Source organism: Astatotilapia calliptera, chromosome 11, assembly GCF_964374335.1.
Source record: "Astatotilapia calliptera chromosome 11, fAstCal68.1, whole genome shotgun sequence".
Lineage (NCBI taxonomy): Eukaryota > Metazoa > Chordata > Actinopteri > Cichliformes > Cichlidae > Astatotilapia > Astatotilapia calliptera.
The window spans coordinates 18,607,278-18,662,586 of record NC_137432.1 but is presented as its reverse complement, the minus strand read 5'-3'; the positions used below and the strand labels follow the sequence as shown (position 1 = coordinate 18,662,586).

General features: G+C 39.4%; 1 protein-coding gene and 1 long non-coding RNA gene across 3 annotated transcripts; one reads left to right on the top strand and one right to left on the bottom strand.

Annotated features, from left to right (window-relative positions):
• The first annotated feature begins 40,711 nt into the window (after positions 1-40,711).
• On the top strand, positions 40,712-45,755 carry spaca6 (sperm acrosome associated 6). 2 transcript variants are annotated; one of them, XM_026185018.2, is made up of 9 exons: positions 40,716-41,101; positions 41,192-41,278; positions 41,466-41,537; positions 41,751-41,774; positions 41,882-41,959; positions 42,449-42,552; positions 42,940-43,096; positions 45,178-45,358; positions 45,517-45,755. In XM_026185018.2, exons 1-9 carry the CDS (start codon positions 40,888-40,890, stop codon positions 45,593-45,595), a joined length of 996 nt encoding a protein of 331 aa, XP_026040803.1. In that variant the 5' UTR covers positions 40,716-40,887; the 3' UTR covers positions 45,596-45,755. The 2 variants fall into 2 exon arrangements, with proteins under 2 accessions (XP_026040804.1, XP_026040803.1); XM_026185019.2 differs by lacking the exon at positions 45,178-45,358 and having other exon boundaries at positions 40,712-41,101.
• Positions 45,756-51,654: 5,899 nt separating this feature from the next.
• Positions 51,655-52,616, bottom strand: LOC145431788 (uncharacterized). The gene is made up of 2 exons (XR_013912082.1): positions 52,485-52,616; positions 51,655-51,903 (listed from the first exon to the last, which is right to left on the bottom strand). It is a non-coding gene; the product is annotated as an uncharacterized LOC145431788 (long non-coding RNA).
• Positions 52,617-55,309: the final 2,693 nt, after the last annotated feature.

Below are 55,309 nucleotides of genomic sequence, written 5' to 3'. Positions count from 1 at the left end.
TTTTAAATCAGCTGTTGAACATGTGATCGAAGTGCAGATTTTCAGCTTTGATTCAATGGATTTTATTGAGAAGCAGTTTCATGGAAGCAGCCATATTAATGAAAAGTGAGGAATTTGTATTTTATAGAATTTCACTGTAAGTTTAAATATGAAGCCCAAAGTGATGCCATTCAAGGTGAAGGAGGCTAAAAAAAGGCTAAAAATCCTGAATAAAACTACCATAGAGACAGCAAAAACTTTAGGAGTGGTCAAAATTACAAAAAAAGAAGGCATGACCTGGTCATCTCAAAAACACCAAATGGCCGAAAGCTCACAAATGACAAACTAAAATGGATAATGACAGAATGATTTCCAACATCTAATCGAGTTGAGAGCTCAAGGAGGTTGAATTTATTTGTTGAATTTAAACGAAGTATTACAGCAAAGTGCAAATCACTGGGTTACACTTAAGAACAAGAAGGTTTTGCAGGTAAACATCAGAACATATCAGAAAAACATATTTGAAGACATTAAATCAAGACTAACTTGAGAAGAATGAAGTACGCAGAAAGAATCAAGTCATTATCCAAAGGATACCACATCATTTGGCAAACATGGTGGATGCAATTTTAACAATGTTGTTGATAGAAGTAGCAGGATGAAATGTGACGTGTACAAGGTAATAGTCGCTGATCATACTCTGTCAAATGCAACAAAAATGACCAGATAGAGCTTCACAGTGGAAATATCTAATAACCCAAAGCATACTGCAAAAGCAACACAAGAGGGGTTTTGTTAGGGAATGAAATTGAATATTCATGAATGGCTAAATCTTTGATTTGATCTCAACTCAACAGAACATGTTTTTCAGTTATTAAATAGAAATCTGAGTGCAGATAAACAAGCATCAACTGAAGTTAAAGGCTTAGCAGAATATCTCAAGGTAGGAAACAGTATTTGATGTCCATGAGTTCTAAACGTCAGGCAGTCACTGATTGCAAAGGATTTTCATTCAAGTGATAAAACAATATTTACATTTATATTGATGTTAGTTTGTCCAAATATGTTTGAGCCTCTGAGAATAAAGGACTATGAATAAAAATGACTAAAGACTTAAATCCAAAGTCCTGAACTAATTTTTCTTACTTAACCTGTTCAATTAAAGCAGAAAATCAGTACTTCAACTACATTTTAACTGTTTTATACAGAAGCATACAGAGGCAAAACTACAAACATTGTCACTTTGTCTAACAAATTATGAACTGTAGATGGACTCTTTTACTCCTTTCTCAAACCACCTACCTTCTCTGTCCATGTGTCCCTTCTCCTTTAACCCATAGCCTATCAACTGGGGTCGGTGCAAACCCCACAAGTATATTTTTTTGTCATAAACTTCAAGGAGCTTTTTAAAATTCCAATTTAAATGTCTTTGTTCCTAATCATGTCACAATATTGTTTTCTAGGTCTGCTTTGATTAGTACTAGCATTAATCAAAAAAGAAAAAAAAAATCAGGTTCCATCCATGTAGCATTGATAAATTGAACTATTTATTCAGTTGAAGTTTACTATGGGTCCTAAAAGAAGGCACTGAAAGTATATTTAAAGGGCTGTGGTAGTTGGGGAGAGTCCTCTGAAGTGATGACCAATAAGGGGGATGTCTAGACCTGTTGTATTATGAATGGTCAAGGTGGTGAAATGGGAACATGGGTGAAAAGTACTGGGTGGAGGTTGGGAGTCTTTTGGCCCTTTAGTCTGTTCACTAGATGTGAATTGTTGCTTGTGGAGTGGGGATTTAGGCTTGCCTGCTTGAGACCTTTCCAGACATGAGCGGAAGTCATTTCCCGAGAACTGGTGTCACTCCTTTGAGCAGGCCTAAAGATAACGACAGGATTAAACTGGACTGGCTGTACTTTGAAACTCCCTGTGTGTCCCCACTTCACAACACTTTCTCCGTTCCCAGTCTCTGCCTAACCAGCTTAGCTGTGAACCAGTGCTTATTAATATTATAACTGATCCTTGTGTGTCATGGTATAGAGCTTTCCAAACAGAATCTGATATATGATGTCATACCATGACTCTTCATAGCATTTCTGAAAACCTCTCAGTCAGTGCACTCTGTGCATTGCAGTTCAACCTCCCAGTTTCTGTCTGAGTGTGTTACTGGGTCTTAAGCTCAGGACCACCACAAAGTAATAGCTTCATTAGAAGTTAAATACCCTGGATCAGTTTTCAGAACTGAAGAAGTCTTTTGGATATGGGATGAAGCATCTTCAAGAACCAGCTGCCTTCAGTTAAAGCATTCAAGACTCTTAAGATGACTATTTTATCAACAGTGTTAGTTGGCCTATAAGGCCTCAATTGTACTCCATTGTAGGCACGGACACAGACAGCAGGAGATCCAGGAACCCTGTAGTCATTTCTGTTATGCTTCCTTGAAGTCCCTTTGAAGTAACCTGCCTGGGGCGCATGCATAGTTTGTTAATTTTAATGTAGATAAGTCATGCAGACCCGAATGAGTCTGCATGAGAGCCAGGGGCCCAGAAAATATAATTCCAGCTTTACTGAGAACCTGCACTGACACACAGTCACCTTGAGAGATTTTTTTCAAAGAAATAAAAATTCCTATCCCCTGAAATGCAGATACTTGCTTCAAAAACAAAAGCTAAACATACATAGAAAATACATCTAAAATGAATTAAATTAAAAACACCAGGCAACAGGTTGAGCGTCTTGCATTTGAAAAACAAATATACCAACCACTCTTGGAGCAAAAGCTGTGGAACAATGCTATGTTACTATGAATCCCAACTCAGAATGAGTTCATTTTTGTTTGACTTGTTGTTTCATGTTGTGAAAATGTATTTTTAGCTAGGCAACATGAAGAGGGCCACCCAGAGTGTTGTTTCCATTCCTAACATGAAGCTTGATCAGTGTCTGCTCAAGCCTTGTGAAGACGAGCTGATCAGTGGGCTGATGATCACACAGCTTCTAATCCAGAGAAAAATTCAAGAAGAGAGTATGAACAGAGAAGTGTGATGAGAAGTGCTTACTCGAACTTATTCTTGCTGATGTATGTTGGTCGTTATAAAAGTTCAGTAGGATTACAGAAAACACATTATTTATTTATTTTTTAATTTCAACATATGTGGATGATGCATGTATCATTTTGGTGTTTTCGGACACACTGCTTGATTTAATTGAATCACTTGTTCAGCCTTGCACATGCATGATCCACAACAAAGTCAGCTACATCGACTCTGCTTCAATCAGTTACACAGCTGTGTTACTGATTCTTAGTGATCTTCATTCCATCTTATTATTATTCCTTCTCCTCATCTTTCTTCAGATGTCCCTCTTTACTATTTGTGCTGTTATCCAGACAAAATGTTTGATTGGTAGGTAAAATCATGCTTTTACATATGGTAATGTGGAAGGAAAGGCCTGTAATTCTTGCAGTTTTGCTAAAACTGTAGGCATGGGCCAGCAGCGTTTTTAGTTTATAGAGTCACTGCATAATTTGAGCTTCATGTGCTAAGTTCATGTCACAGTCAGGTGGAAGCTGACTGTGTGGAGTGAGGAGGAGGACCCAAATGCAGACACGCAAAAACTAAACTTGACTCTAACAGAAAATGCGCTATTTATTATGGCTGATTAAGCAGTAGAAAAATAAAAGGGCAAAATCAATTTGAAGCAAAACAATAACCTAAACTGGGGAAAACCAGAAATATAACATGAAACATCCTAAACATGAAAAAACCTTAAATGTGACAACTTGACTACATGAAGACCCGGAAGCATGGCATGACATAGCAGACGACCGGACAAGGAATGAATGAAACTCACAGACTAAATGCACACAGGAGGCGATCAGGGGAAGTGAAAACAAATGGTGAAACAGCTGATGCAAATGAACATGACATCACAGGGGAAGCAAAACTAAACGAGGGAACACGGGAACATGGATAAACAAGATAGGCAGGAGACATGGAATGAACATAAGGGGAACATGGGAGTAGAAAAAGGGACATATGCACATAAACACAGAGAGGGAAACAGGACAGAGACACAAGGAGAACCTAAATGGACAAGGAGATTACACAAGACAAACGGGGAAGACTGAATGAAACACAAGGAGGGAAACATGTAAACAACAGGAGATGACGGGAGGAAGACAAAGACATCACTGAAACACACGAAGTGCGAGGGAGACTTAAACACAGAGGACACTGCACTATAAACAACATAGTGGGGAGATGAGAGGAACCTAGATAGAAAAAACAGAACTCAAACAGAACCAACTGAAGTTTAAACTATACAAACACAAACTTTGTAATACAAAGGCATGAAACTCAACATGCTGGGTCAAAAGACCCAGCCCATGACAGTTCAATTACTGTGCATGTATAGTAAAAAACAACCAAACACATTTTTAGAGTTTGACACAAGAATTGCATATAAGAGCTGTAAAAGCTTTTCTCTTTTTCTTAAAGGAAAAAAAATGGGACAGTCTGCATAGATTAAAAAATATGTAACAAATTTATTCTTGGAGCCTCCAAAACAGACCAGTGCTGACTCCACCCCTGAGTGATAATCAGCCAGCATCTTTGGCAAAATATTTTAACCTCAAGAGGGTGCTAAAAGTTAAAAAGCCAGAGAGCCATACATATGAAAACAATAGCAAAACTTCGACAATTTTCTCTGAAATTATCAAAGAAAACAATTTGGGGGAAAAGACAAAAAAGGGAATTCTAAATTCACAGTAAATCAAACTAGAACATATTTCAACTGTTACAATGTTGAAAAGTAGACTTTTTTCCTAAAATATGGTGTATAACAAACTAATCATAAAACAATCTTTAGACTTTGAAAAACAGACCAAAAAATGTCATAAACTTTCCTTTTCCACATGAATCACAAATGGCAGAAAATCCACCACCCGAGTCAATCTTGGTGGTTTATTGTTTTTTCTTCATCATTTTGATGTAATGCAGTGACTATTTTCAAATCACTGAAGAAATGTTTGCATTTGTTTTTATATTAAATTAAATATATATATACACACACACACATATATATATATATATATATATATATATATATATATATATATATATATATATATATATATATATTACAGAGAGAGTATGAAGTGCTAAAATTGAGATTTTTGTTTATTTTCTATGTATATACCAGCAAAAAAAAAAAAAAAAACTACTAACAAATGTGAAACAAAATACTTAGAATATGCATATAAAGGTTATATTAATGCCGAAAAATATTTTAGTGAAGGTCTTGGTTATTCCAGCAATTTAAATACAAATATATGTACAATGTTTCTGACTATAGTGGCAAATTATGTGCAAAAAAGAAGATAAACTCAAGCAAGAAGTGTGCTTCAACACTTCAGTTTGTTTCTCTTTGTGACCATGTGAGGGCAGTGTGGCATTTTGTTTAAAAGAAGAGTCACTGGCCTGTTCTACAACACTGAGCCACATTTGAAATTTCTTGCCTTGCTTCCTTTATCTTCATTCTCACATATTACTTCCTGAATTATCCCCCTCAAATCTTACCCACCCATTTATTGTTTTCAATTTTTTATGCAACCACAGACTGGTACACCCCCCCCCCCCCCCCCCGAACCACCCTTAATCAAATCAGATCAGGGTTGTTTTAAAAAACAGCCCGCTTTATAAGATGTGTGTGTCGGTGTGTGTGTGCCTCATGGGAGTTTGTCTCATTTGGGTTCATTTTTCTTCACTCCTGCCTTTAGTGGGTTGAACTCACTCACCCAGATACCATGAAAAGAGTCAATTATTACTGTGAGTATACCCGAGAGAGAGAGAGATAGGCAAGGCAAGGGTGAGAGCAACAAATCTGCTGCGTGGCGGTTGTGTTTTGTATTGATTAGCATTGTTTTGACAATTGACTGGAATTCAATTCTCTCTTTGTTTTTCTTTGTTTTTCTTTGTTTTTCTTTGTTTTTCTTTGTTTTTCTTTCGCTGACCTCTGCCCCACTCCATATTCTCCCATTAACCCATGCAGGCAATGAATTGTATCTTTAACACTGACTTTTCTCTGACACTCACAGGTCATTTATCTTTTCCTTTCCCTCCCGTATTTCTCACACTCCTCACCTAGTATAACTTTATCCAACTGAAAACTATTGATTTTTCCCCCTGCCAGTGTGTCATCTGGGCTCTTCAAACATTGACTGATATTCTGCTGTGATAACAGGAACCCAAACTGGGACTCTTCAGACACACTTTGCCACCTTTTCCCGTTATATGGCTCTCTCAGAAGCATTGCCATTTTGTGGAAGTATTGGAAATGAGACCACTTGACCTCGAAATGTGATTCTTTTTCAGGAACAGCTTCTCCCTGAATGCATCTGGCCGTATCAATGAAGCCCACACGCATACGCCACATGCAGCCTGCCTTGCCTTTAAAAACATATTGATTTCTCTCTTTCACAGGGAGCTTAATGCGATCGATCGTCCAGGCTCTTTCAAGATCAGTGCCAGTATAAGGATCTCTTCTTATAACACACATGCTGGCTCTTTCCCTTCAGCTAATGATTGTCCTTGGCCTGAGGGAAGAGTTTGTCTGCATTAAGACAGAAAACTGTTTCTCTGGGCATCCATCCCCCTCCTCCTCCTCTCTCTGGTCCCCAGTAATGCGGATGAGTATGGAACTTTTAATTTCCTCTTTAACAAAAGGTATGCCAGATGCAGCACACACATGCTTTGACCTTTATCAATCCTCACCACACCCCACTCCTTCTCCCCACCTGTCAGTGGATCGATACCTCTTTGTATTTGCAATGCATTACACCCTTTCCCTCTTTTTAGATTAAAAAAAGTTGGTCTTTCTCAAGTTCCCGTCTTGCAGGCAGGTTTGATTTTAAATGAATGTTAACAATTTCACCATTAAAATCAACTGGAAATTAAATAAATAAACAAATAAATATATTATACACCCTTACTGCTTCCATAGGAATTAAGACTTTAAGTAGCAGCCAGATGGTGCTAATCAAATGTTTTTTGATTAACTGATCATTGGGAAGTGTGAGCACTTCAGGCATGCCTTAACACAATGCCACAATCTCACCAGGGGTGGATGTCACAGCCCAAAGGTCAGACCGTACCAAACCCCCAAAACAACCACATGCTACATCTCAGACTCTGGAGGCCTCAGCTAGCATGTTAAATGCTAAAATTCATAACAGTAAAATTAGAAAAAGACTGAACAAGCACAACTTCTTTGGAAAGACTACCAGGAGAAACCCTCTTTGAAAAAATACATAGCAACACAGTTTAAATCTGCAAAGCTGCATCTGAACAAACCACACAACTTCTGGAACAATGTTTTTTGGACAGGAGAGCAAAGAGGAGATGGTAATGCACGGTGTCATGTTTGGTGAAAGCCAAACACAGCACATCAACACAAACACCTCACACCAGCTGTCAAGCATGGTGATGGGGAGCCGATGATTTGGCAATGGATTCTCTGTATACCAAAAGTATTCTGGAGTCAAACGTGAGGCCGTCTGTCAGACGGCTTAAGTTAAGCAAAAGCTCTATCATGCAACAGGAAAATGATCCCAAATACAGAAGCAACAGAATGGCTGAAAATAAGAATCAGGGTGGTGCAATGGCCCAAACTCCAGACCTCAAACTGACTGAAAGGCTGTGGCAGAATCTTAAGTGATTAAGTGAGCTGTGCTTAAACAAATGCCTGCAAACCTGAATGAAGCAATGCTGTAAAGAAGAGTGAGTCAAAATCCTTCCACAATGACGTGAGAGACTGATAAAAACTCATAAAGAAAATTATAACTTCAAGTTACTGCTGCTAAAAGTGATTCTCAGCTTCTCGATCCTGGAGTGTACTTTGTTTTTCTCAGGACAATGGTATAAGGTCAACTGTATTTGTTAATTTTTATAATTAGGGTCTTCAAATATCATGTTCTTGAAAGATTTTTGTGTTAAAAACTGTAAAAAATTGCTCTATTGCTTGATTGATTCATTCAGGTGTTGGGAGAACCAGGACACAGTGATGAGAAGTTTACTATTGGAACAAGAAGGCATAGATAGACAAGGGATGAGAACAGGATGCTGTTGGACTACTATTACGCAAGGAACCCCAGCGGAAGAGCGCAGTCCTAAGAACAGCAAAGATACTGCGCAGGATTCTCAAACTCCCAGACCTCTGTGAGGTACTCCTACTCGAGCGTCAAGAAAGGTAATAGGTCAGCAGAAATTTGGGGTTCCTAGAGATGAGCAATTTATTTACAGTGACCTCCATCATATGTGAAACTTAACAAAACTCCCTCAAATTAACTTAATTAACAAAACTCAAACGTACATGGATTCAGTAAAACAGCTCACCTTTCCTTCCTCCTCCGAATCAAGCAGAGACTGACTATATATAATGCTATCAATTTCCCTGCAGTTAGCTCCCCACTCTTCTGATTGACATCTTTACTAACTAAATGGCTCTAAATAAGAAAAAATATTCAATAAATCCCCTTGTATCTTAAAACAAACAAAAGGAAGCATTCCTATGGTAAAAGAAACCCCTCCTCTTGGTTTAACCAGCTCATGTCAGAGATGACATCATCAGTACTTTAAAAATCAGGAAACATTGGGCGGGCTTTTCCCTACACCTGACCTACACCTTGACTGAAAACAAATAAAAAAAAACAAAGTAAGTATGCACAAATGAATTAATTATGCAACATAACAAAATATAAAGCAACATGTAACTGAGTATTTGCTTTCATTTGCTGAATGTTTGTTTTGCTGGCAACATAATGCTTACACAAACAAACCCGGGATAGTAAGTGCAGCAATGTTACTTTGACAATAGCAAATTATAGCAAATAAATATATAGAGGTAATAATGTGCATAGTGTGCAAAAAGTCAATAAGTCAATACTTCTGGGACAAGTGGAGAGTATTACAACTGCTCATCCACTTTGTCACAAGCCCCCGCATGGAAATTTATTTTATATATGTATACACATTAGATATATAGGTAAATAATGTATATTTCAAACCTGTACTCCTTGTAGTGAGATTGGACTGCAAAACTGGAAGTTTGACCTAAACTGAGAAATAATAGGATAAGAATGTGAAGGGAAGGCCAATCACTGTGTTTGGCAATAAAAGGGGTTCGTACCAAAATAGGTGCATGGAGTAATAATGTAGAGGACAAACCTGAACTCGCATTACTTTATCCCATTGATATTTTAATTGATTAATTATAAGTAAACACAATTTTTGCTTAAAGCATGCTAATTATCCTCTAATGCTTTGAAGAAGGCTCAGTGTCTCTGTGGTTGTCACGTGGTTGTTTTTTAAACACGGCATACAATAAAGCTCCAGTCATACATTAATGGACAAACATTTCAATACAGAATATCATTTTGAAAAAACAAAAACCAAAATAACTGTTGGTTCAGTTTGACTTTCTGTTTGGAGAAAAGCTCTTCTATTCTGGTTCTGTTAGAAAAAGCTTGCAAAATATATTTCCTGTTTTTTAAAAATAACCATCAAGAAACACCCTGTTGAATCCCCTAAAATTTCCTCCTGTACAGTAGCTCACTGCCGATGGTTTGAAGCTCAAACGTGAATGTGAATCTTCAGTTCCCATGCCAACTTTCAGATTTCTGATGAGAGAGAAGGTAAGCTCTGGGATTTATACACACAAAATGTTGTTTTGTGTGTATAAGTGCATAAATTATTTTTGATTCTGCATAAATACAACATGAATAAAGAAAAGGCTAAATTAAAAGGAAATAAGATTTTTGTTCAAAGCGTGTCCCTGTATCATGTAACTTCTTTGTCCCTGTTATGAGAACCTAAATGCTATTATTTTTCAGGAGAAGTTATAAACCTATATCAGTGCAAAGTTTAAAGTTTTAAGATGTAGTTTATAAAGACTCTTTTTTTTATTGTGTTTTATAATATTATAAAATGCTCTCCATGTACATAATTATTGACATAATGTACAAACTGCAGTTGCTCTAGAAAGGTATGTGAACGAGAATGTGAAAAAGGAAAAATTCTCATACTATTTGCAAGAAATAGTAGCAATAGTTTAAACCTACCTTCTGTCGTCCACACGGGGGCGGTGCTAACACTCTCTTTCCATGGTAGAGTTGTTAGCCAAACCATGTACACGGGTTTATCTGTAAAAGAGGGCGGATGGATGTGGAGTCGTCATCTGAGGTAAGTCCAGCATTTACTTGTTTGTTTGTTTTTTAAGCTCCTGTCATTTGCTTGTAGTTCTCCTGTAGTTTCACCAGCTGGTTGCCTTATTTGTGTGCTCTTTGGAGATGACGGTGGGCTGTCTTTTTTTGAGAAGACCAGTGAGAGTAAAGCAGTTGGGCAGAAAAAAAGCGAAAAGTGAAGACAAACCTCTTAAAATGAGGGAAATTGTAGAGCCACACGTGTTTGCTTCTTTTCTTTTCTTTTCTTTTTTTTTTTTTTTTAAAAAGGATAATTACTGTTTGCTAATAAAGAGTTTAAAACTAACATTGTCTGGGACAGTAATAAAGGGAGCACCTGATATTTTAGCAAATTAGCTAAGTCCATTACAACACTATGCTGAAAATTTTTGCCTGTTTCGAGTGTGCTTCAGATGCTCAGAGGCATTATTTTGGTTGCGCAAGTAGTGGGGAGCTTTGGGGAATTTGACAAGAAGCTCAAACTTTTCAGAATTTGTTGGCATATGCACAGCCACAATGATGCAAAAAGTAATACTAAATAAAATAAAAAAAATAAATCACCAGTGACGTAGAGCAGTTAAAAAAACAGAAAGTCATATTTTCTGATTTTCTAATTAAAGATAGGAGGTCAAGGAGGGCAAGCAAAAATCAGAAGAGAATCCAGATTCCAGCCCGTCATAAATGATTTAAAGCTGTGGAAGAGCGAAACAAGCCTTCATCTTCTCCATGAGGGAGGGGCTGTGTTGCTCTCAACCTGTGGGTGTAAAAGTTTTGGTCTTTGAGAGGTTTTAAAATGACTCATGATTTGAGAAGGAATGTCAAAAGAAAAATGCTCTTAAAATGTCGCTAAAGAAGACAGGAGATGTAATTAAACATACCTTTGTAAGCCACAAGGGGGCAGTGGAAAGAAACTCTTACCAGAACGCCACCATTAAATTATGCGGTGAACTTGTTAGAAAAAGTTTGTTACCACATCTGACTGTAAAAGTGAAAATGAACGAATGGCTCATTATCTGATTACCTTAAGTTCAACAGCCCTCCTCTATTTATTCATTTTTAATAGAAGGGTCTTTCACAGCAATCCTTGATGGTGCTATAGTGCTGTGCAGGTGTATTAAACATAAGGCCCGGGGACCAGAATCGGCCCAGCCAAGACTCTCATCTTGCCCACTAGACAGCTTTAGAAAATGTGAAGGGGTGCATAGATTATAAACTTTTAACTGTATTTTTATAGGCTTTGCAGCTTTCACAACTACAGCACCCCTCCCCTTAGTTCAATCCATACTACACAAAGTACCGTAATTGTTGGGCTATAAGCCGCTACTTTTTGCACAAGCTTTGAACCCTGCGGCTTTTAGTCAGGTGCTGCTTTTCTATGGCTTGTCCATGATTTTTGTGATATCGTAAGAGGATTTGTTTTGTTTGTTCCGCTGTTGTACGGCACTACGTTGCCTGGCGGAAGGATCGGGGTTCAAGAGTGGTATGTTGGTCACATGTCACAGGCAACGTAGTGCCGTACGAAGTAGCGCGAAAACCAAACTTCAAAGTAGCGCTACGCGTTCAGCGGGAGGCGTGGATGATGAGCGGCAATAATCTTGCGAAAAGCAAGTTATGCCCAACTCCACCAGTGGATTCTGACTGCGTGGAAAAGTGTGAAAACATCCACGATCACCAACGGATTTCGAAGGGCTGGACTGCTGCATGATGGCGAGGAGGACACCGCCACGGCCCTTCAGAGGGTGTTCGACTCTGACACTGACAACGAGGATTTCTTTGGGATGACGAGAGTGGATGACGAAGCCATCCTGAGCCTGTTCGTTTCCAACACTGGAGAAGAGGACTTTGGTGGTTTTAGTGCGCAGATGGTGGTGAATGACTGACTTTTCTTCTTGTTAAAGCCGTGTCACTGCACCTGAGCCTAAAAGGTAGTCCGAATCTATTTTTCTGGTGTGCTGTAGGTTATTGTTATGTACTACATTTGTTACTCATTTATGAAGCACAGTACATGTTTCATACTTGTAATTACCGGTACTTGTACATATACCTAAAAAGTTATGCAAATTTCAAAATATTAATAAAAGTGATGTCTCCAAACAGCCATCTCTTTCCTGACAATTCCCTTTGTGCATATTCTCTTACATAAGATAAGTCAACATTGAAACACCTGCGGCTTTTGGTCAGGTGCGGCTAATGTATGTACAAAACAGGATTTTCCCCTGATTTTAGCTTGTGCGGCTAATATTCGGGTGCGCTTTGTAGTCCGGGAAATACGGTACTTAACTGATAGATTAACAATTAAATGACAGAAAATTTCCAGGTTTTCCACCATGTAATATAGAAATATCTTTTTTGGGTTTTTTTTTTTTTCTTACAGTGAGTCCAATTAATTAGGTGAATTAATCAAATCACTGGGTGTGTACCAGGAAGGATATAAAAAAATCAAACCTGTGGAGATATCTGCTATTGGGAATAAGGAGGAAGGTGAAGTAGCTGTTTTCTCTTCTTTAGCACCAGTTCTCCACAATATTTTCCGAGTGGTTCCTCAGTTTATTCCTTGTTTGTGGACAGATAGTATTTAAATTTCAAGAGGTGTGGCAAATTAGGAGGATTAAAGTTGCTAAGTAAAAAAAGGAAAAAGCCCAAAAGAAGTAAGCTGGAAGGCAGTCCTGTTAAAAACGAGTGACCGATGATAAACAGATAAGTAGTTCACATAGAGCTGGGCGATATGAGATTTTTTCATATCACGATATGTTTTTTTCATTTCAGGCGATAACGATATCTATCACGATATAAGCCAAATAACTATATTTGTAAGATTTAAATGTGCCGTTGCTCACAAGTAAAATGTGAAATAATCAGCAGCTTGTTTTGATTTAAATATTTATTTCCCATAATAAGTTCAACAGGGTAGATGTACTTAAGGAACATGAGACTTTTTCAGATAAATAAAGGCAAATATTGCAAACTACACAAAAGGCAGCCGCTAAAGCGTTTAAGTTTCAAAATAAGACAAACGAAACAGACTACTAAATTGTCAATTCCACTTAGAAACAAAATATTAATTCTAAAAATAAATCTTAGTTTGTTTTACAGAAGAACAGACAAAACTGACTAACTTTTGTCAATATCAAATAAACTGAGAACTAAAAGGAAATTCTCAATCTCTCCTTGTTGTATAGCTGAGCTTTTCAAACAGTTTTAACAGTTACTTTAGTCTGACAAAAGCCGAATGACGAATTAGCGCTTCCAGTCAGAGACTGAGGCTACGTCCACACGTACACTGGTATTTTTGAAAACGGAGATTTTCCATTTTCGTTTTAAAAAATAATCCCGTCCACACATAAAGGCAGAAATGAAGGAAAACGCTGCTATGAACATGCCAAAGCAGCAGGTGGCGCTAGATTCCTAACCGTGCCTAAATGTTGGCCAATCAGAAGTCTAGAAGCCTCGGTGGGAAAAAGTAAACAAAGCTGGGGCACAGAAGCAGAACCGAGTCGTAAGTGTGGAGGGACAGTAACTGTGTGTATATGTAAGCATTTAAACACTGCAGAGAGTAGAATTAACAGTAACAGTATTGTAGAAATTCATTTCACCGAAACAATAACGTGGCGCACAGTGTGACGCATGCACCAGTTTATTGTATTTCCAGACTTGCTTTCGGCACAATTTACAGTGCACGCTACTCTGTTTTTGTCAGACTTGAAATAGCCGAAATACCTTCACACTACGGAACTTCTATGGCTCTTCCGTTCGACAATCTCTCCGGCATTGGAACCATCATCTGTTTTCTCTTCGGTCACGCTCGGTTGATTTTTCTAGTCGGCACACTCATTTCCTCCATTACGCGCTGGCTCCATTACCCGCTGGCTGCTTCCCAAACAAACACACGTGCGGCTTGGCACTTGTGCTGTACGTAACAAGTCACACGACGTGACGCTGCGGCTGTGATTGGTTCGGCTCTGCGCTACTTAATTTGGATTGGCTGACCTTTTTTTTTTTTTTTTTTTTTTGAGGACAAGAGCGGCGAGGTCTATCGCGATAGCTTAATTTCTCTATCGAGTAAAAGTTATATCGCGATACATATCGTTATCGTTCTATCGCCCAGCTCTAAGTTCACACAAGAAACAATCTGAGAAGGGAAAATACTTCATAAATGAACATTTCCAGGTGGGAATTGTGGTGGGTGGAAAATCTACCAGCCTGCAAACAGATTCAAAAAGCTTGCAAATTGCATTTCCTGTTTTTTTAAAAAATAAAATAAAATTTCAAGAAACACTCTCTTGATTCCCCTAAATTTTCTCCTAGCGCTCTGCTAGATGGTTTTTAGATTTACATGTGAATGTGAAACTCCAAGGTCAGGGCAGAATTTCAAAAACCTGAGAAGTGAGTTGATAAGCTCTGGGATTTCAACTAGTTTGGTATTAAAGTTAGGAAAATAGGATTTACATATGGAGATTCGTCATTGTTTAAAATATGTTTATGCTATTGATTCTTAAATGAACCCTATAACGTTTAAAGCACCCTCCAGTCACAGGGTGTATTTAGAACCTGTTATGCAAACTGGAAAATGCTGAGGGACAGCTGAAGAGCAATTAAACATTTGCAAGTCTGAGAGGCGTCGCGTAAGGTTCAGTTTACTGTGTGCCTCCATGGCCTTCCGATGGAGTCCATTATGTCCACCCCTTCCCCCTTTTTTGCTGTCTCAACAATTAAACCAGTGAAGGTGAGGTAACTGTACATTTCTTTAAAAATGGGCAAGTGGATAAAAGGATAAGCTGGTATAATAGTCCATAATAGTCCACTCTATGACCCACAGCACAAATGAGTTTTCTTATTATGAAACATTTCACCTGTATGTCAGCAGTTGCCATGGAGATTTTGTGGAGATATGCAGGGCTCTGCTTAATGGTCTGACCTTAACCTTGCACTTTCTCCACTGTATGCTTCCATGATGTAACAATCACAGTGGAATATTTCATATTGTAAATCAATATTTCAAAAGGGAGCCTGTTCTCCCACCTCTCCTTCACATGTTCACACATATCAATCGTTATTTTAATATCAGAGAAGCCCATGAAAATGAAAAGAGTGCTCAGCCTCGTTTCATTTTCATGTCTGCACACTTTACATGCTACTGTATTTCTTAAACTAAGTCTTCCATAGCCTTGAACCACCATTTAAAAATCCATTCCCATCCCCCATCTGCATTTGTCTTTCTGCCCCTTTCTGCCCCTCTGTCCTGCTCTCTCTCTCTTTCTCTCTCTCTCTCTCTCTCTCTGTCTCACTCTCTGTCTTTCTCTCTCTCTCCTGCAAGCTGTGTCTCTTTCCTGTGTGCTGGGGGCCAGCAGAGGGGAAGTACACAGAGAAAGAAAAGCACTCTCTGAGTTCAAGTGCACGGGCTTAAAGACACAGCTGGCCATAAACAAAGGGTTACAGGATGAGGAGAAAACAGGCATGGAAAGGTGGAATAATAACCCTGCTGATATGTTAGCCATGTACTTGAGGACAGTATAGGGCTCATTCGCAAATACACACACACACACACACACACACACACACACACACACACACACACACATGCACAAAAAGAAAATTTAAAAAATGTGAACAGGAAAAAGGGGAAAAAAATTTCTCCTCCCCTTTTCCTCTTTCCACATACACTCCTCCTATTCCCTCCCACCTCCTTTCTCTCAATCTCCGTCCCTCCCTCTCGCTCGCCTTCATTCCTGCATGCACACACACACACAAACACACACACGCACACACACACACACACACACACACACACAGCTACACACACTCACACGATGACTGATGCCTTCTCCCTCCTCTTCGTGCGTTCTCTGTTTTCTCAGCTCTCTGTGGCACCTCTGAGACTTTTGGCTTTTTGTCCTCTGGTTATAACCGTGCGGTGGAAGCCGTTCTGCACAGCTCCAGCACCATGCTGTCCCAGCTACAAACTGAGAAGCAGCCGCAGCAGGAGCGGATCAGCCTGCCTCTCACTTTACTGCCTCTGACTTTGTCGGCCGCCTTTCCGTCCTGCACTTTTCCCTCCTCATGGTTGGTGTTAATTTCCTTTGTCTGTAAGGCATGTTTCCCCTTACGTCCACAACGGGATAAAGAAAAGATGGGGTTTTTTTGTTTGTTTTTTAATGGTTTGTGTGAAAGACGAGGCGAGACAACAGTGGATAAAATGTGATGCGGCTGGAGTGACATAGAGATGCAGGGCTGCAAGTCAAGAGGCAAAGCACTAAGTCGAGAGTAAGGATGAGGGGACTGAGAGGAAGATTCAAGTTGGAAAATATACGTGGGAAAAGGTAAAAGAAAAATGGAATTAGATGTTATTATAATATTTTCTTATTTCCTTCTTTCGGCGTTTTATTTGGGAAGTAATCGTGTTTTTTTTTCTTTCCTTTTTTTGCCTCTTTCATTCCTGTTCTCGGATCTGCTTTGATTTGTGCACATAAAGTCATTTTCCTTCCTCCCACTCCCACTGAAACATTTTTCCCATCTCCATCCTTCTCCAATCTTTCAAACATGTCTTTTATCATTTTTGTTTGCTTAGCAGAATTTGCACGTTTGCTTTAAAACCGTTTTTCCTTAAGTCTCGTTCAGTTACAGCTCAGGGCTGGTTTTGGGGCCCAGCTGGGAGGATAACGGGGAAAGAAGAATGGGGTTGGGGCACTCACTTTTGTGTCGTTTTTGTGTCTGTCGTTGTCTTTGTAAATCTTCAACATATTAATAATGCGTTAATAATGATTGTGTTACATAGTGAATGTGTCTTCGGCCCAGTTTTGGATCTTCAGCTTCAGCTGATATGAAACTTGGATTGAATTTGGATTATTTGGCCATCATGCTCCCGACTTTGGGACCGACACGTCCCACCCTCTACTTCCCCTCACTGTTTGTTTGTGGTATCAGTATGCATCCCTCTCATCTCGTCCTCACCCCGCTGTTTGTTCATGGCCTCGCCTTCATTAGGTAGTTTTGACAAGTTACTGTCATATTGGAAATCTATAATATAACCTCGTCTTTGAAATATATTCTTAACAATCCATCCTGTCCATTTTGAAGAAAATATGATCCAGGCGCTCATTCCAAAACGCACAGATAGTGAGTCTCTGTGCAAGGGTGTGCCATTTGACAAAGGGGAGTAAAAAGGTTTTCGTGACTAGGATTAGAGTTTGAATAGGGGGACGATCGCAGTTCCGAGTGTTGATCTGAATACATCTGATTTAAACCAAGACTTAGTGTTGGTACAAAACTAACAGGCCGCCGACCTTGGTGGCTGGTTTGTACAGGTTGTAGCAATGGAACAATGAAGATCAATCACCAAATCACCATGCCCAGTTAAATTTGAGCAAATCTTTATTCATTTTCCTTCTAAATTCATAGTTGGGAGATGGATATAGAGTAGTAGATATGAGAAATCCCTTTGATTGACCGGAAGAGAACCAAAACGGAGAGTGTGCTAATGGTTGCACCAAAAACTCACTGCTAGATACCCAATTTAATGCTTTGGAATACCAGTTTACGTACCATGCATTATTGGCCAAAAGTATAAAATCTTTTGTATTATCACAAAATGAAGGCACAAAATACCCCCATATTCAGGCATTTGACTGCATAATGAGAGTTAGATTTAGTGTAAAAGAAACACATAAGAGAATAGTAAATAGCTTATTTTCACAATAATTATTGTGGCAGGTGTTTTCCCAGTAGTGGATTTAAATATCAAAGCATAGTCAAAATGTTGCCTAAGCTGTCAACTGTATAGTGTGGCCGAAACATCTAAAACCACAACATACTCAATTTACTATAATTGAAAACTTCATTAACCTCACAAATATTCATATCTAAGAAGTCTAATCGTTATCAGTGCAGTTACTGATTTAGTTTGTATTAAGCAGCAACAACTTCAACTCCAGTGTAACCAAAACATACAGCAAAATCACAGAAATAATTTGGATAATTGTACAGCTCATTGACCTTAATTCCTGCATTAGTGAGTGGCACTTCAGCTTGTACATCACAAAGTGTAGCTGTGTGGTATACACGGTGCACGGGGGATGATGATATTTGGGATCCGTGCATCATTTTGAATTATTATAGCGATTTTCTTTGTTGTTGTTTTTCTTGCCCTTTACGTAGGATTATTTAGACATTATTTACACTAATGATAAATTCCTTGGAGCTTGATTTACCCACATTTTGAGTTTGGTACTAATACATCAGTGGGTTGTATATTTTATTTTTAATCATGTTATGCCAAACTAAAAAATAAGGAAACTGTAAAAAAAAAAAAAGCTAATTAAGCACTAATTATCACTTTTCAACACTCAGAGCAAATAAGCAGTTTCGACGCTGACTACATGGCCACAGAAGTGTCTTGCCATACTGAATCCTTTGGCAGAAATAATGGATTGCCATGGCTTTTTGAAGTGACAAAGAACCTATCAGTTATTTAAAACCTCTCAACTTGAGGCTGCCACTTACTTACCCGAGTATATCTAAACATTAGAGTGGAGAGGAAGCCATTCATGTGTTTCACTTTATAAAACATAACTTGGCCTTCGCTATCAATTATGTAGTTCTGGTGTGAAAGAGATAGGAAAAAGGGCCACACACAACAGGCAGCCAGGCCCAGCGTGAGAAAGCGCTGAACCACGTGACTGCTGTAGATGTACTAATGCTCTCTCACGGTCTGAGTGAGAACTATTCCCCCTGGACTCAGTGTTCCAGTTGCATCAGTGTTTGTCTGCCTTCTCTAGGATATAGGGCTGAAATGGGGCCGGAGCTGCGAGAGCTCCATCTGGACATCCATAGGGCCCTCCTCCTTTATTGGCACGAAGCTCTCTGTTGCATAGGATGCAAGTTTTTGCACCAGTTTAAATCTCTAACTGACCTTGTAAAAGAAAATTTTCTACCTCTAAAAAATGCATGGGTTGAATTATTTTCAGCTGCCTAGCAATGTTTCATATACATTCAAGCTGGTTTATTACTGCAGATGCTTTGTCTCTGTTGAAATGTGTAAATGTTCAAATGCCGTATATTGAATGCAATAAAAGGCTCAATCTTTTATACCATACACATTAACCAACTTGCACGTTAATTACACATTAACACCTAAATATCCATCAGGCAATGCTATACAAATTGATATAAATGAATACACTGTTAAAATATGTTGTACTTCCATGCAAGTAAAATCTTCAGTGCAGGGATTTTTTTTTATTAAGCGGGGTAGTGCACTTTCTGTTTATATTCAATGCTTAACTGGAGCTGATAGCACTCATTTGCTGTTATTTTTAATAGCTAACATTGATATTTTGCTTAGAAGTAACAGCAGTTTAAAAAAAGATTATCTGAAGTACAGCTACAGTGAAAAAGCAATCATGGTGCCAGCATATATACTCCTAGAACATAAAGTACCTTCTTGTATTTTAGGGGGAACCATGGCTTGTCACTGGAGTGGCATTCTTTAAGGTGCTGCAACCGTACTTGCGTGCTTTTACTTATTTGTACCTCACAGAGCCCAGTCTTGAACCTCTGGTGGCAAATTTGTACCTTAATGTAGCTGACCTTTAAAAATGTGCAGGTACAGGGGTTCTTTATTCATATATTTTATTATTATTATTATTATTATTATTATTATTATTATTATTCATTTGTACACTTGAAAAGGAACGGGTACAGGAAGTTTCTTTGAACCCAGGAGCTTGGTACAGGCGATAGTGCTGTACCCATTAAACAGTAAAGCCTTAACATGGAGTGCAGTAGAGAACTGTAGGCCTAGAAAAATTCACTCCTACTGCACTCCTTCTTCTGAGATGTGCATATAGTTTAGAATCATCATGATTGCTTTTTTTCTCAATTGCTTAGCACATATGTTAGTAACATCTCTTTAAAAATGTATGTTTAATTAATTTCAGAATCCATATCAGCCTCTAACTTCAGTGGCTACTGTTACAATCTTTTAGTGTTTGGTATAAGTCACCTCTTTTATGGCTTTTATAAAACACGTTGAATTTAAGAATTTAAATAAAATATGATAATATGTAACATGACTCTCTCTCAACTCAATGAGACTAACAGAAAATTGTATACACTTAACATGTGTTTGCTTATTTAGCTCTTCTTTATATTCTGGTATTGTGAAATGAGTCTTCTGGTACATTTGCCTCCATGGTGTTGCCTGATTTTTGTGCATTGGAGCACAGAGAGGACAGTGAGCCTGTGTCACGCTGGGTGGAGGGTGTTTTCATTTTTTGTCCTCCCACCTATTAGTGTGTCAGAATCTTTTCTGAACCTGGCTAACCTGGACTGAACCACCACCACTCACAACCACTAGCACTTTATATAGCCTCTGTAGAAATTATATCTCACTTATCTTAACTGCACTACTGTATAGCTCTGTGTAAATAATCATTCTGTACATTCGATAATTTTTAATCCTACAACTGTTTACAACTTGCATAGTTCCCATTCTGTATAGCTGTATATCTCAGATTTCTGTAAAGTTATTTATTTCATATTCTGTATAGTTTTTCATATTTATATCTTGTTCATAGCCTGTACATAGCTTGTACTCACTACAGCCTGTACATACTTATAGTTATAGAATATTCACAACATACTTCATACCGTGTACATTATAACATACCATAATAGACCCATTTCTGTAATATACTCACATATCTATATTATTGCTAATATATATTGTTAATATATCTATATCACTAAAGCACTTCTGGATGGATGCAAACTGCATTTCGTTGCCCTGTACCTGTGCATGTGCAATGACAATAAAGTTGAATTCTATTCTATTCTATACTATTCTAATGTGAATGAATAGTTTCCTCATATACGGGCCAGGTGGCTGCCTTCTGTGTTCAAAAGCAAGCAGAGGTGGTAAGGTGGGGGTTAATATTTGCAAGCTGTAGGAATGTGTTTGGAGTCAGCAGTGAGAATTCCTCAGTTCTGCATTAGTAGGTCACAGCATTGCTTCTTACCTCCCCTAACTGTCTCAATCCTCTCTTTCCCCCTCTTCCCCCTTGTCTGTCTCATTTTTCTTCCTATCCAGCTCTGTCACATCTTTATCAACACGTTCCTACCACTGTCTCATTCTTGATGCACATCTTTATCTGCTGTGTTCTGCCTCAAGTTTTGATCCTCTGCACGTCTCCTCTCTGACTCTTTAGATGTGTGTTAGAGCCTCAGGAGTTGGGGGTTGGGTAAAAAGCAAGCGATAGTGAAACTGTGAGTGAGTGTTGATAATGCTATAGTGCAGGGCTCTCCTGCTGGCTCCTCTTCAGTACATCAGTCATGTATGATTTATGGAGTAGGTTCCTGAGGAACTGGCTTTGTTGATGTCATCCGGTATCATCTGTTCAAACAGTCATGTGAAAAAGAAAGTTTTCACAAGACTTTGTAAAAAAAACAAAACAAAGTACACCCCATGATTCTGTAGCTCACAGTGTTTGCTGCATGACTTTATCAGTCTCTCACGTCATTGTGGAGGAATTTTGGCACACTCTTCTTTACAATGATACTTTAATTCATTGAGGTTTGCAGGCATTTGTTTATACAAAGCTCTCTTAAGGTCCTGCCACAACATTTCAATCAGGTTAAGGTTTGGACTTTGACTGGGCCATTACAACACCTTGATTCTTTTCTTTTTCAGGCATTTTCTTATGAGCTTAGCATCACTGTCCTGTTGCATGACCTAGTTTTAACCAAGCTGTAGCTGTTGGACAGATGGCTTCACATTTGAGGCTAGGACACTATAGTGTACAGAAGAGTTCAGGGTCAACTCAATGGCTGTAAGGTGCCCAGTTCATGTGGCTGCAAAACAAGCCTAAATCATCGCCATAGTGCTTGGTCATAGGGGGTCATATGATTATTGGGGTTTTCTCTGTATTATTATAGGGTCTTTGCCTTACAATATAAAACCCCTTCAGGCAACAGTTGTTGTCATTTGACAATAAATAAATACAATTGGAATTAAAATCCTTGCCTTGTCACAGCTGTACCTAACAGTTGGATTGTTATGCCTGGTTTTCACCAAACATGGTGTCATGTCCTTTTAAAGAAAAGATGCATTCTTCTGTAACCTTTCCAAGCAAGCCACAGTTGTCAATCTTTTTCTAATTCTACTGCAATAAACTTCCAAATGTGACATGCTGAACTTGACTGCCTCTAGTCTGAGAGTCAGGGATTTAGCTCTTGGGTTTTTCAAAAGTTCTCTGAGTATTGTACAACTTGACCTTGAAATTATTTTGCTTTCACAATCTTACCTGCAAGATTGTGGCATTGCATTAGCACACACTTGGAAGCTGCAGACCAGCAAATTTGCCCAAAATTATTTTTTTATAGAAGTGATGACACTTGCAGATGATCAGTTTATCTAATTTACTTGATTAGCATCCATCTGTTCATCCTGTTCATCCATCCATCATTTCTCTTTACCACTTACCCAATTAAGGGTTGTGGAGACTGTACCCTCTCCCAGCTATCATAGGGCAGCGACATAGGTAGAACCATGACATTTCTATAGTCTATTAAAATGTTAATTGTTATGGAAGCGTTCAGGGTCTACTTAGTTTTCCACATAACTGCATATCACATAAATTGATTCAACTACAAACCAGGTTTAAAAAAGTGTAGTTGCACATTTTTGAAAATATAATAAGATACTTTTTTTCAAGAGATGACAAAACTGGCACCACTCTCATGGCTGTCCAATAAATATAATGCTAAAAAGTCTCGTCTGGCTCCTACCAGCACCTAATTGTATATAAATAAAATCAAATGGAACATTATGTTTACTGAGCCCTGGTATTATCTTGTGTGCTGGTATGTAATCTTTCTAACAAAGCTCGATTAGCTGTTTCCATTCTGTTTTAAGTTAATTTAAGCTAGCTCCCGTTTCATACTGACAAGAAGCGTTTAAATTCAAGTAAAAAATATGCATGAGACACAAATGCTAAAAGCATATGTTGTTTATTTATAGTGGTTTAACGTGTCACTGTGTGTCCTCTGTAAGCATATTGATGGCATTCACAAGGCTCTTCTTTACACTTTGCAGTGATACACGCACTCTGCAATGAGGTGTCGTCACACAACGACTCCCTTGAGCGTGCCAGCTCTCTGGTGCCAGGCAGGGAAGAGGAGAGAATACAACAGGGAGGAGGGGAGAGAACATGACGATAGAAGGCAAAAGAAAGATGAAGGTGTAAAGAAACATGCTGTCTGAGAGGTAGAGACAAGTGGGTGATAAAGCGAGACAGAAAGTGTCTGAGGGGGAAGAAAGGGTTTAATGCTAGACAATGGGAGGAGGTGCAGTCGTTGAAGTGGTGGAAAACAAGAAAAATTTCAGTGTTGTTCAATGTATCATTAGAAAATGAACCTTGTGATTCCTTAGCACAAAAGGTTGTCAGTTTAAGAGCCAAGTAGTAGCCAAACTAATATCCATACATTAAGAATTGTGTAAGTACAAAAATGTTTAGGATCAAGGAGTCTGTAGCTGAGTTAAAACCTGCAGTAGCTGCCTGTTCTTTGGTCAGTAGGTCATCAGGGTCACATCTGTAAGATGAAAGGAGAAGCTTTGGTTGGCTGCTTCCACAGAGAGATGGAAGGGTCAGGAAGTGGCCCCAGCACAAACACCAGACTTATTGTTCAAGTTCAAGGTAACACTGAATAGGGTTTTCATTCACTTAGCTCAGCCCTCCATCCCCTGACAAGCTGCTGTTTTTCAAAAGGGTCATAATTAGAGGAAATACTGCCTCTGGCATCATCTGATGTTAGTATCTTGGTTATAATTGCAAACTAATTATGTCAGTTTTATTTATTTAAATAAGGGTTTTGGTTCCAACCTTTGGCTATTTTTAAAGAATTATTGAAAGCGAATCGTTTAAAATATTGCTCGCATGTGGCTCATGTTGAGGGGTGTCCAGTCTCTGCCCTTTCAGACAGTGAACAAGGTCACAGTCAGAGGGTCAGATGTCAGGGCAGTGTTTGCCCCTCCTCCACATGTAGCTGCTTCCCCGCCTGCCTCCCGCTCTGTTGTGTCTGTTCACTCGACAGCTCCTCATTAACTCCTCACATGGGATTTCCTGTTCACCTCCTTCACTTTCCTGTTCATGTTCAAAATGGAACAGCATATTAGCTCTTTTTACAAAACATGAATAATTAAATCCTTCACAGTTATTGTGCTGACTCTGTGAACCAACGGCCAAAAGTTGTTACTGAACACTAGGAATGCAAAAGCTAGTCAGAGCGCAGCTAGACCAGTAATGGTGCCAACCCTTTGGAAGTCGAAGTCTGTAATTGATGACTTTGTGCTTTCAATGAATACAGTAAAGCCACGCTCACACACGCACGCACGCACACACACACACACACACACACACACACACACGCACGCACGCACGCACACACACACACACACACACACACACACACACACACACACACACACACACACACACACACACACACACACATATATAGGGACATAATTCAGAGTCTGACGCACTCCCTTTAACAGAAAGTCAATAACAATACAGGAATGATTAATCAGTCGCTCCATGGTCCCACCCTTTCTACTCACCACCTTCCACTCTCCCTTCGCAACCCCACTCACCCTCTCTCAGCTCAATATTGATCTGAATGCATTTGCCTCCCATTTATCCGTTAGCACCCCTCCCCCATCACGTATGCACTGCCACTGCATTGAGCGGTCACAAAGAACCTTTTACACAGGAATGTTTCCCATGCGCACAAATAACACACACACTTACAAGCGTGTGCACGTGCAGTCCGACACATCACTGCAGCGTGCGCGTCATGTGACACTTTGATAGGTACTACACTTAACTGCATTGCACTGGGGGATTTGGCTTGATTATTCCGGGCTGTGGAGTGCAAATTAGGAGGGTCCATTTCACAGTGCAGGTGCATTACGTGTTTGTATGTTGCCCACACATTAGCCTAAACACAAAGCTGCATTTTAAGAGGTTTAACTGACAGCCCATTTGATCCCCCTCCTCTACCCCGACATTCTGGTTGGTGGCACACAGGTTGTCATGACACCAGACTGTTTTGTCTGCCCTTTGACCTCTTTAAGGGGCTCTGTGGTCAATCAGGCATTACATGTGAGGGGCAAATAGAAGAGAGGAGAGTAAAGGGGGGGACTGCATTTCCTCTGTAAAAAAAATTAGGTCCAAAAGGTTCCTCTATACATCCGCTTTGTACTGAACAGAAGGTGGGGAGCCTCCAAGAGGCTTGCAGTGAAACAAAGACACATGTGCACATACTGACCTGGCAGCGCTCTGGAAGGGTAAATGAACTAGGCTGGAGCTCCCAGGAGGTGGGGAGTTATTATGCTCATTGTGCAGTCGGCCAGCTAAAGCCGTTTGGCTGCTTCTTTTGAAGTTATATTTATCAAACCGGAGCAGGAGGCTTAGCGCTTCAAGCTGGTGCATTGCTTTGTCCATACTGCAGAACGCATGTGTGCACTGAGATGGCTTTCAAACATCAAGACTTGAGCACCCTGATATGTTTATTTAAAAATAAAAAATCTTAGAAAAATAAGCATAAAACGCAATTTAGGTTACAGTGTTTCTAACAGTGATGCCTTTCCATGTTAGCTGTAAGCAGTAAAACACTGATATGATAGCATCTAAAAGCATTATCCCTTTCTGAGTAATTCCCTCATAGCAAAAACTCACAGTAAGTAAATATCAAATCATTTATTAAATGGAAGCATTCAAAAAGCAATAAACAGTTTTCTTTTAAATCAGACTAAATATAATGAAATTAACTGAGATGCATGAATTGGTTTTTGCACTTTAAGCCTCATGTTTTCCATGTGTTTTTCCATGTGTCAGAGTTATTGTAAAACTTAGATACAGGTTCGTGTCATGATGTTTTAAGTGGTAATAAACTGATCATTTGATTGTGTCATTTTGTTTTTACTCTCTCAGTTTATGCACCTTTTGATTTCCCCTGAGCTGAATATTTGGATCACCTTTCCCTTGTTATTTTTATGTCTAAATACTGACATTAAAATCCTTAATGAAAATTAAAATTGTGTCAACATACACAAAAAATGGTGTGCTTTCCCTTTGTAGTTATTTTGTTTGAGTGGTGTAATTAAACGAAATAATTGAATAATCTTTTTTCAGATTTTGTACTGCTTCAGTAGTGACCGTGCTCATTTTGTTTTAATCTGCTACATTAAATTGGTAGGTTGTCCAGTCTCTCTTCAGCTGTTGCTGACATTGAACCTGTGACCTCCTGTGTAAACAGGAGTCTTTTAATTCACAAGGCCAGTTTTACTCACTCTAACCTTGATACCATCTGTGTTTTCTTTGTGTTTTTCAGTTACTTTTCGGTTCAAGTCTAAAGGAAGATCCAGAACGTCGACATGACAGCGACCTCAAGGTAAAAATCTCAGTAGGAAATTTTACAGATTTCTGTGGAGAAATAATGGCCTCTTGTGAATGGATGGCTTTCTCACGCACTTACACACATATTCATACTCATATTTAAACAATATGTTATTGTACACAATTCATTTGTTGCGGTTCTTGTTCTTTTGTTAGGCAGCCAAATTAAATATTGACAGATTATTAGCTGATACCTGTAGCAGGTTGTAATACAAGAATATCAAAGAGAAAATAATTCACTTATTATCAGGCCTTTGATTATTCAGTCATACCAGGTAGTAGTCTCAAAGACAAGGACATTTCTTTTTTAATTTGCCTTATTATGTTTTTCTGTAAAACAAGCCCACACTTAACAGAATAAAAAGATGTTAACACTGCAGGAAAATGCAACAGAATTTCCTGTGTAAATTAAATTAAGGTTTTCAACTAAAAGAATCTCTGTTAATAGCAGTTTGCTTTAAAGAATACAAATAAAAGATACTTTTACCTACCCATTAAAATGAAACTGCACACTGTCAGTGAAGGGCAGATCAATTAAAACAGGTGCAAACAGAGCCAAATAATTTGTGATCATGAATTCAAATTAATCTCTTTTCACCATGCTGAACTCTTCTTGATATTATCTGATGACGATAATGTGTAAAGTCCAGTTGCATCTATTTGAGTACAGGTGGGAATAGTGCCGATCTGATTGGTTTACACAGAGCAAAGCGGACACAGCTCTACCTCCTGCACGTTTCTATGACTAAGCCAGAGCAACATGTCCAGTAGTAGTAAAGTCAACCATCTCGGGTTGTGTGCTGTATGTGAGCAAAAGCATATTTTCATACAACGTTCCATCCTGACACTCCTAACATTTTTCTAAACTCGTGTAAAACAGCTGCAAAGTTACCAGTGAATTCATTTTTAGGGTGCGTTGCAAAGAGTTAAAGTGATAAACTAACTGAAAGATGTTTTTCAAAGCTGAGTATAGACTTCAAATCAAATCACTTTCAAATCACTTTTATTGTCACGTCACATGTGCAGGTACATTGGTACAGTACATGCGAGTGAAATTCTTGTGTGTGAGCTTCACAAGCAACAGAGTTGTGCAAAAATACAATAACATAAAACAAGCAAAATATAAGAATGGTTAAATCTGAGAGTAATAAATATATGTACAATATAAGAGTGTATGCATTACTGGATGTGTATACTAAATATGTTTTTCTACGTGTGTGTGTGTGTGTGTGTGTGTGTGTGTGTGTGTGTGTATACATATTTTACAAATTAAATAGATTAAACAATAAAATAAAATATATAAAATATACAGAGGTTGGTAGTTGGACATGTGCAAAACAGTGGCATTTATATACAGTGTAGAGTGCATAATGTTGAAGTTCCAGTAGTGAAGCTGAGGTGTCTATGAAGTGTTCAGCAGTCTGATGGCCTGATAGAAAAAGCTGTCTCGCAGTCTGCGGGTTCGGGACCGGATACTGCAGAACCTCCTTCCTGATGGAAGTAGTCTGAACAGTTTATGGCTGGGGTGACTGGAGTCCTTGATGATCCTCCCCGCTTTCCTCAGGCACTGCTTCCTGTAGATGTCCTAGAGGGAGGGAAGCTCACCTCCAATTATCCGTTCAGAACACCGCACTACTCTCTGGAGAGCTTTACGGTTGTAAGCGGTGCTGTTGCCGTACCAGGTGGTGATGCATCCAGTGAGGATGCTCTCAATGGCACAGCGATAGAAGGTCCTGAAGATGCGGGGGCTCATGCCAAATCTTTTCAGTCTCCTGAGGGACTTAGTAGTAAAAGCATCTTTGTCCAAAGCCTGAGTTATGTATAGTCTCACTGTAAAGTGTGCGGATTGAAATATCTGCACTCTGGCAGACTAATAGCTCTCTTTCATCATCTCTGTTATCTGTACAAAAATATAGATCCTCAATAGTCATTACATCTATTTTTTAATTTAGAAATGTATGGATCTTTAGTAAATAAGAGATCACTCAGATGGCATTGGCATTACTTACAAAATTAATTCATTATCATCATATTTCAAATGACATTTAGAAAGGCTGTAAGCCAAAGGGCAGGCTTCACAGATATATTAACATATACTCACGCCACTTTGTTTTACAAATTTTAGCCCAGAGGCAGAGTGGATTGCAATAACTCCTTAGAGCTTTAGGAGTCTAAAATATTTGTCTTTGACTTATTAGACATTAAACAATGCTTGTCCTACAGTTCAGTTAAATTTAACCTGTGGTGCATTTTACCAGCAGCTGAAAACCCAACATCAAAATATTTTGTGATGTCTAAAAAGTGATTTTAAACCAAAATGCAAAATAAAATCATGAAACCTTAAGATGCAATCAGATTTCAAATGAGGATGCTTTTGGGGGAAAAAATGGACCAAGCTCATTTTCAGTTAAACACCCCTCTACCACCACAAAGCCACCCCCTTTAAAACCCAAGTACTTCATTTCCAATCAGATCCATTCTTTCAACAGGCATGTGATTGGAAACTTGGGATGGGAGGCATTATGAACAGCCACTCACACACCAATCCCAGTATACGTAGCTTGACAGCTGTGCCATAGCAACAGTTTGGCTATTTGCCAGGCTGTTAGAGTTGCCAGGCAAAAGGTTCCCATGGCAACATTCATTTTGCCATCTTGGTATATGTGGTTGGCGTACACCAAAGCAGATTACTTTAGGTTAGAACTGGTTTTACCTGGGGAAAAAACACACATTACATCAGATCACTGTCACTCTGTAACAGTAAAAATATCAACAACAGCGTGGAGATGGCTTCTGTCAGAAACAGTGTTGGAAATGCAAAGGGCGTGGCAGAAGTTGCATGCTAATACATGATTTAGAAACCTGGTTGATAAAAATCAGATGGTACTGCACACTTTCAGAGAGGACAGGTATTTTCCACTTTACATTTTCCTAGTTGCATCATCACCTACAGCAAGAAATCATTTACAGTAAACTTGTTGTGTCAACTTGTAAATCAGGGAAGTTTTTTTTTTTAAAGACTTGAGTGATATCTCATTCTGCGTCAGCATTCGTGGATGATGCTCAAGTATGCGAGGAATTTTGAACTTGAAGTTACACCAACCCATTCGGGAATTGCTGCACACATTTTTCATAGTGGAGTATTTTTTGTTTTTACAGCTTAAATGCTCAATAGGCCTGCTTAAGGGTGGAGCGAGCAAGACAAAGAGGGAGTGAGTGAATGATAGCTGACACTGGCACAGTTACACTGCATTTCTGTGTGATTTGACTGTGAAATACTGCACACGGAGTAAAGTAGAGGAGCTTGTTGGTATGTAAAAATGCCAGCATGTGTGTGTTCAAAGGGCAGGAGGGGGGTATGAAGACAGAGGGTGGCTAAAAGGGTAAGAGGCGGGAAATGGGGACCCATGAGGGATGAAGCAAAAAAAAAAAAGCCAAAAAAGGGTGAGTGGGTGAGGGGAAGGAGGAGTGGGGGTGCACTTTGGGACAGAAGATTGAAAGGGAGTGGCAGAAAAAGAGTGGTTTGGACTATAAATGCATACTAAGAAAGAAACGAGGAAGAGGAGGAAGATGTGCACATATTAACCTAGCTTTTTTCCCCTTTAAGTTACACCAAACTGCAGTTCAATTGGCTCAAGGCTTTCAAGATAGGCTATTCAGTTTCTTCTTTTCTATGTCTCTAACGCTTCTTTGTTGGAAGTCAGATTCCTTAAATCCTGCATACCGGTTTCATGCAGAGAATGCAGAGCTCCCACATATAGCTCTCTTTTGTCAGTGCATGCAGAAACGTTTTACCTTTACATTTCTATAATCATCTTTACTTTGATATCATTTCTTGTTACATTTCTGCCCTGATAAGGGTCTGCTGGAATCCTTTAAACACCATTTGCACAGCATATCATCTTGCCCCAGTTATGTCTGAATGAGTGTTCAGAGTAGCCTATCACTCCTGGCTGGTCTCTGCTGGAATGTATCACTGTGCCAGCAAATGTAGCACCGCAGCACACAACAATTGCAATTTCTACAGAGAGCATCTACACCCACCTAAAAAGTTTCAGTTTAGCAATCATTTTGTAATGTGAAAGAAATTCCTGCTTGACTGTGAAGCAGAAGTCCCCCAGATTTAGATGTAACAGCTGACAGTAGAATTGATGCTTGTGACAGTGTTATGGCAGATGGCCTTTAACTCTCATGAAAACCTGTCAGCGCTTAAGTGAAATCGGACAGTTGATGTGGATGAAATGCTGCAGTCAGTGAATGTAGGAATTTGGTTCAACAATAGGTCGACGAATAATTTTGCTTCGTGACTTTTTTTTTCCAAAGACAAAATTCAGGCTCTGATAGAATAGGAGACTGTGATTGTAATTCTTTGCATGTCGCTCTTCTTAGACAGTCAACCCCTGGAATCGTATTTTGTAGCTGTCAGTGCTGCTCTATTGCAGACTAGTGGCACTGATAGAACAAGGGCCAGAAGGGGAAGTGAGCAGGAGTTTGCCCAGTCACCAGTAGAGGGCAACAAGTCCTAAGAAATGGTTGGAAATACTATGAATGAATGGATAAATTGAAGTTTTTGTAGTACTCACACTTGTATGAGAGACTTAGATGTCAGGAAAAGGATTTTCATAGTTCTGTTCCAGCATTGTCAAATTTCAGACCAGCAAGGTTTTCTCCTTCCTACACTACATTTGATTACATAAGACATCCTCCAGCATCATACATATGCATGCAGTCTTTGTGCTTTTGTATACATGTGCTCTGTACAACATGTGCCAATGCAGCCACTTAACATCTACCTTCCCGTGGCATCACTGCAGGACCGGAGGTGAATTTTTGTGTGGTTGCAGCCACCTACAGTTCCCACGTTTCAATCATGATTGCAGGTTCAGTCCCCATTTATTACTGCTCAGAAGTAACATGCATCTCTTATTCTTCTTTTCCTGCTATTCATAAAAAAGAAATAGAAAACACGCCACTGAACGAGCTCAATAGAACCCCCCCCCCCCCCCACACACACACACACACACACAAAAAACAGCCCTTTGTAATGTCAGTGAATCGATTTTTTTGCCCAAATCCAAGAGCAAACAGAGACGTTCCATAGCACAATGAAAAGTGCACAAAAGGAAATCAAAGGATAAATTCCCATTTGAGTTTGTGCGACTCAGTCTCAACACTTGCTGAATTCTGTAGTGAAGAGGGCACTTACACTATGAATGTATTGCTGAAAGAGTAAAGCGGGGCATGGGGTAGGAGGCAGAAAGGTGAGTATGTACACAGACGCCTACGTCCTGCTGTTGAAATCTTGTCTGGAGTCTCTACAGTCTGTGCTCTGCAGTGTGAGGTAGTTGGTTGTATGGTTTCGCATAATAAACAGCATGGAGATAACTGTACAACCTTCTAGCTTTCCCTGCGGAGTCACTTCTAGCCACGTCTAGTGTACCACCAGCAGAGAGGTAAGTATGTTTTGTTACTCTGTGAGCGGATCTCCTAGTGTTTAATGACACGGCACGTCCTTTTCAACTGCAGCGCCTTTTATCCCCTCAAGGTCTTTATCATGATATTCTCTCCTTTGGGCAAACCCTCATGAAGTCTCTTTCCCGGGTCTGTGTCATTTCATGGGCAATATTTGTGGCAGTTGGATTGTAGTTGTTGGGATGACTACCCGCTGCTTGACAGGTTGTTGGCTGTACAGCAATCAGTGGCTCGTACTGCAGCAAAAATACCCTTAAGACAGGACGGTGAACGTCCATTTTTATCAAGCAGCTGACTCTGACTTTGAGTAGAAACTAATACGTAAAGAAAGAAAAACCCTAGAAAATAATCCAACTGCCCTATATTGTGAGGAAAGGGGCTGCTTAACCCTTTAGAGCCGGTCGGAGCGGGCACGCTCTGTTTTACGTAACTATTTTTAAATCCCGGTAGCTCTGCAATCACGTAAGCTAGCACAATAATTTTTTTTGCATATGAAACCGGAGGAGTTGTACTTACATCTTATGCCATCAGCTTGTCCTCGGTCATGGTTTCCTTCCACATAAAGCTTTGCAAAAACTGCATAAAAAGCGCTTGCAGGAACAAAAACATAATATTCCAGAAACACGCTTTGCCGATCCGATCAGCTGTTCATAACACTTCCTACGTTGGAATAGAGGTCAGCGCGAACTTTTGCATGTCCGCCATTACCTGCCCGAAACCGTAAGTGACGTCATTTTCGCGGAAATGTAGTCTTTTTTACCATCAGGGCCTCAGGGCCTATACTGGTCTTTTTAAAAGTTATGTTTGACTTTATGACTTTCTGTGTCGTTTCTGGGATGCTTAGGACTCATATTGCACTGCTGGAAATAGTTTATTTTGATGCATATGCTGCTTTTTTGCAAATTTGCAGTATAATATTTATTTTTGTTTTTCCTGCAGTGTATAAAAATTGGTATATTTCAAAAATAAAACTATGAAGACACTCAAAATAAATTTCCTGTGGTGGGAAACTATTTTGTGCAACTTTTTTGTATTTACAGTGTTGAGAGATAAGCCTCTTAAATTTCTCTAACTACAAATATATGTTAAAAAAGCAAAAACAATTTTCAATTCTTTTGTAGTTTATTGCACTTTTTTGCAATTTATGTAATTACTATGCACTTAATGAATACATATTATTAAAATCTGGGCTATAATGGTTGTATTGATGTATAACAACTTGAAATGCTCCCAAAAATGGCTCCACAGCATGTAAAAATATAATATAAGCTCTGGCGGACTTGGTTCTATGGTAGGTCTTAAAGGGTTAACAAGCTGTTCGCATATAACCACACAGGTTAGTTTAGGTGTTTTTAAAGCTCCAAATGATGAAATAAGACTTCTAATTAATATAAAAATGTAAGACTACACTCGTTAAATGAAAATAACCTACTACTCTCCCCCTCTTTCAGTTACCTCACATAAGTGACATTCATCATACACAGCCTCACTGTGACATTCATGAATTCCCTGCCTGTATTTTTGCACCATTTCACAGTATCCACGGACTGCTGTATACTACCACAGGTTGAGAAGCCTTGCGTGTCTGCCGTTGTACTTATACCCGTTTCATTACCCTGAAACCTTCCCTGCCTCCTCCCCCTCTCCTCTTCCCCTCAGCAAGTCAGACTGGTGGTTCAGCAGCCATCTGCAGTGCGTTACAGTCTCTCTCTCCCCCCCCCCCCCCCCCCCCCCGCGCCTCCTGGAAGGGGTGGAAAATAGGGGGCATATATCAGAAATGTGCTGATTCTGCACTGTCAGTCGTAGCCTTCTTTATCATCCACCGCGCAACACTGCTCTCTTGCCTGAGCAGACAGTTGAACATCAGACAACTGCTAGGTGTGTGGAGCAGTGATAATAATGTGCATGGGAGGAAGTGCGATTGACCTCGCATGTTGTTCTGTCTGTGTCACATGCTGACATAGTAAAGACTGTTTGCGTTCGCGACCTTTTGTACCTGGTTTCCATCTCTGCATATGCAGCAGGCTGTGCATATGTGTGAACAGATTGTTATGTGAACATATTCTCATGACGTCCGCATGCGCATATGCTCCTTACAAAAACGCCTACAGGAGTTGTTGGGACTGTGATTGAAATGCTACAATCTCTATATGAAGTGCTGCGAGTTCCTTGAAGCGCCCTCTCACTCAGGCAGAAATTCTTACATTACTCTGCCTACATCAGACTTTGCACGATACTTTGTGAAAATCGGCGCTGCCACAAACAGTGCCATGTGCAGTCTCGTGGGGTGCATCGGCAAACTAGAGCATCCTGATCCTAAGACAGACAAGGCAGACATCATCCCAGACTGATGATGTCATCCCTGTGGAGCACTCCCAGTGCTTTGTCTGTCAGCGGCACTGCAGAGTGCAGCTGCAGGCACACACAGACACACACACACACCTGTCTGTGACTGTGACGTTATGCATTTGTGACTTGGGTTCGGATACTGCCGTTCTGCTAGAGAGGGACTTTTTCTTGGTTCTTCTGCCAAAATGGCGCCCACATTGCCTCTGTCTTGGAAAGAGGTGCTTTAGTTTACTGGCAGAGGAGAGCAGGCAAAGGCTCCTGCACTCTGAAATCCATCCACAGCCAGAATATGTGTGTTATAAACGCACAGCCGTTTGTCTGTGTGACATTAAAGCGGGATTAGGTGGATTATATGTGCTGCACAAGACGAGGAACTCGCATTCGGTGCAGAGGAATTGTGCCGACCACTGAATGCACAAATCCCAGCAGATTGTGTAAACACGTTCTGTAGTGCTGTTTCTATGCAAATGTATGTGTCTTGCCATTACAGTATGATTGCAGCTATGGAGGGGGATGTTAAAAGTCTGAAGGTGACACAGACTACTATATAGCCTATATGCATGCAGGTTAATTAACCAAGTGTTATTAATGAATGCTCTTTTTCCTGCTTTTTGTATTTATGAAAAAATCCCTTTTGAAATAAGGTGAAGATGGATTCACTTCATTTGCTGTTGGTCAGTTCTTGCTTTTTAGTGAGAAGGCTTTTGAAACTTTCACCTAATGATACAAGCAATCAGTGTGCTTCTATTTATTCCTGCTGTTTTCTTTATCTCCTCGCCTATTTTATTTTTATAGTTGCCAAGGTCTTAACTAGCTTTTCATTACATTGAGGTTTTTTGTCAATTCTTCACTGCAGCTACTTTGTGGCCAAAAGCAATGTGTTTTTGTTGTCAGTTTACCCTCATTTGCTCTAAATGTGTGAGGCACTGGTGATATGCTTTGTTGTAAAACATGGTCAGAACACTTTAGAGCCATTAATGACGCTTACCCATCAAGTGTAGTGTTTATGCTCGCTCTCGCTGAAGAGACAGCCAATCAGTGGGTCCAAATTGGATTTACTTTCATTTCTGAATTTCCCTGGGGGCTGTATGATTCTGTTACCCAACAAGCACAATGGCAACTCTCTTTCCTCCCGGAGACGAGCTCAAATATTAGAATCAAACTGCCTTAAGAGATGTGAGCTGATTGAACAAAGAGTGGAAATATTGATTGTATTTGTCCGTACGTGCAAAGCTGTTGCAGTTTTGTTACTTATGCATGCAACACGGGTGCAGGTTTAATGTTATTTCCTCATTCCTCCTTAAGCAGCTCCCCACATTTCAGATTCATTTGGATGAATTCGGCTGTACAGGATGGCTAAATGCATGTTGTTCACCTCTGATGTCAAGCTGTATAATCAAGACGCATTTTACAATTAGCAGAGCTTTCCACCACGGCTTTATTTAGTGTGTTTGAAGTCACTCCAGCTGCAATTTACAGCAGTGTTGGAGCAACACCATAAATCCTGTAATCAATTTGATGACGGTATGATTGCTGTACACATATGAGGAGGCAGTAATGTCAGCCTCTCAGGTTCATGAGACTCCTGGGCTTCATATTTTCTCTCTATTCTCATCCTATTAGAGATTCTGACCCTCCCCCTCCATCCCCACTTTCTGCTAGCCTCCCTGCTCCCCCCCCCCCCCCCCCCCCCCCCCCCTCACACATATACACACATATACACACACAGAGTTTGTCTCGTACACACACACACACACATACGCCTGCATGCACTCGCGGCACTCACATTCCCTCTCTCCTTCCCTCACTCACACTTTCACACAGATATATGGAGCTTGCAGACTGGAGCGTGTGTGCGAGCGTGTGCGTGCGTGCGTGCGTGCGTGCATGCCTGCGAGCGTGTTGGGGAGGTTACCGGGTTTGTACGAGACTCGGAAATACGTGTGAGGAAAAAGAGGGAGATGGAAGGATGACGACCAGAGAGTGTAAAAGAAGGAGAGAGAAAAGGAGGAGAGGAGACTTGGATAGAGGGAAAGGAAAAAGAGATGGCTGGAGACCACTTATGCAGCATGGAGGGTAAATGTGCGTGTGTCTGTGTGTGTGTCGTTTTTAACTGTTGGATAGTATGTGCACCAGGCGGGTTGGTGTGTACACGTGAATGTGAGCGCACAAGTGAGCTCTCTTCTTTTTTTTTCACCCCTCTCTCTTCTTTATTTTCCCCTTGTTTGCAGCTCTGTGTGTTTGTGACAACAGCCCTGCAGAGACAAAAGGTGAAGTGTTGTATAGGTGCTGCTGTTAGTCAGGCAGGTAGGCAGTGAGAAGAAGAATAATGGAATCAATACTATTGTCTGTAACCTACCTGCCACCGGGCTCCCTGTCTGGCCCCGGCAGAGACCATCAGAAATAGAGGGAGCTGAGAGGAAACACAGAAGCACTCTGACTGGGGGAAGAAAAGGAAAGAAGAGGCTGAGTGTAAGGTGAATTTCTTTCTTTTCTTTTTTTTAAAACGCATTTTATGTCACAAGTTCAATGTAGAGTAAGAGTGATATTTTTTTATGCCACTTTTAAAATGCATTATAATACGAAACTTTTGTCGTCACTAATTCACTTCACATTCTTCTCTTTGACTGTAATAAAACATGGTGCATGGAAAAGCATGAGAGCCCTCCTGTAAGTGCCTGTATTTGTGGTATTTATTCTGCTCTTCTGTCTTTGTTGCCGTATGCTGAATAGCCTTTCAATTAGTATCTAGAATCCATGCTCCATGCTGTCGAGGTCATGTCTGCATTTTGTGTCTAAGTTGCCCTTCATTTTAATTCACATTTTCTGTTTGCACCTCATTCGTGCATCTCTTTTTTAATTTATTCCCCTTCACAGCTGTCAATGAATTTCAGTGTTATGACAGGCAATAAAATGACACGCATTTTAATTAACCTGGATATAATCATTTCTGTGAGCTGTGTAATTAACTCAGAGTTTTGTTCTCTGGATACTGACAAGATTTAAACAAATGTTCATTTCCACCTCTTTTGCCGTTATTCCAGTCATTTCGGCTGTTCCCTGTGGTCTGCCCCAGCTGCAACTGTTAACAAAGAAAACCTCAAAAATCGCACCTATGTGTCCCAAAATGTGAAGGCCTGACGTTTATAAAGTTAACCTGTAGGTTTTTCGTGATGCATTAATATGCATTAATGGAGTTCAGTTTAATGCAGCAAACTGATGTGGACACAATGCGTCTCATTTTATTCAAATTAATGCGAATGTATTAAAACAAGATGAAACATTATTTCTCCACAGATGAGCTATGAAATACAAATATTTCCATTTTATTTTGGATTTTAAGGTATGGTCATATGCAGTCTTCTCCAGTCATTCTGTCTGTCTACCAGTGGGTGGCGTTGCCTTCTAATACTTCTACGCAATGACATTTATTTATTTCTTTGAAGTGTTTTATAGTGATATCACCATAGTTTAAGTGACCAAGCAGTGTAATAATGTTATGTCATCTACAGGTGGATTGATAATTTGCATGCCGCCTGTGTCCTGCTCGGGTTCTTCTTTTTTCTTCATAATGTTTGAAAACTAATTTCCTCTTTTGCTGGTAAGTCAGAAGACACATGCTGCCCTGCGTTCAGAAGTGGACGGACAAAGCACAGTGCGACGCCGTAATGATAAGAACTGCACGGAGATCCTGAAAGATGCTTTGAAATGAAAAAGTCTCAGACTGGATGGAGTAATCTGAAGTCCTCTTTACAGCGAGTTGTGGAAAATTTAACAGTCGTATCGCCACAGTTACTAGAGAACAAAAAGAAAATGCGACCTATGCAAAGTATGCTTACATATTTAAATAATTATTTGTCAGCTTTGACAACTTTAAGATTTCAGTGTATGTGTGTTAAGTTCCAGCATGTGAAATGGTCTAGTAACGTATTTTACATGAGCACAAATAGATTTTTAAAATCTCTTCAGCTCAGTGGGCTCAGAAAAGCTATTAGAAACTGTAATTTGTCCATGCTAGCTGAGAAATTATGTTCAAAACTCCTGTGGCATTTACCAACAGTTTATAATTAATTGTTTCCTCTAAATTAATTGTGTCTCCTCCGCAATGAGCTCTCAGCGGCTGCGTTTCTGAGAGTATGTGTGCCTGCTGTTAAAAATGTTACTTTATATCTGATTTGATGAACTGCAGAACAAAAAGATTAGCGTGGATAAAACAAGGATAAATCTGTCATGATTATGCACCGATTATGTTTTAATTGAACTGATCAGCTTTGCTTCTAATCTGCAGCAAACCAGGAGACCGGTTGGTGCCGCAGAATCCAAATGTCAGATGAGGTCATTTCTTTGTCTCGGTGCAGTGACTCTGCAGTTCTCTCATTTAACTCGAATGAGTTTAAACTGCTTGAAACTCTGCTTTGGCATTTTTGTATAATAACTGGATCCGTCTTTACACCTTCTCAGTGTATTTTAATTTTACAGTATGCCCCTCTGTCCCTGAGACCCTTAACCTGTGAGGTCAAAGCAGGTCACAGGTGAGGTCCTCGGGAACAGGGCTGCATTCAGTTTCAACATCCTGTAGAGGAGGGGATCATTTTAGCACTATATTCGACATGATACACTCTGTCTCTTCTACAAAGTATATTTGATACCACTTGGAGTTAAAGTGGTATGTTTAAAAGGAATTTAAGTGCAAGAAAAGTGACAGGCGATACCTGTCACTGTTTCTTCTGGATTTCATGCATCTCAGTATCTGTAAGTGACCGTCAAGACTTTTCAGGTTGAAGAAGAGAACGGCTGCTTGTCCTGCAGCACAGACCATCTCAGGGAGCCAACCCTTCTGGCTGACTTTGTGTTACAGACCCCAGTTGGGGGGCAAAATAAGAAGACAGCCAAGGGTTGTGACCCCGCCATATATGACACCTTCAAAAATCTATGGCATCATTTGTTTTTGATCATGTACAAGTTTTCATACTTGCCTGTTTGTTTTTAACAATTGTATGTTAATAAAATGTGAAAACGTACTCTGTGTATTTCTTTTTTTTTTTTTTTTTTTTTTTTTAAATCAAACATGTTATTGGATAATGAACAAAAAATCACTAAATATACTGTATCCCAGCTTTCCCCTAATGTTATCTAGACAGTCTCTGAGATTAGGGAATTCTCTGATCCTGCACTATTTCCTTCTTTTTTTTGTTTTGTTTGTTTGTTGTGTCAAATCTTCCATATACATAAAGTCATCTTTTCTCACAGCCAGACATTTTGAAAGCTCTGAGTGAGTTTGGATATGTAGCAGCAAAAATGATCAAAGTGTCCTTGTCACTAGACACAATTAAATGCCCTCAAACATACACACACACATTCATTTGGGATTTTCCATGTCCAACCATCTGACTAGCTGTCTGACTTTGGCAGTCCTGGAGCACACTCTTGCCTAATATTGATTGGCCTGTCTGTGTGGAGACAGATGAATGCATTAGTACCCAGCTCACCCTGCCACTGGAAATATATTAAGTTCATGTATTAGGCACCCTGTCTGGTTGCCATGGAGATGCACCAGGAGTGAGGGACAAGGGAGAAGGGGTGGTGGTGGAGGGGATGAGGAGGATGGGAGACGAGAGGGGGATACAGGATGCGATGAGGCAGTCGACTTGATTTGTAGTCCCGCTCCCTCTCTGCCTGCCTCTGCCTGTCACTTGCGTGTCCTCCCTTACCTCCTCTTGTCTTTTCTTTGTTTCTGTTTCTCTCACGTTTTTGTTTTTCACCAATTCTATTTTTTCTAAACTTCATCATCAATAATGTGCACTGACTCCTTCTCTATCTCTGCTACCCCATCGATTTTGTTGTCCCTTTTGTTCTTTATTTTCATATTTGGCTTTTTCTCATTCTCCGTCTCGCCGTCCACCCCCCACCCCCACCCCACACCGCCGGGTAGACTTTCATTTATCGCATATTATATATTTCTCTTGGGTTTTCACGTCGGCACCCTTCCCACTCCATCCCCTACACGTACACAAGCATTTAACTCCATCTTCATCTGCCCCTCTCCCTCTCGCTGCCGCCACCTCCCTCCTTGGCTCGCTTCATCTCTGTGCTCTGCAGTAAAACTGGTGCATTGAGGCAGCAGGAAATGGGGACTAGAGACAATAGAATGGTGGGAAATACAGATAGGAGTCTGTGATGCTCTCCTGTCGTGTCGAGAAAAGATGAGCGTGATACACTTTCAAGACTTTACTTTTATCCCCGTGTGGGATGTGAACATAAATACAGGGCTCTAATTCATCAAGCCCTGAAGAAAAAAGAAAACAAAAACCTTAGAATTTGCACATTTTTAGTCACTATGAGACCAGGATTTGAATCAAAACACCTACAGAGAAACATTAGTTGAGTTTTTAAAGCTCACATTGAAAGATGCAGACATCTGCTTTGCGGCTTGTGTGTGTGAGCCTGCTGTTGTGCCTGTCTCAAAGCTGCTATCAGTGTTTTGTGGATGTGGAAGACAGTCTCCGTCTGTGCTGGGGTCACGTTTTGACCGAGTACAATGTGAGAAACGTTGACGCCTGCTTCGAGAAGCTGGACCGCATATTCAACAATAATGAGACAGTGATTGAAGCTGGTAGAGTAGGTGCGAAAGAGTTTCTTCTTTGCCAATTTAGGAACAGTTTGTGACAGCATGTAAAAATCTAGGTGATATGTAATTTCTTGATTTTTTTAGGTAAAGGCTATGACATCCAACTGAAGGAAATTCTGGATGCAGAGGTCCTCCGGCTGTTGAAAGAGTTTGACCAAAAGCTGAATAACGGTAGCTAAACACCTGTTTAAGCAGACTGTATAGCTGCATCGATAAAAGAGTAATACATTTGCTAAGTGAGGTCAGAAAAAGAGAAGTTAGAAAAAACAAAAAACGATGCCCCCAGCCACACAATTCCCCAGTATGAATTGAGCCAAATATTTCTGTCTTCCTCCTCCTCCTCCCCTCCATCTATCAGACACTGTGTACGAGCAAAGGTTGCAGACAGCAGCAGACAATTTCATCTCAGCTGCCTCCAAACTGCCTAGAGGTGAGCCACGGACTTCCCTTTTCCTCCATCTTTCTGTCCATAATAACTTATATTAGGTCATCACATCTTACAGTGATCTCTGTACTCTCTCTAAGATGCCAGTTACATTTTTAGAGTCTTTAAAATACCATGAAGGATCCAGAAGGTGGTTTGCTTTAACTGGATGCTGTATCAGTAATATTTATTAATCAAAGTTTTTTATTCTCTTCACAGTCTCTGGATGTATCCCTCCATGTGGTTTGTCTTGATTTTATTGTATTTTTTTTTGATTCTACAACATAACAATCATTGCTTTTAGAAACCAAATAATAATGGCATCAGTATCGGTTTCATTCACCCATCAGGTTTTCAGAGTGCAGGTGCAGTGTACGACTGTGTTACCTGCCAGTACGACTCCTGTGAATTTCCTCTCGACTGCCCAGGTGAGCACTGTTATTCGTATTATTACCTCTAACACATCACTGATTCTGTTATGTCACAATTTCCAACTAAAGAAATAAGTACTAATCCAGATGTGACATATCCTTAAATAGCCCTATTTTCACCTCCATAAGCATCCACTCTTGATCCTTGAAATGCTCTTAGCAAAAAGTGAGGATTTGAAAGAGAGACAGAGGAAAGGTTTTATTTCCACACATTATATCTTTTGCACAGAGCCCCCGAGGTACTCTTTAAGTCCTTGGTTTCTTTATGCAAGGTGACAGTTGACTCCCACACACATGGTATTCGTATCAAGCCTTTACAGCACCGCCACTCTTCAGCATATCATCACTTTTACTCGACTCCTCTGAGACTGGGCTTAAATATTATCATTAAGGAGAGCTCAGGCTGCAAGAGCTGCCCCTGTGCGAATGTTATCTGAGTGTGTGCATTTGTCTGTGTGCATGTGGGTGGCTATATGTTTATTTCAGTGGAAGAAATTAAAGTTATGGAAAACAGCAGGATTCGAATGTGGTGCGACGTGCCATTTGCCTTGCCAACTGATATTGAAGTGATCTGGAGGTTCGCAGAGGAGGTACGCTCAGCATATGGTGAATCATTCAGGGTCACTGTTAAAAGTAACAGTTCAACATTTTTGCAAAATACACACACCAGCTTACTCGAGTTAGAGTTAGACGGAATGAGCAACGTGATTTCAAATCTTTGAAATTTGAGGCTGGAGCTGGAAGACAGTTAGCTCTGCACTACAGACTTAAAGATGTCTCCTAATAACAGGTGTGTTTGTCAGTGCGTGATTTTGCTCAGTTGCCTACAAATTTTTGCAAATTTATAACCACATGAACAGAGTTGACTTCTTGTGACAACAGATTTAATAAATATAAAATACTGAGCTGTTATTATTAACACTTTGTTGTTTGTTTGTGTGAAGCAGACAACAACTGAGAACATTTTAATCCTTCAGGTTGAAACGCAGCAATTGGATCAGTTTAAAGAAGTGACTGTGGGCGTTGACAGGCTCTACTCCATCCCCTCAGTGACTTTGAAGCATCAGGGCACCTACCAGTGTGAGGTGTACTCGGGCCAGCTCTCCTTTATCCGAGTATACTACTATGTCTCAGGTAAAACAGCTGACTTTAGAAGGATATTTGGAAATTTTAACTGATCAAGGGGAGAGTCCTTGTACCAGGAAAAAGGAAACTTCTTCACATTTAAAGCAACATTACTTTGTACCAGAGAAATGTTTGAACACTTGATGAAATAAGTAAATAGGTCCAAACTTTGACATGTATTGAAACTATTTTAAAGATATTATATTATTTACATTGTAGTTTTACTTTTTTTTTTTAATGAGAAAGAACAGCTTAAAAATGTTTTTGAGGGTACATTGAACTTTCATATTCGTTTCTAAATTCGCCATCACCAGTCAAATCTTCTCCCATAAATTTCCAGAGACGTGAGTGCTGGCTCCTGTTTGTCTTGTTCACCACTTGATTGCACTCAGAGACACTCTAAGTAGTTGGCTAGAAAGTCTCTAAAGTCTCCAGTAAGTGCATTTAATTGAAAGCCTTCTCTGTCCAAAATTAGCACCCTCTGGAAAATCACTGTAAATTAGCCACGCACCTTTCTAAATAAGCTGGCTACTGTGTGTCACAGGGAGGCCTGTGACCTCCAAACATACTCCACAGTGTTTATATTTCCATTGTGCTGTGCATGTCCAGGCACTTTGGGACTGCTTTTTATGGTGACCTTCCTGGAAGTGTGGTATGAAGGAGGGGGACTTTAGCCTGAAGTTTAAGAAATAAATAGATGACAGATAAATATATCTACTTTTTTTTTTAAACTTAACTTTTTACCATTGTGTTTGACTGAGACACTGTGCACTGCTATAAGTTTAATATTTATTGGTATTTAAGTATTATTTCCTGGGATGAGAGAAGTTATTAACTATATAGCCAGGAGTTTCTCTCAGGGATTGTTGCGTGTCAGTCTGTGATGCTGAGCAGGTCAGAGGGCTGTAAGGTCCCACTGATAATGGGTTTAGCCTGTTGCAGAATTGTTCCTTAGAAGGTTGATTTAGTTTTGAAATATAATATTTAAGTTGAAAACACTAATATTTTTTCTTAGTTTGATTTTTCTTCAGTTTGTCTAACCAGTCTGCAATGTAGATCCAGCACACTAATCCACTGAAGAAAAAGGGAATAAAAAGAGACTGGACTGTTGAGCTGCTGAGAAGCTTGTTATTTCTGAGTCTACTGCTCAGGTGCGCTTCCAAACATGTTCACATCCAGTAAAATAAAATTATAATTATGATGAACCCAAGGTTTCTAAACACTATTCCACTACTACTGAGTGACCTTGCAAATAAAATATATTTGGAAAGTGTGTTGCTGCGAGGACGTGCTGCCGCAGGTATCTTAATACAGCTGTTGGCTGGCAAAGCAAGCACTGGCTGTTTGGAGTCAAGAGGGAGTGATATGCATGAAAACAAAAGAGGAACATATTAACTAAACTAAAGGCTAACCCATCTAAAGCACTAATAACTAACACTGAATACTAACTAACCTAAAGCACATCCAGTTTGACTATACCCTTGCTTTTTATAGCCAAATTCTTCTTACAGGGAAATAAATCAGGCCTGCTGGATGTATGCCTTTGGTAGCAAAGTTGTTAACACATTTAAAGAAATGTGGAAGAATATATCAGAATGTAAATGAGCCCTGTGCAGACAATTCCCTGTGTACAGATTGTGTTTTACTGAAAAGTGGAGTTAAAGGGGATTTTAGAAAGGAGGAAAGAACAAAAATAACTGTTTGACTATATGAATGCATCTATTAGCATTCATGATTATGCATTTTTACACAGCTTAGCATGTGTAATTATGTATATGTATAATATTATGTGCATCTCACCTCCTGAACATTATATGATTAGTTGAATAATTATTTTAGTTTTCTGGGTTAGCACATTTTTTCTTAAATTATACAACTGTTGAATTGGTGGGTTATAACCCACTAATGATACATGTCAACTACTCTGTACAGAAGACTAACTAACTCTGTATTTGTGCTTAATAAATGAGGAAACTCCTACTAAGCAAATACAATTAAAACTGCAGACTTCCTCAACCAACCTCTTTCACTTCATTCATCGTCGGTTCTCCTCTATATTCCCTGTCTTCATCCCTCCGTGTCTGTCTTAGTGACCCCCCAGATTGTGGCAGGCCACACAGAGCTGCAGGAGACATTTGACCTGTCTCTGCTCCCAGGAGGGCAGTTTTTCCCCGCGTCTGGTGACTCTCCCCGCTCCTTCCTCGCCTCATTGTTACCGCTTCTCGCCGCCTGTTTAACCGCTTTACTGCTGCTGCTGTGTCTCTCCCTGGGGTAAAACAGAACTATTATTTGCACAGTATCAGCTTTAACAGATTTTAACCGCAAAGTCATTTAGACATTCACACCTGTCATATGAATACATGATGCTCCAGGGCGCACAAATGAGGTGGTATTCATGTTTTTTTTTTCTTTTTCTTTGGTTGTTTCAGGGTTCTGCATTGGTTATCCATACAAGAGCAAAGTCATGCTGAAGAAACACATCAGGCTGAAGATTTAGGTTTATTCTAGAGTGTTTGGAAGATGTATGTGACGCAACAAAGGCATTTCATCAAGTCTGCAGAGTGATACGTCATAGTCCAGACAACATGTGTGTCACTCCTTCCACCACTAGAGGGCAGGATCCACCTCTTTATTAGTAGTAGTACTGAGTAAACGTTTTACTACCATAGTGTAGAGTAGCTGGGCTTGCTTTCATATTTGTGTGTGTGTGTGTGTGTGTGTGTGTGTGTGTGTGTGTGTGTGTGTGTGTGTGTGTGTGTGTGTGTCCTTGTATGAAAAAGAAAAATGGCCCTCATCACTCGTCATGAAGCAGGAACCACTTTAAACTGACCTTAGCGAGTAACTTTAAGGTACTTTAAGGGCACTTTGACTTTGAGGGTTAGGGTTAGATACTTTGGCTACTCCAGAAGGCAGCTGAGCTTAAAATCAGAGAGATGAAGCTGAGTAAAATATTTACACAGTCGAGGCATCCTGACAGAACATTTTGCCAAGACAGAATTTATTAACTATCAACACAGAAGGACCCGATATCTAGTATGAGTTGAGAAATACTGTAAGGAAAAGTTATGAGGTAAAACAGGTCATGTGTAGACATTGTGACCATGATTACACTCTGAGTGGCTGATGGACTCAGTTCTGTCCAGACAGTCGTGCAGGCAAAAGGGTAAAAGGAAAATCCTTTGTTTCATCATCCACAAGCAGAACACAGAAACAGAGAGGACAGAGAAAGACAGAGGTAGCAACAAGCTACCGACTACAGTCAGTCTGAATGAAACCACAAGAAGTAGTAAGTCTTGACATGTTTAAATATATTCAGCAGGAACTTGCATTGAACTTTGCTATTACATTGACACACTGTCACATTACTGTTGTGGGCCAAGAAATATTTGGTTGCGTAAACAACAGCAAAAGATAAATCACCCCCCCCCATTACATATCACATGATGAAGAAATTCTGTTACAAAACACACTGTTTTACAAAAGTCGCCCATATACTGGGCCCAATCCTCAAATCTGAAAACCCCAATCAAAAGCTTTTGATGTCAAAGTGTGTCATTATGGTTTGCGCAAGAATGTATAGATCAGGTTTGTTGAATGGCAGAGGAACAGGACCCAGTCGCACGACTTTATGGACAGTTACAGTGAGTTTATTTACAGTGAAAAAACTAAGTGCACAACAGTTCCAACAAGATGTGATTTCCTCAGTGGTGATAGTCCCAGCTCCCGGTGGGTGCGGCGATTCCTAGGAAAAAAACCCAAAAAAACTCCATAGTTCCTTCCAAAATATTTACAAAAGCCTTAGTGCTCTCTCTAAAACTCTCCACAGATTTGATGGACACAGAGAGGACAGAGGATTAATTTCCTTCACTCAGAAAAACATGACAAGTTAAATTCTTTGAACTTTGAACAAATTCAATTCTTTGCATGAGGCAGGGTTCCAATGGCTATTGTTAATCAACGATCCAGCGTTGACTGAAGCTCAGCCACTCTACTAAAGTGACCCTTGATGGCGTCAAGATCAAAGCAAGTGTGGATTATCAGCAGATGTGTGGCTCAAGAGCAGGAACTTCTTCAAGGTCCCTATGCTGCACAAAGACAAGAACACATGCATACAAACATATACACACATACAGGAAGCAAAGAAAGAGCTAGAGGTGGAAGAAAAAACAAAAGAAGAAATGACAGGTTAGCCAAGCAAGGAAGGACCACGGCAGTATAACTGATGTCATTTAGCATTATGTAACCAATTCAGCCTACAGGGAGTGCAGAATTATTAGGCAAATGAGTATTTTGTCCACATCATCCTCTTCATGCATGTTGTCTTACTCCAAGCTGTATAGGCTCGAAAGCCCACTACCAATTAAGCATATTAGGTGATGTGCATCTCTGTAATGAGAAGGGGTGTGGTCTAATGACATCAACACCCTATATCATGTGTGCATAATTATTAGGCAACTTCCTTTCCTTTGGCAAAATGGGTCAAAAGAAGGACTTGACAGGCTCAGAAAAGTCAAAAATAGTGAGATATCTTGCAGAGGGATGCAGCAGTCTCAAGATTGCAAAGCTTCTAAAGCGTGATCATCGAACAATCAAGCGTTTCATTCAAAATAGTCAACAGGGTCGCAAGAAGCGTGTGGAAAAACCAAGGCGCAAAATAACTGCCCATGAACTGAGAAAAGTCAAGCGTGCAGCTGCCAAGATGCCACTTGCCACCAGTTTGGCCATATTTCAGAGCTGCAACATCACTGGAGTGCCCAAAAGCACAAGGTGTGCAATACTCAGAGACATGGCCAAGGTAAGAAAGGCTGAAAGACGACCACCACTGAACAAGACACACAAGCTGAAACGTCAAGACTGGGCCAAGAAATATCTCAAGACTGGTTTTTCTAAGGTTTTATGGACTGATGAAATGAGAGTGAGTCTTGATGGGCCAGATGGATGGGCCCGTGGCTGGATTGGTAAAGGGCAGAGAGTTCCAGTCCGACTCAGACGCCAGCAAGGTGGAGGTGGAGTACTGGTTTGGGCTGGTATCATCAAAGATGAGCTTGTGGGGCCTTTCCGGGTTGAGGATGGAGTCAAGCTCAACTCCCAGTCCTACTGCCAGTTTCTGGAAGACACCTTCTTCAAGCAGTGGTACAGGAAGAAGTCTGCATCCTTCAAGAAAAACATGATTTTCATGCAGGACAATGCTCCATCACACGCGTCCAAGTACTCCACAGCGTGGCTGGCAAGAAAGGTGAAGGAAACGGTTTCCAGGGCCTAATCCGTGGATCGACTTCCTTCGAGGCGTGGACGTCTATCAGCAGAGAATGTACCTTAGTCTGTAACACAGTCAAATATATTCTCAAGTAATATTCAAGCATGCCATTCAGCGTGTTAGTACGAGCTCGGGAGCAGCTTGGGAGAACAAGAAAACAGAGACTGCTTCAGATTGTCTTCCCAAATTGACTCAACTTTATTCACAAGTATAACAGTTTATATAGAGGGTAAAATTCACGAGACAGCAGATTATCAGTTTAAACCAGTACAGACCAAGATAAGGCAGCGTCTTCCTGCCCTTGGGTGAAGAAGCATCCTTTGTGTAGTTTATCAGTTCAGCTACAATTGTGATTATCTCAGCGACATATTTTCAAGGCACAAAACAAAGAGTTCTTTCATTAGTGAAATCTGAAACAAACCATTTGGCCTTCAACAGGCGTCTAAAAGATTAAGAAACTAATGTAGCTGAGGGAGTGATCTCTGTGGTATTTCAACCTTGTACCAGCCTGTGATTCTCACACATCAATTCTTGGGTCAAAGAGAAAAATAACTAAAACAAAGGGGCCTTATTGAATGACAGAGTTTTCCTGTATAATGTCACTATAAAACAATATCCAGTAAATGCTACCATGGTACTAAAATACCTAACAAAAGGGTATAAAAGAAGAAAAACTAATGACATGGCCTCCTTGTTCACCTGATCTGAACCCCATTGAGAACCTGTGGTCCATCATCAAATGTGAGATTTACAAGGAGGGAAAACAGTACACCTCTCTGAACAGTGTCTGGGAGGCTGTGGTTGCTGCTGCACGCAATGTTGATGGTGAACAGATCAAAACACTGACAGAATCCATGGATGGCAGGCTTTTGAGTGTCCTTGCAAAGAAAGGTGGCTATATTGGTCGCTGATTTGTTTTTGTTTTGTTTTTGAATGTCAGAAATGTATATTTGTGAATGTGGAGATGTTATATTGGTTTCACTGGTAAAAATAAATAATTGAAATGGGTATATATTTGTTTTTTGTTAAGTTGCCTAATAATTATGCACAGTAATAGTCACCTGCACACACAGATATCCCCCTAAAATAGCTAAAACTAAAAACAAACTAAAAACTACTTCCAAAAACATTCAGCTTTGATATTAATGAGTTTTTTGGATTCATTGAGAACATGGTTGTTGTTCAATAATAAAATTATTCCTCAACAATACAACTTGCCTAATAATTCTGCACTCCCTGTATACTGTACTTTGACTAGTATGTAGACATGTCTTATGATGGATAAATGTTATAAATCACCAATAGCCTATGATGATAAAAGACTATCAATAAAAAAAAAATCAGCATTTAATTATTTTAGTAACTATATTTTTTGTTTTGTTCTTCAAAAAAGCCACACCTGCCCTCAGTTTTATGCACACAGACATAAAAGCACATGACAACAATATAACCATTGATCTCGATCCAATTAATATGCATTTCTTTATATGATGCCAATAAAGATAAAGCTCTTCTTTGGTGTGTGGACACCGAGATTTGTGAATGTGATATCTCAAGAATGAGCTGACATGGGAGCTTTAAATTAATACTATCAATACAGCTACTAAAAATCTTGGATGAGTTCAAATCTCAGTGAGTTTGACCTCAAGGTCTAAGGTCAAGTCTTGTAAAAATCTTGTGAATGCGATAACTCTCAAATTCATACCATGGATGTATCTACTAAAAATCTTGAATGACTTTCAATCTCAGCAATCTTAAGCTCATAGTCAGAGTAAGCTTTCTGAAAATTTTGAGAAATCAATAACTTGAGAACAATGTGACGTAAGATTTTGAAACTGATGACACAGGTGTGTCTTCTGGAAGCTGAGGGCAGCACTGACCAGCATTTCTTTTGTTTTGTTGTTTGTCTGCCTGTCAATCTCTACTTAGGTCCACAATTTGCAATTCTTGACACTTTGAGGATTTTTGCATGTAAAAGGAGTCCAATGATAGTATAAAACAGTGGTTCCCAAACTTTTTTTGCTAGGCCCCCCTTTGTTTTACAAGAAAAATGTTCGCGCCCCCACGTCCACGCGCGCACGCACATGCACGCACACATCCTCCAACCACACACACCCATATTTTGCTCCATTACGGTTTATTTCACACCTCAAACATTTATTAAACAATTAAGTAAATACAAGTAATCTGCGATAAATTACAGGTAGTAAGAAAATAAACTACTAACTCTATTACGCTACGTCCGCAACTACACGGGTATTTTTGAAAACGCAGCTGTTTCGTCCACATGTAAACGGCGTTTCGAATCACCGAAAACGGAGATTTTTTTAAAACTCCTTTTTTGCGTTTACGTGTGGACGAGGAATACAGAGTTGGTCACGCAACGTCAAAGATATGTGCCTTTTTCACGTCACGCTGTGCGCCACGTTATTGTTTACATGAGATGAATTGCAGAATGGAAGATAGAGACAAAATACTGTTAATCTGACTATCTTTGGGTTTTACAGCTTACATATATACACGCAGTTACTCTCCCTCCATGTAGTTGTTTTTCCATGTAGTTGTTTTTTCCTGTGTAATAATATTCAACATTGCTATAATATCAAAAAATGCCTCTCTGTGCAAAATGGGTTTAAAAACATAAACTGTGGGATACTGGTTATCCGTGATTTGAATCGGGGACAAATCGTGGCAGGATCAGCCTGATATTATTTGTATCCCGCTGTAACTTTACTGTATAAAGAGCTAACATCTCCAAAATGTCAGGAGTAGTTAGTCATTACAACAAGTGTTTGTGAACTAAAAATCAAGAATGTGGGATACTGTTTGTCCGTGATTTGAAGAGCCCAGCGCTGCTCCCGACGAAGGGAAAACCAATTCTGCAGGGGAGACCTGCCTCGGCACTTGTGCAGGTGAAGCCAACGGGAAGATATGCTTCACCATATTTTCTAGCCTTTGGCTTAGAATGAAGTTTGTTTGGAAACATATTCAGCGATGCTTCATCTCCTGCTTTGCGTTTCTGTGGGCGCCCGTGCTAGCAGTGTCCAAGCGTTTTGTCCCCCCCTGCCATGGCTCTGCGGGCTCCACACTTTGGGAAGCTCTGGTATAAAAGATGAATGTATGGTGAATATGAAGGCTTCTTGTTCTACACAGCAAATCCAGCATGTCCAAATTAACACTGTCAGATTTGATTTCAACACTATTAACTACGTAAGAGTTATCTTCTAATTCATTCTAAAAATCGGGAATTTTACTGTTCTGAACTTCTAGAAATTTCTTTTGGAAATAAACATTTACTAAAAAGATGCAATGGTTTTTGAAAAACATTTATTCTGAACTGTGCATCACAATTTCAAAACATTTTCTGAAAGATGTAACAGTATACATGTTCTCACTTTCATTAGTATTTTGTTTATCAAAAGGTCTGACATGGTAAATGCAAATAACAGCATTCTCATCACTTATTTCTTCAATACAATATGCATGTCCTTCATTCATCCCTTTGTGGAACTTCAACGCACTTCTGCTCTCCCCCATATTCCATCTTCACAAGCATATCCTGTGTGGAGATTGAATAAAAATTAGTTGACACTAATTAATGGCACAAATAATCCAGTAATCAATTGCAGCACAATAAAAAAAAAAAAGGAATCCTTTTTGAGCCATTACTTGTATAAAGTATTTTCCCAAAAGACAAGGACACAGGCAACAGGTAATACTGAACTAAATGTAAAACCTCAACCTTTTTCATTTTTAACAAAACCGTGTGCACAAAACTCTGGAGGGATCTATGCTAACGTAGAATCCAGTCAGGACGTCAGCTACTGCTGTTTGCTCATTTTTTTTATGGGCGATCGTTGTCAGGCTTCAAGTAGCACCATTATACCAACATTTCACATTCTAGACATTGTTTTAGGCGTATTTGACCAAAAGTTTGATGGAAAATTCACATGCAAGCTTTTTTTCAAGGCTGTGGTATTTGCCCGCAAACAATACCTTTCAGCTAGCTAAAACAGAATATTATGCTATCAGCGAGCAACATGGCTAATGCCTTTCACACAGCTTTGTCTCAACTCCAAAGAGCCACAGAAGTAAAAGCTAATAGAAATAATTGAAACAATCTTTGAAAAAATGACTTACCAAGCATGGCAAACAACTCAAATATGTAGAGCAAAATGTTCTGAAACTGCTTCACTTCAGCTTCGATTGGAGCCGTGCTGGGGGCGGAGTCTGTGAATTCACTCTATTGGTGTCATAGCCCCTCTAGGAGTTCAGAGTTAAGAGGTCAAGAGTTAATGTTTCCATTGTAACACCTCCAGATTTGAAATAGAAACACTCATTTTTAACACTCGATTTTAACTACTATCATTTTACACCTCAGAGTTACATTAAAAGAATGTGACTCTACTTAGAGTAAAATAAACTCTACTTTTGCAAGAAGACTATTAACACCAAAACATTTAACACTTTTGAATTTGCTGTGTATAGAAGTCTTAAAAATGACCACCGGACTTGACCTCGTTACATTTTGCTAACGGGTTTATGGGCCCAGTCACTCACTTTAGTTAATTTTTAAAAAAGGAGTCTAAAAAAGAAAAACAACGAAGTGCCTTGTTGTTGTGATTTGTTGCTATATAAATAAAACTGAATTGAACTTTATGTTTTACTCCTCCTAAGCAAACTTCCACACACAATTTAAGAGGGAGATCCACCCTTCACTCGTAACATCAGTTTCAACTCATCCGGATCGAGATGGAGAAATTGCACATCTTCATGTGTCAGAATTCATAAACTGTGGCTGCACATATCTTTTATTGCTGTCGATGAGTCTCAAAACCTGCATGCAAAACATGACATTTGTCCACAGCAGGTGATCCGTGCATGCGCATTTAACCATCTTTTTTATGATATTTTTACGTGCACAAAGCTCTTTGAACATAAAAAGGATCAGATTTGTGGAACCAAAAAAATTTACGTTTCTGTGCAAATGATAAATATTCAAGTTCAAAGATATACAAAATATTTTTATATGATATTAGATGTACATGTCCTCAAATGGCTTTTTACTTATTAGTGAATGTTACTTATTAGTCAAAGCACGCATTTGTGAGTACTCAATGTAACACAAAAAAATCACAGATTTGTAGATTAAAGCGCCAGAGTCCATTTATACTATATATGACACAAGGGAGAATGGGCCCACTGGACATGAGTGTATGGGTAATTCTTCAAATATATATATAAAAAAAACAAAAGAAACAAGCATTTCTAGGCACGTAAATTAAATTAAATAATTTCTGCTGTTCATACCCGAAAAATTCAACTCATATATGGTGTGCAGTGTGTGCCAGATTTGGACACATTGCACACCTGAATATTTATTTATTGAAAGTGCAGACACTTTTCACTGTTTCATTTCAGAAGCATAAATCTTTGCACAGGTGATGTGTATATATGTTGTTTAATGATCTTTTGATTTAAAATGTGAACTAAAGCATATTTTTAAAGGGGTTACATGCTCAAATTTTTTTTTAATTCATTAATTAAGGGAGGAATAAATCTACTTACTTTTTCTGTGTTCCAGCCTCAGTAACTTTGACACAGTAACACCTGCTGTAATATTTACACCTCTGATGAAATCTCACAAGTGTTCGCTTTATTTTGATACCAAGAGTGTTTACACAGAGTTTGTTCAGAGAGAGGAAAATAATGAGGAAGATAATTTTTTAATGTGAAGGCAAATATTTTCTGACATTTTAAAGGCTCATTATAATATAAAAAGATCAGATCTTACATTGAAGAGATTTTTGTCTTTTTTTGTGTTTACATGTGCTCCTTAAACAGATTCACTGAGAATCAACTTCTGAATGTCTTTCCAGCAACGCCAAATCTTTTTTTGTTCAGTGATCATTTAGCCAAACAGTGCTGTAACCTAGTAACAACTTATCTTTAATGACTGTAATTTAGTTGGAGTTAACCTGATGGCTAGATCACACTGATATGAAAATTGTTTAATGCTTGTACAGCTTCAGCAATTTAGAACCACTGCACTAAAGATCATGCTACTCAATTTTAGGACATTATTCTCTAACTGCACAAGTCACAGCCACACTTTTTGCTCCATCTTTACAGAATTCAGCCACAAATTTTAATTCAGGATTATTTTACTGCCATGTCTCAAGTCAAGCCTCCCACCTCCCTACAGACTTACCTTTGTAAGTAAAGCTAAACTTTCAAAACCAAGGACCAAAGGTCAGGATCAACACGGATCTTCAAAAATTACTTCCTGTTTTGTTAGCCTGTTGGATAAAAGGATGAATTTGAAACTCATTATCATTATTCTCTAAAAATTCAGATAAAATACTTTATTTTAGCAACAGGACTTTAACATGACGTTTAAAAGACCTGTTGTTGTTTAAAATGTTCTATAACACACTTTTTACTTTTATTCTGTTAATTTTTTTTTTTTTTTGGTTAATTGCTTTGAGAGAAAGCTAGAGGAATGTTATTAAATCTACTTGTAAGATTATAACAATTGGTCCAAAAGAGAAATAAATCTGTTGAGTGTCTGTATTTTCCTGACATGAATAGTGTCCTGTTGGTGGAGAAAGACAATATGAAGACAGCCTACAATCTCTAACCCTTATAAAGCTCTTGTGGCGATCCTAAATTTAGTCACACATGACTCAACATTCATCATGTCATCTAACCGTCAGATCACTTGTATTTTTCCACTTGCTTGCCATGTTGCCAGGCCAACATTTGATGCAATCAAAATGAGAACATAAGTTTTTACAGTGCTGTGCAAAAAAAAGGCCTTAGTCACCTCTGAAATCTTAATATTTTAGTTCCAAGGAACAAGATTTCTTTGCTATTTGGGCTTTAGCAATAGTTGTCCAGATGATCTTATACTCTTACATTTTTTTAAATTTCTTTACTCAGTTTTAGTCCAGTCCTTGTACGTC

What these genes read in the sequence shown, in the direction of transcription:
- spaca6 (XM_026185018.2), top strand. Translation starts at nt 40,888, where the DNA reads ATGCAGACATCTGCTTTGCGGCTTGTGTGTGTGAGCCTGCTGTTGTGC. An exon ending in TGCCTCCAAACTGCCTAGAG is followed by an intron (nt 41,538 to 41,750) that starts GTGAGCCACGGA and finishes TTCTCTTCACAG; the next exon opens with TCTCTGGATGTATCCCTCCA. An exon ending in TCTGGAGGTTCGCAGAGGAG is followed by an intron (nt 42,553 to 42,939) that starts GTACGCTCAGCA and finishes TTAATCCTTCAG; the next exon opens with GTTGAAACGCAGCAATTGGA.